The sequence below is a fragment of the Polyodon spathula genome, chromosome 2, assembly GCF_017654505.1.
Source record: "Polyodon spathula isolate WHYD16114869_AA chromosome 2, ASM1765450v1, whole genome shotgun sequence".
Taxonomy (NCBI): Eukaryota; Metazoa; Chordata; class Actinopteri; order Acipenseriformes; family Polyodontidae; genus Polyodon; species Polyodon spathula.
The window spans coordinates 19,098,523-19,170,611 of NC_054535.1; the positions used below are offsets into that span (position 1 = coordinate 19,098,523).

General features: G+C 38.9%; 3 protein-coding genes across 3 annotated transcripts in view; 2 read left to right on the forward strand and 1 right to left on the reverse strand.

Moving 5' to 3' along the window:
- Nucleotides 1–4,945, reverse strand: part of LOC121326245 (steroid 17-alpha-hydroxylase/17,20 lyase-like) — a 7,681-nt gene extending 2,736 nt beyond the window's left edge. Inside the window, exons 1-3 of the mRNA XM_041269475.1 lie at nucleotides 4,631–4,945; nucleotides 1,134–1,272; nucleotides 466–695 (exon numbers count right to left, since the gene is read on the reverse strand). Of these exons, the coding sequence (XP_041125409.1) occupies nucleotides 466–695; nucleotides 1,134–1,272; nucleotides 4,631–4,945 (684 nt within the window). The remainder of the gene's footprint in view (nucleotides 1–465; nucleotides 696–1,133; nucleotides 1,273–4,630) is intronic.
- An 8,435-nt stretch (nucleotides 4,946–13,380) lies between these two features.
- LOC121331095 (programmed cell death protein 4-like) lies at nucleotides 13,381–46,128 on the forward strand. Its single transcript, XM_041278269.1, has 12 exons — nucleotides 13,381–13,618; nucleotides 13,751–13,842; nucleotides 22,836–23,126; nucleotides 24,075–24,172; nucleotides 25,691–25,804; nucleotides 28,602–28,823; nucleotides 29,678–29,775; nucleotides 36,888–37,002; nucleotides 39,091–39,198; nucleotides 41,110–41,220; nucleotides 42,907–43,046; nucleotides 43,957–46,128. The coding sequence occupies exons 2-12, from the start codon at nucleotides 13,797–13,799 to the stop codon at nucleotides 44,006–44,008; spliced, it is 1,395 nt and encodes a 464-aa protein (XP_041134203.1). The 5' UTR covers nucleotides 13,381–13,618; nucleotides 13,751–13,796; the 3' UTR covers nucleotides 44,009–46,128.
- A 1,389-nt stretch (nucleotides 46,129–47,517) lies between these two features.
- Nucleotides 47,518–54,276, forward strand: LOC121331101 (mannosyl-oligosaccharide glucosidase-like). The gene is made up of 5 exons (XM_041278282.1): nucleotides 47,518–48,660; nucleotides 49,410–49,809; nucleotides 50,257–50,480; nucleotides 51,177–51,370; nucleotides 52,438–54,276. Exons 2-5 carry the CDS (start codon nucleotides 49,425–49,427, stop codon nucleotides 54,200–54,202), a joined length of 2,568 nt encoding a protein of 855 aa, XP_041134216.1. The 5' UTR covers nucleotides 47,518–48,660; nucleotides 49,410–49,424; the 3' UTR covers nucleotides 54,203–54,276.
- Nucleotides 54,277–72,089: the final 17,813 nt, after the last annotated feature.

Sequence of the window (72,089 nt, forward strand, 5' to 3'; positions counted from 1 at the left end):
GATTGCTGATGGACTACCTATTAATATAGCTAGATTTTTCAAAGAATAGTGAGATGTAAGAACACAGAACACCTATTGATCTGTTTATTTGTCTATTTTTGAGCCTGCAGGTTCTTTTTTCAAGTACTTTATCTCAAAATGAATATGCCATACACTTTAGCAGAAGGGAAAACAAATTTACATATAAACATTTACATCATCCTATTAGAAGCTATCAAGATTTGATAAAGCTATAGAGTTTACTGTATTCAGTAATGCGGTAACACATTATACATTTAGTGCCTTCACTTTATAATATCTATTTTTTGTTAATTCCACATGTATATCTCCTGCTATTGGAAATGATTGATCTGTGTAGTGAAGGCACCGAATCCCTGCATGCAATTAAGAACCATTGCTAGCTCAAAAATAATTAGAAACACCATGAAGGGTAGAAGACACCCATAACATTTCAATCCAGGATACCTTAAGCCACGGGAAAATGTCCACTAGGCTTCCTCTGGCGATGGTTTCCACAATGCTGTTGTTGTAGTCTATCACCCTCTGGAGCTCGCTGTCCCCCGGCTGGTATTTGGAGTTGAAGACGAGGGTGCACACCACGTTGGTGATGGCTTGGGACAGGCCTAGTCCCGGGTCCAGTGGGGTTTCAAGATTATCCATCAAAAAGGAGCACAGGCTGGAGACTTCCTGACAAACTAAGTAACACAGCAACATATGCCATTACTGTGACGCTTCATCCCTAATATCACCAAGTGTGCCAGTAGCATACACCCTCGTCACGGCTTTCACAAAATGATTGCTATCAATATGATGAGAAAAGTTGATGCCCATGATGCAATATGACCAGGATATAATAGGAAATGGCAATGCATAGTTTAATAAAAATTGGATAAGTGGTGTTTAACCCCAAGCGGTGCGCTCATGAGCTGTTCATATCATGGTAAAGAATATTAAAATGAATGTTATACAGGATGTGAAATATAATTCCTTGTGTTTTCAAGATGGTTGGCGAATAGACAGACGGAAGTACAGACAGAGAAGCACCACCGTATATCCTCACAATCTGATGCACCCTATCCTACCCTGTGTTCTGAACAAGCGATTTGTTGAAAAGAATGCACCAGAACTCTCACCGATGGTCTCAAGTTTGCTGGCGCCCTCTCCAAACATAGTGAACGCAGAGTGTACCAGCTTGCGGTGGAACTTCCAGAGAGGACCGTAGTCAGCGAATGCAATGTCTTTCCCATCCCTGCTCAGCAGAGCTGTTGTCACCTAAAGAGAAGCAGGAAGCAATAAGTGCACACAGCAAGTAAAAATGTGCTTGGTTAAAGGTTTTTTGCCTTCTAAATGGTCATTTATGTCATTACAAAAAAAAAAAAAAAAAACACAACTCATCTAATTTTAATGTAATCTGTACCCCTAACGATGTTGGCGCGCAAACTTTCAACAGAGAAAGAGTACAGTACTGTGTAGTAGAACGCGGAAAGAGAAAGATGTGCATTTATTTGATCAGATATGTCGAAGCAAGGGCCTTTGGATCGGTTTTTAGGAACTAGTAAATATTCAGGGAAACGTAATAGAGATGTGGAGTGTGATGAGGAATGCAGTGAAAGAGAAGGGCTGGAAAAGACGAGGAAACGCTCGGCTTTCAACCGAAAATATGATGCCGCATATATGAAGTATGGGTAAGAATGCCCAAAACCGCAATGTGTTGTTTGTTGTGTGATTTTGAGCAACAAAGCTATGAAATCTTCGAAAATGATTCGTCACCTAGAAACCAAACATCCAAACTTAAAAGAAAAGCCAGTCGAATGTTTCAAACGTAAGCGAGATGAAGTGAAGGCTCAACAGAGACTACTGCATACCGCTACAACAACTAATGAAGGTGTGTTAAAAGCATCATATCTGCTGACCCTTCGCATAGCCAAATGCAAGTCACCCTTTACAATCGGTGAAGAATTAATAATGCCTTCAATAATAGATGCCTGTCATGAAGTCTTGGGTGATACAACTGCCAAAAAAGTCAGTGGCATTCCTCTGTCAAACGATACTGTCTCACGTAGAATAGCTGATATTGCAGAAGATACTGAATCACAACTGAGAGCGTGAAAGAGTCCGGCTGGTTTGCAATTCAGCTGGATGTGTCTACGGACATTTCCAGTGCCGCGGTTCTTATTGTGTATGTGCGCTGTGCATGTGAAGGGGCATTTCACGAAGATCTACTTTGCTGTGAAGAACTGCAACAAAATAAAACTGGTGCTGAAATTTTTTGGGTTCTAAACGAGTATGTGACAGGACATGGAATCCGGATGGACCGCTACATTGCAATTTGCACTGACGGAGCGGCAGCAATGACAGGCAGACCTTCAGGTGTAGCGGCAAGAGTGAAGGAAGTTGTACCGGGTGCTCAAGCAACACACTGCTGCATTCATAGAGAGGTATTGGCAGCCAAAAATTAACTCCAGAACTTAACGATGTCCTCGGTATAGTAGTTAAAACGGTGAATTTTGTGAAAGAAAATGCACAACATTTTCGCATCTTTGCTGCAACGTGTGAAGAAATGGGGGCTGACCACCATCGCTTACTTTTCGCTTGGTAAAGTATTACATCCAGTGTACTAACTGCGACGTGAACTTGAGGCCTTTCTGTTTCAAAAGAAGTCTCCTTTGGCAGAATATTTTCAGGATTTACAATGGCTAGCCAAGCTTGCATATCTGACAGATATATTGGATCACTTCAATCACCTGAATCGCTCTTTTGTGGGAAGTGTATCCAGTGTGTTTGAAATGGCTGACAAGATCACAGCTTTTAAAAAGAAGCTCAAAGTCTGGAAAGAAAGAGTCGAGCGCGATTGTTTTGTTCCAGTCTTTTGCTTTCATGGCTATTGATGACAGAGAAGTCGATCTCACTCTCCTGCGTGAAATTATTTCATCCCATCTAAAATTAACTCTCCAAAAATTCGAAGAGTATTCCCCCTAGACTCTGATCCACGGAAAGGAAAGCAGTGGGTGTGTGACCCAGTCTCATCTCTAGACGCAGAGACATCCTTGTTGCTATTGTTGGAGGACAAGCTCCTGGAACTGTCAAGTCATGAGGGTCTGAAGTTACATTTTCAAAAACTTACTCTACCAGTTGTCTGGATCAAAGTAAATTCAGAATACCCTCAACTCAGTAAACTGGCACTCAAAACCTTACTCCCATTTCATTCTACTTACCTGCAACTAAAACTAAATACCAAAACAGGCTGAGCACTGGAAAGACTCTTGGAGTATCCTTGTCTGAAGCTCATCCCCTAATTGAAAAACTTGTGTCTATAAGGTAGGCACAGAAATCGCATTAAGAGAGTGAATCCATCTATTAAAAACAAACAAACAAAAAAAACCCCTCTAAAATATTTAAATGTGCAATTTCTGAATATTACTGTATATATATATATATATATATATATATATATATATATATATATATATATATATATATATATATATATATATATATGTGGGTGTGGGTGGGTGTGCTTATAGAGAGAATCTTGTTACTGCCGTAGTTTTAATTGTTATGTTTTTGTGCAGCAGTTTACTATGGGAATGGGAAATTTAATGGGGAATATATATATATATATATATATATATATATATATATATATATATATATAAATATGTGTGTGTGTGTGTGTGTGTGTGTGTGTACCATACAATTATAAAATGTGTTAAAAAAAATGGAACCCTTATAGTTAAAAAGTTATATGCATATATCTAAACAGAAAAAAAAAAAAACAGATGAAAATGGCTTGGTCTTTAAAGCGGCCCGCAGTAATTTAGGAAGACAGCAGGCTGGCCCCTGCTATCAAAAAGGTTGAGAACCACTGTTCTAAATCACTGCAGGAAGAGTGATTACAAAACAAACAAACAAAAACAAAAAAAAAACATAACAAGTGGCTTTTCTGTTCAGTACCACATCATGGATCGTTATTGCTGTGTTACCTGTTTAACAATGTGGGCAGTAATCCTTACACTATCAGTGCACTAGAGCGAACATTTTGAAAAAAGCTTTGACACAGAATTTGAAGTTATAAGTGTAAAAAGTTGTCAGGATGTTAATAATGAAAAGAAAAATGACAGGTATGTTACTTTTAAACAGTTGTAGCAACATGTGGGGGTGTGTAATGCAATATTCTTCAGAACCCCGCTACTTATTCTTTAACACCCATTATTAATGTAATTGATTAAAGTAGAACTTTACATTTACGACCTGAGCTTATCTAAAGTAATGTTCAACAAGTTTAATGAAAATGAGAGAACGAGAAAGTTCACTTATACAGATGCTGTTAGTTTGACTAACTTGTGTGGCATCAAGAAACACTTGGTTAGTTAGGTTGACAAAGATTTTTACTCCAAATCGTAATAGCATTTTTTTTTTTTTTTTTTTTTTGAAAAAAAAAAAAAAAAACCCTGGTTATAATTCTAAAATAAAAAAGACGACATCTTACAAGACCCTTAATTAAACAACTGAGTTATTTTTGGTTGGGTTGCATTTCTCCAATTTCAATTTGAGTTCAATCTGTCCCATATTTTACACTGTAACAGTACTGAAGAAAAACAAATTAAGTAACTGCAAGAAAAGAGCTCACCATTTGGGGTCTCCCAGCGAAGACCTTCCCTTTGTGCAGCAGGATCTCCTTGGCGTGTTTGAAATTGTTGATCACCACAGTATAGTGGGGCCCCAAGTACAGACCAAAGAGGTCCCCATACTTGTGCCCCAGCCTGGTGAAGAGAAGATGGGGAGAGGTGGTGCCTCCCAGGCTGAGCAGGCTGCCCATGATGGGGAAGGAAGGCAGACAGGGCAGTGTGGTGGGTGACGGGCACACCATATTCTTCAGGAGTTTGAAGATGACCAAGGCAGCTACTACAGATGCCAATGAGATACTAGCCAAGGAAAACACCATTGTCACAAGACTTTGCAGCACAACCCAAATCAGGCACACAGAGAGACTCCAGGGATAGACCGAGACTAAGAATCTCTCCTGCAAGGGATGGTTTTATCTTGTTTGACTTGTCTTTGTGACATCATAGGGCCTTGAGGAGATGGGAGTCATGAATGGAATAAATACACATGGCACAGGAGACTGCTAATTTATGGGCTCTTTGTTATCATTACTTAAACACTATGAGATGGATTTGTATTCGCAAAATGCTACAGTTCTACAAAAATTGAATAACAAACATTTTACTTGCAAGCCCCTTAATTAAATTCATTATATATTGCGAGTCCCTGTAAAAGAATTCCAGCAACTGCTGAGGAACTGGTGACCAGCTGTGAGGTGGAAACTGGAACAAATATTGAATGGCACCTTACCAGCTCCCTGTGGGCATCGTTGCTGGCTTGTCGACATCATGTTGACCAGCGTGGTCGCATAAGAAACACTTGGGCAACACGATTCTCCCTGTTGTTGCTGTCAGTAAAATTTGCTTGTGTGACCACACAAGGTTTACAGCATTCAATTAACTTAGGAGAGTAGACATAAAACTGTTGGCTTTAGAATTTTACTGTAAAGGGATTTTTAATAGACCATTTTTTTTGGACCAACTTTATCAGCTCAGTCAACACTAAGTTTACTGGACCACCACCACCCAGCCAAATGTATACATACTTAAACGCAAGTTCAGTTTCTTACAATTCACATACACACTTTCGAGAAAGGCATAAATATCTGATAGAAAAATACAAATCAGATCCTTAAAGCCAAAGATTGACCATGTTGGGTAATAATAATTTTTACTGCAGGTCAGCACAACCTCTTCTGGAATTCTGTGAGAGCCTTGGAGTTGAAGAATAGTTCTGATTGAACAAGGGGTTGTCTCTGATGCTTGTTGTGTTTGGAAACCAGCCTTGGAGGCTCAAACAAGGACACCCTGACCTCCTACACTGAAGTTTCGTAAGACAACAGCAACAATATTTTTATCTTTTAATGTCTGAGTGTGTTTTGATTTGAATGTCCTCTCAGTTCTGCAATCTACATCCTCTAAATATTAATGGCCACAGCTCTGCTACTGTTCTCTTATAAGCAGTTAATTTTATCAAACTGCTGAGCTACTTTTTTCTGGCCTCACCTAACCAGCAAGGGTCTCTCTGGCACAATGATGTGGAAGAACCCCAACAGCCAGCAAGAGCACAAACACCAATACAGTGGCCCCTATGGGTCTCCAGCATGCTCCCAATTGCATGTCATGGAGCACATGTTTTCAGTGCTTTGCTTGTGTGGTTAACCCATGTTTCCCTGAAATAGTGCACTGTATGCCTAAGGATCTCGGGTCCTTTACAGCATGTTCTGTAACCGTCACCTTTTGACGTGAGGAGTAGGAAAATCTCTTTGGAAACTTACAAGGGCTGCAACACTGAGCATGTCATCTGCTTGCCTATAGTTCCAGCAGTATCTAACTGATGACTGCAGCTAAACCCAAAGAAGTGTCACTCTGTTGGCTCACTGAGAGATTCATGACTAGGCCTGGACGCATGCATTTTTAAAGCAGTTTGTGGCAGGCTGGCGAGTGGATAGAGACCCAGAGACAGACTGCAGTTCAAATAAAGTATACTTTTGTTTCAAAAACACACAAAAAGTGCACAAGGGCAAAAGGTTCAAACACAAATAAAGCAGGACCAAACAGCAAAACTTACAAAGCCACCAACCTGCTTCCTCAGCTCCCTCCTCCTCAATGAGAAGTAGAGGCCTCCTTTTATGTCAGGTGGCTGGGTGCTGATTGATCATTAATTAAGTTAATCATTTAATCAACTAATCAACCCCAGCCACCTGAACATCATAAACCCAGGCAGGTAGGGGAAATTAACCCCATCCCTGCCAATTTCTAAACAGCAGAGCTTTGCTCTGCCACACACCTCCCCCCCATGTACAATGTACACTGGCCCTAATCAGCCAACTCCCCCCTTCCACCCCAAGAGTCCAATTATGTCCCTTGGGTGGGCTGTTTTGGTGGGTTGTGGTGGGCGGGGTTGATGTCTGAGCCCCCAAGCCTTCTTTGGTTGAGGGGGCCCCGGATATCCAAGGTAATACGTCGATGACGGCACTGCTCCCTCTAGTGGCGGAGGCCCGGCTCCCTCTAGTGGCGGAGGCGGCGGGCCCTTGGGAGGCCTAAAAAAAAAAAAGGAAACACCAGCAGTCACAAGTGATGCGGAGCAGCAGGCAACCCCAGGCGATGCGGAGCAGCAGGCAACCCCAGGTGATCCAAATGCGTCATCCCTGAGCGGAGCGGGCATGGCATCCCTGAGCGGTGCAAGGCAGGCATCCTTGGGCGGTGCAAGGCAGGCATCCTTGGGCCATAGCTCCTCCCTGTCTCTGGCTCTCGGGACGGCGGCTCACCCCTCTGGCTCTCGGGACGGCGGCTCACCCCTCTCTGGCTCTCGGGACGGCGGCTCACCCCTCTCTGGCTCTCGGGACGGTGTCTCCACCCTCTTTGTTGGAGTGACTGGGGCATCTCCTATGTCTACCGCCAGGTAATTAACCACCATGAGGGCAACCTCTGGGAAGGACGCCAGGTGGTGTTGTTCCTCCCACTGTTCCCACCTCTCACCATCTCGACGCTACAGCGTGTTGATAATTATGGGGAGATCGTGGACGAGGTGCATCAACCAGTCCCAGATCTCCTGGGACGGTGGTGAAGGTGGTGGTGCTGGGGTGGCCCCTGATGCCCGGGGTGAACACTGTACCTCTTCCTGGGCCTGATTGTAGGGGCATCCTGCCCAGTTGTGGCCGTCCTCCTCACACCGGCCACACCAGTTTGCCGGTGGCATGTCTGGGCAGCACCGCCAACGATGGTCCTCCATCCCACACCAGGAACACCAGGGGAAGAGGCTGACCGGGTCCTCCAGCGGTGGCTGCAGCAGCTTACATTTCTTCAGCTGCTGCTTTTCCTGCCTTTGCCGCTGTCTGCTCTTCTTTCCCATAATCAAAAAAAAAAAAGAATGTCCCAGAAATTCCAAAAAAAAAAAATATATACTGCTCTGAGCCTCCAGGTGGCGATATATCCCACCACTGACACCAAATGTGGTTTGGCGAGTGGATAGAGGCCCAGAGACAACTGCAGTTCAAAAAAATAACATTATAAATAAACACAAAATAAAGTGCACAAGGGCAAAACAAAAATGTTCAAACACAAATAAAGCAAGACCAAACAGCAAAACTTACAAAAAAAATAAGGTTTCCAGGCTGGGCAATGCCTTCACTGGATTCAAAATTTCAAAAATACAAAACAACCAAAAACAACCAACCTGCTTCCTCAGCTCCCTCCTCTCAAATGAGAAGTAGAGGCTTCCTTTTATATCAGGTGGCTGGGCGCTGATTGATTGTTAATTAAGTTAATTATTAATTATTAATTAAGTTAAGGTAGGGGAAATGAACCCCATCCCTGCCAATTTCTAAACGGCACAGCTTTTCTCTGCCACACAGTTGTATAGCGAGTTAAATAAAAATAAAAAATATTTTGTTACTGCAGTGCTGTGAAAAAAGTCTACACACTGATTGCTGATTACATTCAGAAGAACAGTACACAAGATATAGCCTTTAACAGATCAATCAATCAAGGGTCAAGAGAAATGTGCCTTATGAGAACAATATTCAAACATCAAGGAGAATGGTCGGATCTGGGAAGACATGCAGGAGATGGAAATGAAAGTTTAAATCATGAGATAAGGCAAGCATAATGCAAACGTTCCTTGTGGCTTGCTGTCATTGTTATTAGTGTTCTGTGGCTCCATATGTTCCAGCTGTCCCTGGCACTCAGCAATAACTCAGATAAAGACAACATGTGTTTAAACCTTGGAGGCTCTGGTAAAGCGACACGATACAAGGCCATCACATTTTCACTGTATAGTTAATATGGCTCAGTGAAGGGGAGCTTTTTATTTATTTATTTTTTTAGTAGTCTCCAATTGTTTTTTTTTTATCATTTTCTCCCAATTTGCCTTGGGAGCGGCGAAGACAAACACACAGTGTCCTCCAAAGCGTGTGCCTTCAGCCGACCACTTCTTTTACACACTACAAGCCCACCATCAGCCAGCTCAGAGCTACAGCGTCGGAGGACAATGCAGCTTACAGACAAGCCCACAGGCGCCCGGCCAGACCACAGGGGTCAGGGGTCGCTGCTGCGCGATGAGCCGAGGACACCCTGGCCGACCTATTTTTGTCAGGCTGAAGAAAAAAAATCCTTTATTGAGTATACATAATAACAGGACAACATTTATTTTTTACATATATTTCTACACTACCCCACACTGCGACCAGGAGTCCCGTGACGTTCCTACCTAATTTCTGCACCAAAATAAGGTGGGACCTTGAGGTCCTGCCAGGATTGAAAGGGTTAAATACTGATTTTTGAGATTTTTTCTAAATTGATAATTCCTCTTTATTCAGATAATGTAAAGTGTGCCATCTTGTGGACTTAGTTCACAAAGACGCCGTTGTTTTTCCTTCAAACTTTTGATTGCTGTGTCTATTAAAAATATCAGCTTTTCACAGAAAATGGGATACTCAACTTTTCCCTTCACAAAACAAGCATTCAAGTTGTTGTTAGTTTATCTTTTTTTAAATGAATAATGTACAGCAGGTGTTCTTCAAAAGCTAGTTTGCTGAAATTCCATTCAACAACTGGGTATTAAAATTAAAAGTAGAAAAAAGGGAGATAAAGGGGCAACGGAAACCTCTGTTGAAAACAGAACTCATACGAATTATATCAAATCTGTGACACACTATTACTGCAAAAAAAAAAAGAACAAGAAAACAAAGAAACATACAAATAAGGAATGGTTGGGGTACTAACAGACTAGTATCAGTGTGGGAAGGGCATTTTAACACTTCATTCTTAAAGGGCCATTCCCAAAACTAAAGTGTGTGTGTGTGTGTGTGTGTGTGTGTGTGTGTGTGTGTGTGTGTGTGTGTGTGTGTGTGTGTGCGTGCGTGTGCGTGTGTGTGTGTGTGTGTGTTTAACCCAGCCAGAAAGACCTTATGGCTAACTACTTAGACTGCAGAGCTTTGTTTGGCCAAGCATCATGCAGTTCTAGTAATATTGAAGAAAGCATGTAAAAATGACATATGTGAACTTTCAGGTAATATTGTAGCCCTGCAAGCCCTTGACCCCTCCTTCTGGCAATGATGCCCAATCTCTTTTAGTAATGCAACTTAATATACACTGAGTGTACAAAACATTAGGAACACCTGCTATTTCCATGAAATAGACTGATGAGGTGAATCCAGGTGAAAGCTATGATCCCTTATTGATGTAATCTGTTAAATCCACTTCAATCAGTGTAGATGAAGGGGAGACAGGTTAAAGAAGGATTATTAAGCCTTGACACAATTGAGACATGGATTGTGTATGTGTGCTAGTCAGAGGGTAAATGGGCAAGACAAAAGGTTTAAGTGCCTTTGAACGGGGTATGGTAGGTGTCAGGCGTGCCAATTTGAGCGCTTCAGGAACTGCAATGCTGCTGGGTTTTTCACGCTCAACAGTTTCCCGTGTGTATCAAGGATGGTCTACCACCCAAAGGACATCCAGCCAATGTCAGGCCTGTGGTTGAAAACGGCTTATTGATGAAAGAGGTCAAAGGAGGCTGACACGAATTGTGCAAAGCAACAGACGGGCTTCAGTTAGTCAATTGACAGTCCAGTACAACATTGGTGCCGAAAGACCCATAAAAGAATGCACAACTCGTCGTACCTTGACGCAAATGGGGTATGACAGCCAATGACACTTCTACACTTCTTTCCGCAAAACACAAGAAACTGCGGTTGCAGTGGGCTAAGGAACGAAAACACTGGACACTGGAGGGTTCCTGCTGTTTCACACTGATGGGAGGACTAGGGTATGGAGAAAACCCCATGAGTACATGCATCCATCATGCCGCGTGTCAACATTGCAGGCTGGTGGTGGTGGTGTGATGGTGTAGGGTGTGTTTTCATGGCACACATTGGGCCCATTGATAAAAGTGGAGCAAAGTTTGAATGCCACAGGAAATCTGAACATCATTGTCAATCAGGTGCATCCCTTCATGGCAGCAGTGTATCCATCTGCTAATGGATTTTTTCAGCAGGATAATGCCCCATGCCACAAGGCTACGATTGTCCAGGAACAGTTCCATGAACATGACAGTGAATTCAGCTTACTGCAGCGGCCTACCCAGTCACCAGATCTCAATCCAACTGAACATCTGTGGGATGAGATGGACCGAGCTATTCGAAGTAGAGATCCACTACCAGCCAACTTGACGCAACTGTGGGGAAGCATTGGAGTCAGTATGGGCCAGCATCCCTGTGGAACGCTTTCGACACCTTGTAGAGTCCATGCCCCGATGAATTGAGGCTGTTCTGAGGGCAAAAGGGGGTGCAACTCAATATTAAGAAGGTGTTCCTAATGTTTTGTACACTCAGTGTATACTGATTTGACTTTATTTTTTTATTTTGAAAATTACTGAAACAGAAAATAATGGCCATCTTTAAGTGTACATAGGTGAAAAAGAAATGCAAAGCTTACACAGAATATTCTGTTGCAACCCTATTAACTGATCGGGTAGACTGAAGATCAAAATGTAACCTCCATTCCTGCTGCCTGACCAGTAGGGGTTGCAGAGGACTATAAAAGTGAACTATACCTAGCAAACGCCTGTGCAGTGATCCCTATGAGGTCCTGGTCAAGTTTAGCAACTTGGTAGAAGCAGGCTTTGAACCAGTGAGCTCCTCATCGCATGACTCTCGTACTCTGCGGGACTGCACAGAAGACGTTGATGTTCACAGTACATAGGTATGTACCGTAAATAAAAAGAAAATGGAGAAATGGAGATCAGTGACCACAACAATTATAACTCACCTTGGCGGGGCTGTTTATTCTATAACATTGCATTGAGGTACAGGTTTTGAGTATCAATTTTCAATTGTATTTATTAATATAGCACCTTTCATACCACAGTGGGTGAGTTAAGTAGGTGAGCCGCTCAGATCAGCTCAGTGAAAGAACCCACCAATGGCATGCTCAGTTTCGCTCATCCTGAGCAACTCAGACAGCTGCAGAGATTTCATCTGTGATCCGAGTGAGCGGATAAATTCTCGCTCTCAGCTGCTCAGTTACTTAGTTACTTAACGCACCCACTATCTCTAAGCGCTTTACAACATAGCTAGATAAGCAGTTACCCACACAGTAGTGTTTCCCAGTCTGTCTTGCGTCTGTCTCCACTTCATTTCCTTCTGTGTTAGTATACCTTTATCATGTTTCTTTAGGATCAACGCTGATTTTTATAATGCTTTATCATACTTGCCTTTCCCTTTACAGTGGTATACCACAGTATTTTAATGGGACAAAATGTTTTCAGGAAAGGAGTTTGACTTTAGACAGGCGTTGTTGTTAGTGCGAGGACCTCATTTTTAAAATGCAGTGCCTTCTTTCCACCAACAGATGGTGCTAAAACAACGTTCGATTCCTGAATGTAGACTACCACAGGTTAGTGACTCTATAATCTTATATCATTGACCGGATCAGTCTCAAAGGACACATACACTTAGAAAAGAAACAGAAAAAACGACAGTTTATTATTTATTCACAAAGTACAGTCTAGTAAACATTAGTATTTTGGACCTATTTTTATGAGCATCACCAACTATTTCAATTTACAGTGAATAAAATAAAATGTAACTTTCCATTTGCAATAATAAGAACAACAAAACACCAGAGGTCTACGATGACCAGCAGACCTGTTGTACTATTCTGCATTTGCTTAAGATTTTCCATTACAAAAATGAAAAATGTATCGTCTTTATTTCCTTACATGTGTTAAAACACTGTCTTTATATTATTGCCGTAACACGACAAGAAACAATAGCCTACCGCTAAATATCTATTAGTGTAAGAATACATTCTGTATGTGGAAAATAACAACTTATATTTATATTTATATTGACAAAACAAAAACGAATGTGTAATGCTACAGCATTCTGTAGGGGTACTATGACGACTGTATGTGTCCTCCAAAAGACTCCAAGGTCTGGACATTCTGGCACATTACGTCATCATTCCTTCTTTTTGCTGCAGCAGTCAGACACCGTCAATGTGCATGTGCAAGAACGGTTTGTCACTCTGTCAAAAGTAATGGATCACTGGGCCTCCCAGTGTGTATATCTACTTTGAAAAACCTGTCAGAAACGTCATTGGGCATTTCAAGCACCGCACTCCCAAAGATGGCTTTGTTTGTTTACTGTTCTCTGCTGCTGTTCTTAACTTCACTAGCAGCCTGATTGGCAGAAACTCCAAACCTCCTACCCCTTTTACAACCAATCCACACTCACATCTTCACCGTGTGACACCCAATGTCTTCCAAAGTTAAAAACAGAATCTGTTTGCGTTCCAGAAGGTGTATTAAAAAAAGTGTGCACGGGCCCTTTAATGTAAAAAAAAAAAAAAAAAAAAAAAAGGCTATTCGTTTTTTTGTTTTTTTTTTTCAATTTGTTTAGAAACACAGCTTAAGGCTTTAACGTAACATTCTACACAAGTACCTGTTTTAAATATAATAACATACGTTTTTGGTTAGTGCTCGCGCAAGTTTTAAAGACGGGAAGAGGAAGGTGAGATGTCTTTAAATGTACTGTAAACAATTGTGGACGGAAACAATGCATAATATCTGAAACGCGCAGTTTTGGGCAGTTGTGCAAATGATTCACGTTGGGAAATTAACATTTTATTTTATTTTTTTGCAGGAGTGAAAAAGCAATAATTTGAAACATAAAAATCAGAGAAGACGAAATGGCGACAGAGGTGGATGCATGGACCGCAGTGCCACAACGGGACGGTGAGGTTTATCTTTTGTTCATAATGTAAATGTGCATATAATAAAAGCCTATGTACTCATTTGCATGTAGTGTTTTATTTTACTGCACACAATGCAATTTGCTTAACGCTGTTTGTACGTCGTACATTGAGCAGACCCTACCATGTGCTCTTGAATCGTACAAGTTTAGAGACATACAGCTGCTGCAGCGTGTAATTTAAGTAATGCTGAATTATGTTAAATTTTAAATCGTGGTTATATTTTTTCATTTGCTTGTAGTAAGTGCTAAACACCAAAGCATTTCTTTGGGCGATGCACTTTGTACTTTTTTTTTTCTAAAAAAGCAATTTGCACATGTTTGTCTGTGCAAATTGCTTTTTTATAGTGCACTTAATAATAATACGACTAATAATAACAATTCTTCAATTATATACTGAAGGCAGCAGAGGGTTATTTAAAAAAAAAAGTTTCATTGCTGGAAGATGTTTATATAGTTCAAACTTGTTTTACACAGTTCGAAAATGTTGTTTTGTATGTTCTCTCATTGCTGAATTCTTTATTTTGAGGAGCATCCGCATTTTCTGTTTTTATTTTGAATCGCCACTAGGCCAGATTTCCATGAGCTCTAAAAAAAAAAAAAAAAAAGATTGCCAGAAAGTAACATATTGATAAGAAATGCCAACCCTGAAAACACGCCCTGTTTTTAATGTTTCACGCAGTAATCGCAGTGTGTCGTTTTCGATCGATTATGCTTTGAATTATTGCTGTATTACAACACAACTGGCACATGTTGTTATTGCCATTTTTTTTCTTCTTTTGTGTCAAGGACCACGCCCCCTTGGTGTGATCTGTCATTTATTTGCACAGCTGCAATAATAACTGCACAAGGGACGGCGTTTGCAAAACAAACAGCACTGTAGTATGTGGCAATTTCGGTACGATCAGACAAAACAGATATTAAAATGCATTTTACTGTTGGCTGCTCCTTTGTGTCCAGTGTTGTATCAAAAACAAAACGCCACTCCCCTTTATGTAAATGAAGCCTAGTGTATTTCGTTTTCCAGTCCTGGCCATAGTGTGCTGTGCTGACGGTATTTCACAAGGTGATACGATTTGTGGCATGCTGTATAGGCATGTGATTATTTTTAGTTTTGGGTATTTTTACAAAATGATTCCTCTTTTGATATTTTTCCTTAGTGACTTGTCATCTTAGTGTCACAGTTCACTTGCAGCCTACCTGTCTGTAAAACAATAAATAAGATTTAAAAAAGGAGTGAGCACAGGACTAGCATATAGATCCACAGTTCCATAGAAAATAGTCTTTGGTAGAAGTCTTTAGTTAGTAGACAGACAGCAGATACACCCAGCCACAGCCCACAAAAACACACTGAAGCACACATGCAGCATACACACCCTCTCACTGCTACTGCAGGCCGTACCATACCAGAAAATAATGAACTTGATGATGGAACTCATACATTGTTATGATCCACGGCCAGCATGTTGTTATAGTCTGACAGTTTCATAAGCTGACCATGTTTAGTAAGGATGTTAGTCTGTTTTAATTTCCTAAATGTTTAAACATTAGTATTAAAAGGAAAAGAAAGAAAAAAAAAAAAGGTTTGGGAATTTTTGGAACCAGTCAAAAATGCCATTTGAGAAGCCCTCTGGTGCTGTTTCATTTTGTATGATAACTGGCTGCACTCATTTAATTGATGCTATGTGAACAAGATTAATGTGTGTATGGAAAAAAGTTGCCTTACTTCTATTGCACTCATGCCACTGTAAACATTACAGCAGACCCCTATTTAACACCTATGTCTTTGACAGTTGAAACATGTTTAAACGCTAAACTTCTCAATCTTTTTTCTTTGCGGACCACCTGATTTTTTTTTTTTTTTTATCGCGGCGGACCTCAAAATAAACAGTATAGCTGACTGAAAAATAAGCACATAAAAAAAAATAAAATAAGGAAATCACTATGATACTAAGAATAACCATATACTTACTTTTCTATGTTGTAATGTGATGGGTGGGTCTGTTTCTGTGGGCAAAGCTATTTTGAAATTGGAGTTTTAAACGGTTCTAGTTTACTTTTCGTTAACAGGAATTTACTGAGAGGGGGTAAAAAAACAGACTGATTTATTTTTAAATTCATAATTACAGCAGAAACTGATTTATGTGGATTAATAATCCGTGAAGCTACAATGCATCTGTGAGGTACCAGCACAGTCAGAGCTATGAATCTCCCTCTATAACCTTTATTCGTAAAAAGGAATGTTTGGATGCTGCACGCTGATTGGCTGTTGAGATTTTTTTACCCTGCAGTTAATAGTACAATGCACAGTGGAACTTATTTTTGCCGAAGCACAGTTCAGTTAATAAATTATCAATACACTACATATTAAACTCACAATAAATATACACATTGTTGTGAGAGGTCTTTTAAAGTTTTTAAAAATGAGTGACATTCCTTTCGTCACATTTTGATCTTTTCAGAGGCATGACAGTGGAATGGCTAGAGGCAAGAACCAAGTCTCTAGCCATTGAAGAAATAAATTCTTGGGCAGCTGGTGTTTTTATTGATTTGATGAAACATAAAGAAGTGGTAATCAACTTGAAAATAGTGTAATCTGTAAAATTGTAAACAATCTGTTAGGATAATTCTGTGCTTCAGTGCGTAATTCGGCTGGTCAAGAGTACTCAATTTTGTTTTGTTAGCCACTGTGCTGGTCTCAGTCGCTTCGTAAACAGTGCTCACATAAACCGACCAAGCATTTAAAAATGCTGGCTTCTCCAGGTCAGTGGTAGTAATGTGTGGACAGTGAACTTTGTCTTTACCTCCTTTTCTGTATCTTTTCATTGTCAACAAAAATACATGATTGGCATTTTTAAATGCTTGGTCATTAACGAGGCAGACAGTGCTGGTTATGTCAGCTCTGTTTACGGAACGATTGAGACCAGTACGGAGGCTTCATTTATTTTAATTAATTACAATAAATGGAAATGTTGAAAACCTCCAGTTTAATGATTACAGCAAATAGAACTTTTCTTGAGAGACTATTTTTTTTTTCTCCAAAGCGGAAGGATATATAATAATTTTTTTCTTTTTTCTTTTTAAATAAACACTTTTTTTTACTGAATCTGTTTTCTAAGCGGGATAACACTCCAAGGCTGCTCCTGTTGTGTGTTATCCCTTACTTTACAAGCTGCTGTGTTGAGTGCACAGGAGTGCAATACATTAAAACTCCCTAGTAAAGAACACTTTTAGACACTCCAAAAGTATACACGACAGAGAGTTTAGACCTTTTATTTTAACTTGGAGATATTCTTCATGTAGCACTTTCTTCCTGCTTTTGTAGCTCAGTTTTTAAGGTGTCAGATTTTGTGTTTGCAGTGGAATCTATAAACTGTACTGCTGCTACCTTTCTGGAATTATGTAATCTTTCCATAGACCTCCTCCTGAAGGGAGCCGGCGGACCACAAGTGGTCTGCATGCCACACATTGAGAACCACTACTTTAAACTATACGTCCTTGATGTAAAGTCCTGTATTGTTGTGGTTCAAGCAAGGGACTAACCATTAGGGAATCTCAGGCACTGACTCACTCACTGTGTGCCCTTTAGCTTGGTGTCTGTGGTGTATCCTATTTGGGCTGTTCTGGATGGGTGATATTAACGGGAACACAGAGGAAGTTGGCAAGTCTGGACAGAGGTCAACAGCCATTGTACTGAGATAGACAGGTCATCCAAGCAGTGGTAAATAACAGACATTTAAAAAATGAGGCACTTCTTAATGTAAAGTAGACTTAAAAAATGTAATCTGACCTACAAAAAAATTAAATTGGTTTGTGATGCTGAAAAGTTGAGGCATTTGTCGTCCGTTTTACCCCACTAGACCGCTTGCTTAGTAAATATTAGGGATGTGCTTTTGGTAAATTTTTATGAACGTTTAAACTGTTTGCAATGTCAGCGTTTAAACCGTGTCTACATACACACACACGCACACACACACACACACACACACACACTTTTTTATATTACATTCTGATACTGACAAGCCTGCTTAGTATTTTCTAAGCAAATAAACCCTAAATAAGCAAATTATGTTTTAACATTGCAAAGACTTAACTACAAGTAAAAAACAAACAAAAAAAAACCAAAAAAAAAACAACACCTACACATCTGCCCCAGAGATTTAAGTGTGAGGTCTTTGATAGTAGCGGTGGATTTTTGAGATCTGTTGTTGCTCTAGACAAGTACTTGAGCATTACAATTGCTGAGTACTCGAATCAAACCTCCTCTACATACTGTACTAGTGAACTTAAACCTCCCAAACATTGTCACAAGTAATATTTTAAATGCCAGATTAACACACAACCAAGTAATATATTAAGCAATGAATATGTTTGCTGCCTTGTATTGTTAATTGTATGTGGTCAAATAACCCTAAATAATGTAAAGTATTCAAATTCACATACCCACACAACTGTACATTAAATTGTAAAAAGAGATGCCTGGCCCACCTGCTGAAGTGTGTCTTAGGGGTCCTTTACTTTAGTGCAGTAGTTCCAACATACAAATAAAAATGGTACTAAACGTAAACTGCTGTTTGGTCCAAAATCATGCAGAACAATTTCAAGTGTAAAAAGCCTTCCACCTATGGGAAGATTGGGGAATGGGGTCCACGAGTCTGTGGGAATTGCAACTTTTTTTTTTTTTTTAAAACTGCTACATTCATTATTCATAGGCACTTATCACACCCTTTGTCACGTGACCGGATATACGTCTAGCATATTCTTGAACATTTTACAACTTCTGTAACGTATACGTTCAGATGTTTAAAATTCCCATCCCTACTAAATATTCCTGTATAGGTAAATGTCTAGCCTATTTTTAAATGATTTTAATGAGCAAGTTGGTTGAGAAGTGCAGTCAGTAGTACCCCAAATATGTCAGTTTCTTAGGAAAAGCGTGATACATTTATTACGTATGGAACTCCCTATTCACAAAATATCTTTAAGCCCAGTAAATATGTTTCTGCATTGAAGACTGAAAGGTATTCCACTCATCCATCCGTTAATTTTATTTAAAATAATTCAATAAATATTGAGTTTGCACCACCTGTAATTTAAGAGCCCTAGCTATAAGTCTAGCCACTTCACTGTGCATGCCTCATTTAAGCGCAATCAACTTTCTGACCATACTGTAGTCAAATAAGGGTAGTCAGTGTGTGTCTTTTTTAGTTCACAGCACTCATAGGCCTGGGAAAAGAAGTAATTTCCACTCGCCTGTGTAAATTCTTCACTCTGTCACGGCACACCACTTTGCATTGCATATGGAGTGTACACACTGTTCTTGATTTGACAGCCTTTTATCTAGCCTCCAGGCAATGAGCTGGTCATGCATAGTTTACCAACACCCTGGGGTGGCGTGTGGGGTCACTATGCTGTCAGAGGCGCTTTTGTGCGAGTTGCTTAACCTGTTACTGATAGCTTCTGAATTGCAGCATCAGCATGCAAGCAATCCTGGCGGACGATATCGTGGAAAACATTGCATACTTCCGCCAAGCTCTTTCAGGTTTTATTGGACTCAGTGACTTCACCCAGTACAATGTACAGTATTAGACCAGGGATTACATACAAGAGGATAATAAACTGATACAAGGGGTTTAACAATATCTAGAACATTCAGGACTAAATCTGGATTAAAAAAAACAACAAACATTTAACAATCTGAATTATATTAGGGAAACCTTAGCCATTTCTATAAAAAAGATGTATGAGTTGGTTAACTTTTATTGTGCAAGTGGAAGAAAATAATTCTAAAGTGCCATTTCACAGTTACAGTACATGCATTTTGTTAAACAGCTGACCTAGAAAAAAAGACAACCTCCACATCTGTGGTTAAATCTGTGACAGAACATTTCCTCTGTACTTACACAGTGAACTGCAGTATTCATGATTAATTGTCTGGTTTAATTCCTCTGCTAATTGGATAATGTGGGGGTTGAAGGGCAGATTTCATTGCTTGCCCAATATAGGAGCTGTAATTGCTGTAATTACACTGGCACAGGTAGAAAACGACAGAACGTTAGCTTTTAATAATGGCATTGTCAGATGAACAGTCAACTGGCATGTATTGTCTTTGACACTGAGTCACTGTGATACAATTGAAATATTATTAGCATACTTGCATGATGCTATTTTTATAACATAAAACATGTTGCTGGTAATACAAAAAATGATCATTTAAAATGTAGGGTTAAAAGAGACAGTTTTCTTAAAGTGCCTGTGCAGTGCTCTGTCTTCATTCTGCCTGCCACCTCCAGGGTTCATTGTAAGTTCTTGGATAATGCTGCATGAGCAGCACTGTAGAGAGATGTATTCCAGACCTCTGCAAGCAGTGAGAAACTTTTTGTGTTTGTTGACTTGCATAAGTAGTTATTGTGACATAAGAACTGTTGTGACAACTGGTGAACAAAAGGTGTGACAAGAGAATATAAGACCTCATCCGGTTCTGGTAGATAACTGAGTCCACAATCTCGTCTCGTTGGATCTTAATGGACCGTAAGGACCCAACAACAACTTGGCTTGATAGCCTAATCAGATACACTGCCCTTTCTTTGTGAAAAAAGACCTTAGTCATTGCAGCTAACAAAATAACTCTTTAAAATAAACTTTCCATGGCATGCATATTTTTTCACTATATAATGTTGGTCTCAAATGTGTTTTGAATCAAATTTGTGCTTTGTACCGTATGTGGATTCCTGCTGTTCTTGGTCTATATAGATAATAGCATGACCGGAATATAACTATTAATATGTTGTGAGTAGTGATACTGGTACACATGCTCAAGGGTGTTGTATTTAAAGCAGTCCACACTTGCGTTCCAGCTGTTCTTCAAGGAGTGGTAAAGGCAGGACATCCATGGATTTATACAGCAGTTATTTATTTATTTTCACCCAGACGATAAAAAATGGATCGAGTAGCAAACTTTTTTTGTCCAGTTTTATGCAGGTCCTCGTTATGACATCCTATACCTCTACTAAAAGCCAGACTGTGGCAGCTGCAGTGTTAAGATATAAATCTGTGGCAGGTTTTTTCTGTCAACCCTCAATGTTTCTCTTTCATTGCAAGGTTAACAAAGTCTTCAAACCAAATATGAAGAAGGGCTTTGTTACTTAATGCCAAAAGTGTATTTTATGGCTGTAATTATGAAAGATGTAGCCTATACAATATGTAGGTATTGTTTTTATTTGTAATAATTTTATAATAAACTACTGTCATTTGCTTGATAAAATCCAGTCGGTGCTGCTTCTCACTGTTGTGGCTTTTGTCCTGCATCAAGAGGAGCTGTTCTGTAAAGAAGCTTTCTCAGCAGCACTATTCATTCTTGGAAAATGCTCTTATCCTAGGGAGTGAACACAACACAACCAGAATGAACCGTGGTTGACCTTGTATACTGTACTGTGTAATCTAAATAAATCAGATTGATTGTATATTGGTGACATGTCTTTGTTGGGTGCTTGTGATAACAACTGTATGGCACTGTGTTTGCCCAGGTTGTGACTGCAAAGGGTTGGAGTCCATCTCGGTTGAGTGTGCTGTGCGTTATCAGATAACGCTGCAATCCCTGAATGCTGAGATCCTGGTTCCTGGTTCTGTTCTGTATCTGCTGGGCTGCACTGCCTGTAGTGTAAATCAATTTCAGCAATATTGTAAGCCTTTCAGAGATGGAAATAGTTTTGAATTTGAGATGTATGCAAGCTCCACCAGTCCTACCCATTGCGGAAAGATCTCCCTCAGAATCAGTACCTCAAGGAGAGATCATTACACCTAGCTGTTTCTAACCACGTCCAGGGACAATCGTCCCTCTTTGAAATGTGCATGATTTCAGCCATGGGGGATAATTGCTGTTTCTCCTTTTAACTAATGGTTTCCAACATTAAGTTAAATCTACTGAATCTGACCCTGCAAGTGCAACCTGTTATGTGTAGGAAATAGCTGATGGATCTTAACTAATGTATTCATGTGTAGTCAATACATCCTGGTGACCTTTAAAACTCTGAAGCGTAAAGCACCCCTCTGGTCTCAGTGGAGCTCTCATAATCTCACCCTCCAGTACACCAGAGTGTACCATTACCTGCCTCTATACAACACTATGCTGGACAAGGGTTTTTTCACACTCTGGAAGTTTAATAATTGTTTTCAGTATTTCAAGAGTAGTAAATTCCCCTTTTAAAAGTACATTATTCACATTAATGGAGAAGTTGCAGAACTTTGATTGAGCTGCAGTGTGTCACCGGGATATATTTTTAATAGCCATAGACATTAGGAAATTTTGTGATATGCTGGCTGGAAAGTTTCTAGTTTAAACACAAAGGGAGCCTGTTTGATGACTAAATGTGTTGGTTTTTATGTTAAAATGAAATATAACAACAACCAAAAAAAAGTGTAAACTTTGTTGGCTTTCATTAATTTAAATTAGATTTGTACTAAGCTGTGTTCTATTGTAATGGTATGCTAATTTTGTTATAAATGCTCTTGAATTTCTCTTGAACTTAAAGTGAAATACAGTTTTGGCACCAAAAAAAAGTGAGGTAAGAAAGTTTTAGAAATAATGGAAAACAAAACATTTAGTTATTGTAAAATTACACTTGGTGTTTCTTTGTTCAACCGTGGGTTTAGAAGTGGTGATGTGTGTACAGTGACACATTGGGAATGAAGGGTGTTCATAAGACTGAAATGTCCTTAATCCTGAAACTTACATTTTTTCCAGCGATTTTACTGTGCAGGGGTATTGTAATCGCAAAAGAACAGCGCATTCAATTTGAGGAAAAGAAATAAGAAAACTGCACTTAACCTGCTAGAGCCGCGTTGCATTGGTAAAATACGTGTTATTTAAAGTAAAGTAGGCAGGAGCCCTGTATCTGGTTTCAGGTGGTGTGTTTGGTTATCAGTTTGTACATGTGGTGCTTGTAACTGTATTTGTAATGTGTACGTGTGTTTGCAGGGGTGTTCCTTGCGGGACCTCCGGGGGAGGAAGAGTTTGTGGACGATGACATGCTGGTGGAGGGGGAGGTGAACGGGAACTGGACCCCCCAGGAGAAGGCTCTGCACGAGGCCCGGCTCAAGGCCAAGGCCAAGCGGAGACTGCGTAGAACTTCGTCCCGCGACTCCACCCGGGAGTCCCTGTCCGAGACCGGAGGGGAGCCTGGCACCGACCCCAGCAGCCCCAAGGGCAAGATTAGCATCAGCGACCGCAAGTCCAGGATGGGCAAGGGACGGGGGCTGCCCAAGAAAGGTAAACAACCGAGCAAAAAAAAAAAAAAAAGTGCAGGCTAAAATTGTACCTTGTACCATAAAACAGGGTCAACAGTCATAAGCAGTTTGTTCTGTATGAGTATATGCAACATTAACCCCTTATAAACAAGCTGTTTTTGGGCTGAAAAGAAAGTGTGCAGACGATCTGGGAATGTGGTTGTGAGAGAAGTACAGCTACAACACCAATCAGAGCCACTATTTTCAAAGTGAACAGCCTATCAATCAAGCTGTGTAAGTAAATGGAGATAAGTCTGGTTGGTTCGCAAAGGGCTTGACTGTCTCTATTCAGAGTTTGCTGCAGTTTAATGATGGAATGCTGTAGTTACACAGAGAAGACGGACAAATAGTGCAAAATCAAACGTGGCCAACGGTGGCTACCCAGAGACCACTAGGAGAACTGAACATAGCTAATGGAGGCTGCAAAGGGATTAAAGCTCATACACCCCCAAATCAACTGTCAGGATGGTTTTTGGATCAGTCACATTTAGTTGAATCAGTACAATACCTAATTATTTCAAAACATGACATACATGTGAAAAACACCTAATATTGAGGGCCATTAGTTAGGAGTAGGATCCTGTATAGTAAGTACATGCAAATTTGCTGTGGAGGTGTTTTAATACTGTGTTCACTTTGCATATATCTAGAGAATTGTGTATCCAATTCTGTTGGAATTTGGTTTCGGACATGAGCGTTTTTATCTGGGGATATAAAGGTATGTTTGTGAGTCAATCATGTGCATGTTTCAAACTTATGTTTTTGCCGTTTTATAATTGATAAAACTTGTTGCTGAGGGTTGGGGGATACACTTGAGTGGGGAGGTTGTTGGTTACGTGATGTTTTTCTTGATCCTGATGGCTGTGGTTTGTATTTCCAGCAGTGGCGGGGAATATGTTAGTAAGATGCATGTTCTTGTTGTGTGTTGCAGGGGGAGCAGGTGGAAAAGGCGTGTGGGGAGCGGCTGGGATGGTTTATGATTACGAGGAACCGGATGCCAGGGATCCTAACTATGATGAATCCTCACAGGTATGGGGTCTCGCATTGATGTTTATATAAATGTGAACTATGATGAATCCTCACAGGTGTGGGGTCTCACATTGATATACAGCAGGTCTAAGTTAAGCCTTAATTCAAGCCTATACAACTAGTTTCACAAACCCTGATTAGTACTAATCTTGGACTATTCCATGATTGTTTAGGTATAATAATCCAAAATTAGAGCTAATCAGGGTCTGTGAAACAAGCAGTAGTGTTTGCAGCACCTGAAAGATTTAAGTGTGTGTGTGTATGTATATATATATATATATATATATATATATATATATATATATATATATATATATATATATATATATATGTATTATATTATGTGTGTGTATGTGTATATATAATATATATATATATATATATATATATATATATATATATATATATGATATTATATATATATATAATATTATAGATATATATATATATATAATATAGAGTCAATAGAAGATTAACAAAAACATATATATATAAACATATATAGATTATATATATATATATATATATATATATATATATATATATATATATATATATATATATATATATATATATGTATATATATATATATATATATATATTGTGAGATAGCAGGGAGGGGGTTAAAATCCTTCCCTGCTAAAAACCTTGTGAGAATGCACATTTGGGTGTTATGGGGTTTAATTGTGTAATTGTTTTATTGTTTAGTTATCCCCTGCACCTGGTGGTAATTGTAAATTAGAGCCAGGTGCAGGGTATTTAAGAGAGGCAGCCAGTCTGTTCCAGGCTGCTGCTGAGAGAAGAGCCCGACTGTGTGAGTGAGCAGTCGTATCGAGGTATTGTGTGAGGGTGTGTTTTTGAATGTTTGTGGCAGGTAAACGGTTTAGCCGTCCTGCGTGATAGTTAGGTTCCTGTTTATGTTTAGTGAGTGCTCCAAATAGGAGCTGGGTGTTTGTTTTTTGTGTTTTTCATTTTGTGTTTATTAAAAGTGCCCGTGAGCGCTGTTTCAGTAGAATCCTGTGTGTTGGGTTGTGATTCAGAAGGGAGAAGAACCCGTGAGAGCCTCTGTGGCAAGCAAAAAGGTGACATTATATATATATATATATATATATAGAGAGAGAGAGAGAGAGAGAGAGAGAGAGAGAGAGAGAGAGAGAGAGAGAGAGAGAGAGAGAGAGAGAGAGAGAGATGATATTATATGAGCTATAGCGGCACACAGCAAACTGAGAGCTGTATTTTGACTACATTTGCTCTGAGAGTTGCTGCAGTGACTTGGTTACTAACCACACTACACTAGCATTGCCTACTCTTGTTATTATAACTAATGTTCCCTTAACTAATTATTTTATGCCCTCAGAATTTGCTTAATATCATTTATTACTGTTTATGAATGCAGATATTTTGCATGTTTACTAAAATTATTGGTGCACCCCCTAGTGTTCCTTTGTTCCTACTGGCCTCATTGCACAATTTCATAAAGGCTAGTCTAATGAGTTAATTTGTGTTTTTCTGTTAAAGGGTGACACAGTTTATGCGACTGTGGTCCCTGAACTGGATGAAGAACAGCTGGAGAAGACTGTGAACCCCATTGTGCAGGAGTACTTCCAACACGGAGACACCAAGGAGGTTCAGGCAAGTATTTCCTTGCAAAAGAAATCTCTACATACTTTTACAGTACTGTGCAAAAGTTTTAGGCAGGTGTGAAAAAATGCTGTAAAGTAAGAATGCTTTCAAAAATAGACATGTTAATAGTTTATATTTATCAATTAACTAAATGCAAAGTGAATGAACAGAAGAAAAATCGACATCAAATCCATATTTGGTGTGACCAGTTCTTCTAGGTACACTTGCACAAAGTCAGGGGTTTTGTAGGCATATAGTCAGGTGTATGATTAAAGAATTATACCAAACAGGTTCTAATGATCATCAATTCAATATGTAGGTTGAAAGACAATCATTAACTGAAACAGAAACAGCTGTGTAGGAGGAATAAAACTGGGTGAGGAACAGCCAAACTCAGTTAACAAGGTGAGGTTGCTGAAGACAGTTTACTGTCAAAAGTCATACACCATGGCAAGACTGAGCACAGCAACAAGACACAAGGTAGTTTTACTGCATCAGCAAGGTCTCTCCCAGGCAGAAATTTCAAGGCAGACAGGGGTTTCCAGATGTGCTGTCCAAGCTCTTTTGAAGAAGCACAAAGAAACGGGCAACGTTGAGGACCGTAGACGCAGCGGTCAGCCAAGGAAACTTACTGCAGCAGATGAAAAACACACCATGCTTCCTTCCCTTTGAAATCGGAAGATGTCCAGCAGTGCCATCAGCTCAGAATTGGGAGAAAACAGTGGGACCCTGTTACACCCATCTACTGTCCGGAGAAGTCTGGTCAGAAGTGGCCTTCATGGAAGACTTGCGTCCAAAAAGCCATACCTCCGACGTAGAAACAAGGCTAAGCGACTCAACTATGCACGAAAACACAGGAAGTGGGGTGCAGAAAAATGGCAGCAGGTGCTCTGGACTGATGAGTCACAATTTGAAATATTTGGCTGTAGCAGAAGGCAGTTTGTTCACCGAAGGGCTGGAGAGCGGTACACGAATGAGTGTCTGCCGGCAACAGTGAAGCATGGTGGAGGTTCCTTGCAAGTTTGGGGCTGCATTTCTGCATTTTTGGTCAGAATTAATGGTCTCCTCAATGCTGAGAAGTACAGGCAGATACTTATCCATCATGCAATACCATCAGGAAGGCATCTGATTGGCCCCAAATTTCTTCTGCAGCATGACAACGACCCCAAACATACAGTGAAAGTCATTATGAACTGTCTTCAGCGTAAAGAAGAGCAAGGTGTCCTGGAAGTGATGGTATGGTCCTCACAGAGTCCTGATCTCAACATCATCGAGTCTGTCTTGGATTACATGAAGAAAGAGAAGCAACTGAGGCTGCCTAAATCCACAGAAGAACTGTGGTTAGTTCTCCAAGATGTTTGGGCCAACCTACCTGCCGAGTTCCTTCAAAAGCTGTGTACAAGTGTACCTAGAAGAGTTGATGCTGTTTTGAAGGCAAAGGGTGGTCACACCAAATATGGATTTGATGTAGATTTTTCTTTTCACTCACTTTGCATTTAGTTAATTGATAAATATAATCTATTAGCATGTCTATTTTTGAAAGCATTCTTACTTTACAGCATTTTTTCACACCTGCCTAAAACTTTTGCACACTATATATATATATATATATATAATATATATATATATATATATATATATATATATATATATATATATATATATATATATATATATATATATATATATATATAATATATATAAATATATATTATATATATATAAACCTTTATCCTTTTGACTGGACATAAACCTATGATGATACATAAATTGGGACATTTATTGAGTTATATGAGTGTTATTTTGTGGATTGACCCAAAATATTTGCTCAATACAACAAGATTTAAGTTAAAAACTTTTGACACCATGAAAAATACCGAATAAGGCAATATTTTACAGAGAGACAGACTGCAGTCCTTATTTAGTCTTCCTGCTCCAACGAAGAGCTGTAAATAAGCCTGTTTTATACCTAACTTAATGTTTACTTCTTTCATAACCGCGTCTTTGTTTCACCCAATAGTCCACATTACTGTGGTTACGTAATTCTGTTTGCTTCAAATCTTTGTCAATTTAAAATGGCAAAACAATTGTGGTGCACACCAGCATTAGATGTTGTGGCCTTGCAGGTGCATGGACTGTGTAATTAGACAGCCAGGTATATAAAGTAGGTCAAAATGTTTGGTCTTGGTGTGTGTGAAGGCTAAGGCCTGGGAAACTCTGAACAGTGATACGTATGGAATGTTGCATATGGTGCTATATCAGAGTCTACAATATATTGTACATCTTTATCATAACAGAAAGCCTTTGAGAATAATGGGTGTTTTATTACCATTTAGATGTGGGAATGCAAGAGGGAAACTGCTGTTTTGGCCTGTCACACCAAGCATTATGCAGTTCATGCAAAATAGTGTCCCGAGTAGCTGCTGCAGGCTCATAAGGCGTGTTCCTCAAGAGCATATCTGATAAGCAGGAGTGTCTGGTTTTGGAGGTTTCAAGTTTCCATTCCTGGAATAAAAAATGTGTCCAAGGAATTTACTATATGCTGTAGCTTCAGTCTGATCTTCAGCAACATACAGTATTGTTTAGCAGAGGGGATCTTTCACCACTTAAACTGTAAGCAACAGGATTTAATTCAGTTATTTCAATGACGTTTTAAACATGCTGAATTGGTGTACATTCTACAATGATCTATAATTAAGGCAACATGCCTTGCAATGCGAAAACAAGTGAAATGGCATCGCCGAGAAAATAGATTCTGTGACCATACTTTTTTCTAATGAGTTTCCTGAATATATTCTCCTTCCAGGCCCTTTTGAAGGAGCTGAACCTGGGCAGTAAGAAGTTTGAGTTCTCATCCCTGGCTGTGTCGCTGGCGCTGGAAGGCAAAGCCAGTCACAGAGAGCTGACATCACGACTGCTCTCTGACCTCGTGGGCAAGGCCCTGAGCGAGGACGAGATCTCGAGAGCCTTCGACAAGATGCTGAAGGACCTTCCTGACCTGATCCTGGACACACCTGAGGCACCGCAGGTAACCTTCTCCCAACGCAATGCAATTATACAGAAGTAGCAAGGAGAATATTCACATTTAATTGCTTTCTTCATTCTGTGTGTGTTACAAAGTGTATTTGTTTACTGTACATTGAGGTCACAAAACACTGCTCGGTGTTGGCTGGTGTTTTTTGGCAAAAAGTCTGGTTTCACTGACACAATAAGCACTTATCTTGGAGTTCTTTACATAAAATAACATTGGGTAGTCCAAAATGAGTGCTAATTGGGGTCTGTGAAACCGGATAGTGTTTTTTAGCAAAAAGTCTGAATTAAAGAAAGATTACTGATGTATGATTTGTGAGGAAAGACTTCTTCCTTTGTTGGTTATGGATTCTTTCACCCATTATTTATAAACATCACCTCTGCTCCATTTATTCATTCATTCATTCACTAAAGTTTTACATATGTAGACAACCGTTTATCCAGTTCTATCTATCACTTAAAAGTCAGTCAGGGTGGGTCCCACCCCCCACCCACCCACCGGTGGTTGAACAGTTTTTTTTTTTAATCAGCAATGTGTATTGTGCATAGCAACCAAATGCACCAGTAATTTTACAAACAAGATACAACAGGGTACAACTTCCAACTTTGAGTGTAACATCACAACATGATCTAATGCTGGATGAATGAACCAATGCTGCAGATATCACAAGAAGCTGTAAAGCTATAACTGAGTTGTATGCAAATACTGGGCTTTATTGTGTCATTGTGTTTCCCATGTATTGTTCTGTGCCAGTACCAAAAGTCAGATCTCTACACCTGCAAGGTAAGCCTCAGCAGTAACTATGCCAGGTTCTATATACTGCACTGAACACGGCTCTCTTTATTTCTCAGATGCTGGGCCAGTTTATCGCCAGGGCAATGGCAGATCATGCTCTTCCAATGAATTTTCTTGACCGCTACAAAGGAAGGGTGGACTGTGACCATGCAAGGTGAGAACAGAATTGCAAAGCAGGCCCTGTCAGACAGTCATGAATCCCACTGAAACCTATTCGCGGCAATCTCAGATTTTCCTGCCAACGTTTTTAAACATCCCACGGGGAATTCACAAAGCTGTTCACTCTGAAGTGTCATTAGCAAAATGTTTTCTGAAAGAAACCTCTAAAATAAAATATTGTAACATCAACAGTGCTCATGACACTCATGAATTTCTCTCTCTGTGACAATCACTTTATATACCAGCCCTCAGTTTTTCAGTTTTGTGACTTTGATTATTTTGTTAGTTGTCCAATAAATGCCTTAAATCGTTTACAGTAATTGAAACCCTTTTCAAATGTTCTGTTTAAATTTTCAAAGCAATGCTTAATCTAAAAAATTTGTTTATCAACACTTAAACCAAAACACACAGTTTTGTGGATAGAGACCTACTGTCACATCAGTGTGTCACTAGCATAAGTAAGTATTGTAAAGAAGAGCAAGGTATGGTAAAGAATAGCAAACTATTTATTAAAAAAAAAAAATACTGTGTTAAAATATTATATGGGTTATAAGGTAAAACCTTTATAAGGACTACAGTTAATTTTCAGGTACTGGCTCGATACACATTTCTCCCTCCTGCTGCGATAACATTAGCAGCTTGTTGCCAGAAATCCTTACACGTCCAAGAAAGCTGCTGTGTGCCTGAGGCGTCTGTACTGTAGAGAGAGGAAGGCCTTCTGGGTGCAGTGAAGTGCAATGAAAAAAAAAACATAATACATGGGTAGAATTTAAGAATTTAAAGAACTGTACACGGGGGGGTAATAAAACAAAACTACCAGTGAAGAATATTTAACTTTTTAGTAACAGTTATTGCGACATATTTATTCAGTCCATTTTACATCCAAATCTGTTGAGCAGTCCTGCAGCCTTGAAGAGAAGCCTGTCCCTACGCAAAGTAAGTTTAATTTAGCCCCGGTGTGGTGAAATATCATATTTCCTGTGGGGTCTTGCCTGGGCGATACTGAGGCATCGGGAAGGTTAGCTGACCTGTCACTCACACAGGGATTAGTTTGCATTTTGAGGGGCACTCTGGGATACCCCTCTGAGGTACCTCTTCGAATACCTCTCTCATGCAGTGTGCTTTTTCACTGGCATGGATCTGATTGGAGGCCCCTGGAATGGGTCGCTTGAGAAACATAATGTACATGAAGCATACTTTTATATTTGCTGTAAATGAAGAAAGGTGCATTTCCTGAGGTGGATCGTTTTTTGCTTCGCACAAGTTATTGAGTGCATAATAATCTGCTGGTAGGGTTGCCAGAGCGAAAAACCGTGATAGTTTTAGATCAGCTATTGCCATTTAAATCATGTGATGTATATACAAATAAGTGGCTGTTTATCAAAACACAATTGGGACCAACTAAAAATGCTAACTTGGCTCGTGGCACCAACAAGATACAGTTTTAAAAAAATTAGAGATGGTCTAGGAAGAGAAACAAAATGTGAATAATGAAACAAAAATGGCATTAGCACTAATCCATTACTGATAACCATCTGAGCACACAACTACAGTTTTGTACTTTTTTAAAGAAAAATGTGAACATAGTAGAAAAACCGGGACGATTTAAAAATGTTGCCGTTCCAACCAGGACAAAAATTTAATGCTGAAAAACTAGGACTGTCCCGGTTTTCCCAGGACATCTGGTAACCCTATCTGTGGGTATATGGAGGCTGTCACACTTAGTTATATCAGGGTTAGAAACTAACAATATTGTGCTACTAGTCCTAATGTAAACTTACTAGTCCTTATGTGAAGTGCCTAAGTTGGAAACAACAACTGTTGGGGTCCCTAAAAATAGGCTTAGATTTTATTTTGCTAAAAAATAAACACCATTATAAATTTAGATATACATTTATTTTTAAAAAAAAAACACCTTCTTAAACACTCATACAGATCAATTTAATCACCTGTTTGCACCTTGTTTGAGCGACTACTGTACTGTGTGCTGAGAAACTGACAGCACGAGGTGGGATGACAGAGGAAAACATTCTCTCAGCTGTGTTACCTTGTAGACCAGGAAGCTCCACCTGAAATTGACACCGATGATACAAATAAAATGTTTATTTTATTGTACATGTGTTGCAATTTACAAAAATGCTGGCTGGCTATGAATTGCTGTCTACAAATAATTAATGCAGTCTTCACTAAAGCCCCAATTTAAAGACCGTATGTTTCAGTGTAGCCCTCGGGATGAAATTGTTAGCTAGCTGGCTATTTTTTTATTAATTGTCAGTGGGGGAAAAATGCTTGAACAAGTACAATACAATCTGCCAGAACTGACAGACACTGTATCTACTAGGTTTAGACACTAATGAGAGCATAACAAAGACAAAAGAAAAACAAGGGAAATGCAGATGCTGGGAGACTTTGTATAAATGTATTTTATATTTTTAAACGCTGCAATAACAATTCTGCTTGTGAAGCATCCACACTATAATTTGACAGAACGGGTGATTTATTTGCACTGTGCAGGGCCTTATTTTCCCCCATTGGTGCTTGAGCCCTGGAGCACTCAAGGAATCGCCGCCTGTGCACCTATTATCAGTGATTAAAGTCTGGTTTTCAAGCTAACTGATTATCGCTTACCAATACTGTATTGGTATAAGAAAAGTGCGTTTTTAAAAAAAAAAAGTAATTTCAGCTTTCAATCACTTAATGTGCTGACGATAATGTAAACAACAACAAGCTACTGTCAGATTCGCTCACACTTATATATATGCTCTGAGCATACTCTTAAACCCAGGGGAGACGCTTAACGAGGACAGAGATGTTTTAAACTCCTGTAAGTGGTTTTGTTCGTGCACTGTGCGTGCTATATGTCCAGGCAACTTTTTAATATTAAAGAAAATGACACACTCGTTTTATTTGAAGTTTTAACGAATCAGAGCAGTAGTAGTGCAGTATAATGTATCAAGTGGTTGCAAGCCACTTTGGATCTCTGCTAATAGGCAGCCTGGACATTTCCAGTGCCTTGACAGGTTTAACAGCATTAGTATTTCAATACAGTAATACAATGGTTGTCATATGCTTAGCCTTCAGGCAATAAAATGCAAAAAGCTAAAACGCCCACCGCTACGTTCTAGAACAATCAATGTATCACTCTCTACAGCTAAAATATAAATCTCATACCTTTTATAGCAATGCATCCAATACAAAAGAGATATTAAATTCAAATATGTGCTTACCTTCCAGTATATGAAGAGTAGTGTAGGACATATGAAAAATAAAAACGATCTTCAAAAGGCAGAGATTTGTGAATACGATCAAACATCAATCGGTTTTTCAGAGATCTTCAGAGCATGGACCACACAACTTGTAGTTAGTAAGTCGAGCGGTAGTTGACTGGTGTTTTACCTTGGTTTTTATAGGATTTTCCCTCCATTGAATACATCAGGAGTCCCAATTAAATCTGATCATCAATCTGCCTTTATAGTTCTTATCTTTGAGTTAATGATATATTCTAGGAGGATCTGGTCAACTCTTATATATATATATATATATATATATATATATATATATATATATATATATATATATATATATATATATATATAAACTAATTGAATGTGAGCTTATTCAATATCTTCCACCCCTCCTTTCCCTAAAATGAGGTGAACTGGAGTTCACAGGGTCCTTGCTGCCAAATACAGTACAAGTATGTGTATACATGAGAGGTTTTTTTAATATGTAACACCAGATCTATTTAATTATATTAACCTGGGATCAAAACAAATATGTCCCTCTTAGCTGCATATTATGTTACCTTTTCATTGTGTTGTCAGTGGGTCAGTTTAACTTCATGAACAAATGTGTGTTGGCAAAGAGTGTAGGAGTTTATTATAAGCCTTTGAATAAAACCACTATCATACAGCAAATCCAGTTATTTTCATTTAAATTCAGGCTATAATAAACATGTTAAATATAATAGCTTTATATTAACTTGTGCCGTGCTTGGACCAAGCCTGATCTCTATCTCCCTGTTTCTAAAAAGTCACCTGAACAAGCAAGTTTCAGACACCCTGTTTACTTGCCAAGGCTTGTTTTTTAATTGATATGAAAAGCCACTATAAGCACTTTTCCAGATTCACTGCATTAAGTCATTTTTTGGCTGATTTCAAGAGACACCTGGGCCGGTATCTTTTCAGATAATAATAATAAAAAAAAAAAAAGCTTACATCCTAATTTTTATAACCCAGCTGTCACTGTTATAATTGAATGCGATACATACTCCTGTCTTTCTTAAAGCACCTTCCGTTGGCTCTCATTCAAGGTTGGCAAATCCCGCTTTTAAGAGCCAACACCAATTTGTCATCTCCAACACTGCTTCTATTACAAGCAGGCAAAGGACAAGGTCACAAAGAGTTATATTCCTTCAGCAAGTTTACTGTATAATAAAGTTTATTAAATACTGTCTGCATTATTCTGTTATTTCAAACTTAACAGTTCATCTGTTTTTTTTTTTTTATTGTAGTAAAACCTTTATATAAACTAAACGTGTATTCTTTAATGGATATTGTAATGTCTAACATTTGTTTAGTTAGAGAAACTGAACTAATTCTTAAATTGATTAAATGAAATGCTTGCTACAGTAGAGCCTTAAACACACACTAGTTTACATATTATATTTCTTATTAGATCAAAGTACTTAAAACATTATTTCTTTTCAGAGAGTTTTGTCACTATTAATAGATCAGAAGACTTTTTTTTTTTTTTTTTTTTTTTTTAATTTGAAACCTCTATGCTTAGTAAGAACACAATCAAATAAAATCAAAGGTCTTTTTAGTTTCAAACATCGTTCTGTTACCCTTTTTGTTTTTGCTGATTTGCAATGCCTAGCTTCCATGTCTAGCTCTCCAAAAGCCGCGGCTGCACTTTCAGCCAATCAAATGCGGTGCCTGCTTCTGCCAAGGCCACAGGCTTCCACACGCAATAGTCTTTATTACTTTCAAAATAGGGAAGACCCTATTTTTAAGTCTGAACGGCTTCCAAGACTTTATACACTCTAATAACAAAGGCACGCAGACAAGCTTTTTTTCTAACATTAACACTTGTTCAGTTTTCTTAGTTCAAATCATTGTAACCTGTTCATAATTTGCTGCAGTATTATTTATGCTGGTTTTATTTTCTTCAAAACACAGTACAGTTATTGCAATATTCTGACAGTGTTCGATAGTACTGAACTTTAGTTTTTAACTGTAATATGTTCTTTTAACAATAATAATGTTAGTTGTATAACAGTTTAACTTTAAATGATTTTATAACATAACTTTTTAATTCAGATACTTCAATATACCAGTCTCTTTTATAAATTGCAATTGTATTTTACTTCATTGATATACACAGAAGGCAAGAGGTTAATTTTTTTGCTTAGCGGTAAATGCAGCCTTGAATATTAAAACTTAGGGCTGCTCATTCACTTATTATATTAGGTTTCTTATTTATTTAAATACTTTTGTTTTTTCTTACTATAATTGAACGTAGTTCGATTGCTTCTGGCATATTAACTGTGCTCCACAGATTCTGCCATTCTGCTCTCGCTGGATCAGAATGTTTTGAGGCTAATTAAAGATGCTTTTGCCTGATTAAGTGAGGTTTGGAACTTTCAGCAGGCCAGTCTGACCTTCAATGCAATGACTTCTCACACAGGCCTTACACAGATCTGCTAATAATATTTTCTACTGGTTTTAAATTACTTAAAACACATTACAGTAATTACAATATTTGTTGCAGTTTCACAAATGTTCAATTTGTATCCCAAAGATCAGCCTGCTTCCAGTAGCTGTCACAGTCTTGGGTTCAGTTTCTGCTCACAGGTGTGGGTGATAGACTTTAATAGCCTGATACTTGCAAAAACTTAAATCTTGTTAGCTGGGCTCACATTTCTACATTCTCATTCCCATTGTCAGTGGGCAAACACATTTTAACTGAATCTGGGTCCATCACAGAACCGCACACCCTTGCAACCGCGGCCTTCCATGCAAAATGATCTATTGATTTCTAGCAGAAAAGGGACATGCCAGAACCGTTGGTGACACTACAAACAGGGTCCCAAGCTTTAAACGTGTTACTGTTTATAGATAAGAACTCAATTTTATTATGAATATGTTGTGTTATTAGGTTTTAAGTAACATATTACGATAATGTTCATTGTGGTAATTGTTTATTAGTTTTTAAAATGTTTAGTAAAACGTGACCTATTTTTTGACCTCGTTAGTACAACCGGCCCCCTTTGTTAATGACATCTTCAGTCAGGGTCGTAATCCAGTATAAATCTCTGAAAGTTTTGGGAAATGACTTTACACTTCAAAAGATGCAACATGTTTATTGTTTGAATTTACTGAAACTTCACATCCCTCGCAGAGGGAGAACACAAATGTAAAATGTCATTAAGTGGGGTTGGCATTGCAGGGGATAAAGCAGTGTGTGAAGCACAGTGATCCTAATGGATTTTTTTTTTTTTCGTGGTATGGCATCTTTCCCTGCACTACTCTCACTGAAATATAAATACATTAAAGAATGAATACATACACATTGCCATTAGATTTACAGTCTGTATTTTATTAATTATAAAAGTATAGTACAGATGATAGATATAAATGGCAACGTGATAAAAATTTACAGTACAGACTATTTTGGATTATTTATAATAACTTTGCTGAATAGAAAGTGAATAAATGCATTTCCAAAGAGATTCCCAAATACTGTCTTTTGATTCTGTGCATCCAAAGACTATGTAGTTAAACGTTTTGCGTTACTGTTTGAAATTGTCCTAAACTCGCTATTTTGTCAGTCCCAAACTGTTGTGACACAAATTATTATTAAATAAACAGAAAATAAATACACTTTGTTAACCAGGTTATTCAGCCATTTATTGCAATTGTGGTACTATTCAGTAGAGCAGACATTTTACAGGGGTACGTGAGCGGGAAAACTCTGGAAGGGGTACAGTTTAGAAATGTTTGGAAGCCACTGGTGTAGCAGGTATGTGTCAGTTTGTCACTGTTACATTTTTGTGCTTATAGTGGGCGTTTGTCACAGACTTGCATGTTTTCTTTTTTAATGCAGAGCTGCCCTGGACCGTGCTGCAGTGCTGCTGTCTATGAAGAGAGAAATCATGCGACTGGACAACGTGTGGGGCGTGGGGGGAGGACAGAGGCCTGTGAGGCATCTCATCAGAGAGGTAGGAGCAAGGCGTGAAGCCCACAACTGCAGCTTGTTAAATACAGGTGCATTTGTGTCCTTGGTGAGTCATGATCACAAGTGTAGCCTATTTTCTGCAGAGCAGCCAGTTGGGCTGGAAGCTGGATCCCTTAAGTAAGCTTCTGTGTGCTTTCAGTGCAGTCAGTTGCATAACTGTTTCAGCAGTAGATTGCCAGCTTGTGTCACTTCCTGTCTTCCCACGCAGTTTTTCACTCTAAAGAACACTCTGCCGTAGGGAAAGAAAGACACACCTTTAGCAAGATACAATTTAAAATCACATTCGTGCACTCAGTCAGTACTTCTTTTTATTTATTATTTTTAAGAACAACCTTCCCCATATCACATTACTTTCTGTGCTCAGTGTTTCTGGATACTTGATTTATTTATTTTTAAATGTACAGATTAGCTGTCTCTAGATTTCTGGTGTTGAAGTTGACTTGAAGAAATGCAATATATTGATGTATTTTTAAATAGTACACGACTGCGGATTAAAGCTGGGAATTAGGATCAGTAAGCACCCTACAGTTTAAAGTTCTATTATGTTCTGACTTTTTATGATTCCTACAAACCTCCAGGTGTGTGTTGTGATCATGGGCAGGGGTCACATTCTTAATAAGGAAAAAACTTGAATCAAGTTTAAAGCATCCACCAAAACCAAGCTATTTTAGATATTAATTGGAGCCAGGAGATGCCTGCCCATTGTTCTTCACTGGTGCTTTCTATTCTCAGAGTATACGTGCCATTAGTCCTTATGAGTAAAGGCTGCCACACACGAGATGCAATGTGATTTGTTCATTGGCTGGCAAGACACTTTCACAGTGACATGACCATACACACTAGAACTCACACAGTGGTGATGCGACAAATTGGAAAACTGCCAGATCAATAAAACCTATTAAAAAATTGCTATTGAAGAAACTATGATCAAGACTGGTACATATTTGTCAACATGATGTAGTAATTATGAGTGCCTTCCCTCACGGTATTTCAACATATATGGCAACATACCAGGCTTATCCAGTTCCTTCAAAATGGGCTCCCGTATATTGTTTTTCAAATCTGTATCTTTATAGTTGTGATAATCTTTGTCATTAAAACTCTGGGTATTTTTCTATGGCAAATATTATTTTTTTCCTCCGTCATTTGGGATACGACTTCACCCTGCTGGACCACGTGCGTTGAAGCTGTTCTCTGATTGGTCAATTCTCTAGTTGTCACAAGACAAAGCAAAAAATAGGGTTCAATTCTATGTATTTAGTGTCATTGCAGTGTCGCCTGTGGTGTGAAAGATACTTATCAAAAGTATAGGTTCTATATAGCAGTAGAGCAGCCTTAAGGTTGTATTTTCTTCACAGATGTTCATGATTTCCATTCATTTTGCCCATTGCCATGCAATACGTGTTTCCTGGTGAAAATTCCCATTTCTGAAAGAATAATGTAAATATGCATATTTTTATCACATACAGCAAACATTTACCTTGTTGCATTTGCCATTTGCATTTCGGAACCTGGCATCCAGCTTAGAGCTGCATGCTTTCTTTAAAATGTCTTCAACGAAAAAGACACCAGCTGCATCAAAGATCAGAAATATTTCAGCTGTAGATCACTCTGTCCAGCACGGGAAGGAAACATGTCTGTTTTTCCAGTTGTTTTTTTATCTTGTTTGATAATTCTTTTGTGGTGCAAATAGAATGTCTTTTAGAAGATGGACATAAAAAAAATGAAATATTGTAGAATTTAGTATTTACCGTTTCTTAGGTTTGCATTTGTATACTAACTAGAAAAAAAGATCCATTTTGAATGAGACAAAGCTATTTTTTTCTGCTTTATAAGTACTATGTTAAATCATGAAATATTTTGAAACGCCAATTTTTTTGGACTGTGAAATACTGTAAAAGAAGCTTTTTTTTTTTTACTGTGAAAAAATAAAATAAAATACAGCCTTATTTAATGAGAAGGGCGTAGTACTGTTGTGGCTGTCCAATCACAGCTGATCAGTGTAATTGGGTTGGGGTCAGCGCTGTCTGTCTCCCCCTGCTGTTCATGCAGAGCACTGCTTCTGTTTCAGGTGAACCTGCTGCTTAAGGAGTACCTGCTGTCAGGGGAGGTGTCTGAGGCAGAGCGCTGCCTGTGTGATCTCGAAGTGCCTCACTTTCACCATGAACTTGTCTACGAGGTTGGGACTACTTTAAATTTATTTTTGTTCATTGACTGGTACTGTGGACTGCATAGGTATGGTCTTTTGATTTTCTCATTCCTAAAAGATGATGCAACCTCGTCCTGTAGTATGCAGTATCATAAATCAAATACTGTACTTCTGCATGTAGAATATAGTATAACTGCTAGCCAGATATGGAAGAGAGATTTAAACAGCTCAATATTGGAGCAACAGAGCATGAAAAATGGCATGTATTAAACTCTAATTAGCGTAACAACTTTCTTTAACATTTTTATTGAGGGTTCCAAATTCAACCAGGCTGGTGTCGTCCATTTAGCTTGCTGCCACACTGCAGAGGAGGTGTCTGACCTGAAATCTGAAACTGCCTTTGCTTTTACATTGCACTATACAGTGGGGTCAGGGGGGATCCTGACAGCTGCTGCGCAGGAAGTCAGTGTGCAGTGCTGTGGAAGGATACATTCACTTTGTAAGATTCTAAGGGTTTTGCCCGAATGTGATCGACAATAAACAAAATGTCACAAAAGGATGCAATGTTAACAGTCTTTATTATTTACTAATATAACAGGGTCTATTATATTAAGCCATATGCATACATAAAAAAAAAAAAAAAAAAAAAAAAAGGTATTACTCTTTCCAATATGGACAGTCAGGTGGACTGGAGGAGATTGCTTCTTGTGTGTCTGGAGCCTGAACTGTGAGTTGTTAACATTCTCAAAAAGCCTTATATATTCTGTCCCTACCTACATAGCATGAGAAAGGAAACCAGCAACTATTTACTTCTCAGCAGTCTCCTATCACTGCAGGCTATGGCACGTTAATTAAAATAGCTCCTAGTGTGACCTTTTAAACTATGCTTGCATAACAGTCAATCAATCAATCTGTCTATCTTCATTTTATATAGAGCCTTTCATAGTGGACCACCATCACAAAGCGCTTTACAAGATGCAGTAAATACAAGGAAATCCATAATACTTCAAATACAGAGAAATGCATAATACATGATATACAGTATAAAAAACAAAAAAACATTGCATAATACATTAAATACAGTGGAAAGTACATAGCCCATGATAATAGCATAATACATGAAATAGTACACTAAATACATTGGAAAGTGCATAATACATGAAATAGTACATTAAATACAGTAGAAAGTGCAGAATACATGATAGTAACATAATACGTGAAATAGTAGCAGCAGCTGATAGCAGATGTCAGGCTTAAAGAGCATGGAAAGCGGGAGAGAATAAGTGGGTCTTGAGTTGAGAATGTGTTGTGTACACAGTACTTTTTATTTTTAGTTAAAATAGTCTAAGCAGCCACAGGAATACTGGAGAAAAAACATCTACTGTATAAAATTGCAGTTAACATATAATTTTTTTTCAAATTAGCCTTGTACAAATACTACTACTGCAAATTAAATAATAATAATAATAATTTGTTATATAAGTACACTATGTAAATTGTTTGTAATTATTCAGAACATTTTGTTCCTTTTAAAAAAAAAAACTAAATTACAGGGACCGCAAATAATTAAAACAGTCTTTATTTGAAACTTCAGATGTAAAACGTGTGTAACAGATCAGCTATAATCAAAAAGTGCAGAGGGGCTTGCACAGATCTCTCTTTTCTACAGTGCTTGAGAGACAACTTTCCCAGACAATGCCAGGTGTGAGGTGAGGCTGGCACCGGGACAGGTTCCTGCGAGGGGTAGGGATTGGAGAAGAATGGTCCTGGTTTCTGCTGTGATGGGGGTTGCACAGACCTTCGCCAGACCTGCTGCTATTTCTCAGTATATGTATTTATTTTGGGCCACAGTTGTCAGAAACAAACAAACAAAAAAAAACCTGGCCAAGAGCCCATGTTTTGTTATTGTTTAGTTAGTTGTTTTTTTTTTCCTCTGATCAGGCTGTGGTGATGGTTCTGGAGTCCAGTGGAGAGACAGCTGTGAAGATGATGGTGAAGCTACTGAAAGTGTTCTGGGAAACCGGGCTCATCACCATTGACCAGATGAACAGAGTGAGTGCAGTGTGCTTTCATGAAATAGTTTTAACACAGGAGTAAATGTTTTGTGTCTGAGCACCTAAATGTCATCAACGAGAACTGAATTTAAGTTCTGTTGGTACTCGTATATCTTTTTTCACGGAATTGAGAACAAAACTTTTTTTTAAATGGTCAACTTTTTCAGGGAAAAAAAAAAAAAATATATATATATATATATATATATATATATATATACACAGTACTGTGCAAAAGTTTTAGGCAAGTGTGAAAAAATGCTGTAAAGTAAGAATGCTTTCAAAAATAGACATGTTAATAGTTTATATTTATCAATTAACTTTACTGTCAAAAGTCATACACCATGGCAAGACTGAGCACAGCAACAAGACACAAGGTAGTTTTACTGCCTTTATCAGCAAGGTCTCTCCCAGGCAGAAATTTCAAGGCAGACAGGGGTTTCCAGATGTGCTGTCCAAGCTCTTTTGAAGAAGCACAAAGAAACGGGCAACGTTGAGGACCGTAGACGCAGCGGTCAGCCAAGGAAACTTACTGCAGCAGATGAAAAACACACCACGCTTCCTTCCCTTTGAAATCGGAAGATGTCCAGCAGTGCCATCAGCTCAGAATTGGCAGAAAACAGTGGGACCCTGTTACACCCATCTACTGTCCGGAGAAGTCTGGTCAGAAGTGGCCTTCATGGAAGACTTACAAGCCATACCTCTGACGTGGAAACAAGGCTAAAAGCCATACCTCTGACGTGGAAACAAGGCTAAGCGACTCAACTATGCACGAAAACACAGGAAGTGGGGTGCAGAAAAATGACAGCAGGTGCTCTAGACCAATGAGTCAAAATTTGAAATATTTGGCTGTAGCAGAAGGCAGTTTGTTCGCCGAAGGGCTGGAGAATGGTACACGAATGAGTGTCTGCCGGCAACAGTGAAGCATGGTGGAGGTTCCTTGCAAGTTTGGGGCTGCATTTCTGCAAAAGGAGTTGGGGATTTGGTCAGAATTAATGGTCTCCTCAATGCTGAGAAGTACAGGCAGATACTTATCCATCATGCAATACCATCAGGAAGGCATCTGATTGGCCCCTAATTTATTCTTGTGCATGACAACGACCCCAAACATACAGTGAAAGTCATTAAGAACTATCTTCAGCGTAAAGAAGAACAAGGAGTCCTGGAAGTGATGGTATGGCCCCCACAGAGCCCTGATCTCAACATCATCGATTCTGCCTGGGATTACATGGAGAGAGAAGCAACTGAGGCTGCCTAAATCCACAGAAGAACTGTGGTTAGTTCTCCAAGATGTTTGGGCCAACCTACCTGCCGAGTTCCTTCAAAAGCTGTGTACAAGTGTACCTAGAAGAATTGATGCTGTGTTGAAGGCAAAGGGTGGTCACACCAAATATTGATTTGATGTAGATTTTTCTTCTGTTCACTCACTTTGCATTTTGTTAATTGATTAATATAATCTATTAACATGTCTATTTTTGAAAGCATTCTTACTTTACAGCATTTTTTCACACCTGCCTAAAACTTTTGCACAGTACTCTGTGTGTGTGTGTGTGTGTGTGTGTGTGTGTGTGTGTGTGTATATATATATATATATATATATATATATATATATATATATATATATATATATATATATATATATATAATAAATAATAGGAAGTTAACGCATACACACCTCGTCTTGAAGGGATTCCAGCGTGTGTATGATGAGCTGCCTGACATTAACCTGGATGTCCCTCATGCCCACACCATCATGGAGATGTTTGTGGATCTCTGTTTCCAGGAGACTGTCATAACCAAACAGCTTAGAGATGCCTGTCCTTCTAGGTGAGCATCCAACACGCTTTCTTATGGACTGGGACCAGTGTATCTTGTGGGGTTTCATTGTAGTAATGTACTGTATATGTGTATGTGTACACATGGTAACCTTGGATTATGACGGGGAAATTATGGTTTCATACACAATGTATTTTACATTTTTATGTCTGACCGACCCCAGATAATTCATTGTAAGTTTAGTATTTTTGATTATGCTTGGTCTAAAGTGGTGTTATGCTTAATCTCTCCTTCACATAAATACACCCTCAAAATATAGGAGCATGGGTTTATATTTGCTCTAGAACTGTAACTTTGGCACATGCTGATACTAATATCTGTCCATACTTCTTCCAAGAGACGTTCTGAACGACTCTTAAAAGAATATTCCCACAAGATGGTGCTCCAGTGTTTGATCAGCAGGAGAAACCAAACAAAACAGCATTAATGTTGCACTGTGCTCTACGCACAACTATTCCAATCATCCTTTTTTTATGCTACTTGTCAGCATGTTGAGCAATTGTATAAACCAGTACTAAAAGTGATATACCTGCACGAGTATTATAAGGCTATACTAATACTGCCATTGTGAAAAAAAAAATGTTATTTATACTTGTATAATGCTGCCATTGTAAAAATTGTTAAATACTGTATTTTCCTTTATCATAATCGCAATAAGTGTGTATTTAAAACAAATATAGCATAAATTGTTTTGAAAACTGTCCAATATATAGCAAAATAAAGAGCATTTTTAACATAGAAATTGCTAAAACAAATGGGCAGCTGGGTGGTTACTTGCATTATACTTGAGTTATCAATTCTAACTCTTTACATAAATAAATATGTAATATAAATGTTTGCCATATCAGGCTAACCTCACGGCTGTGCCCAAAACTGTTTGTCTATTTCTCTGCTCAAATAGGGGACGGAAGCGCTTTGTGAGTGAGGGTGACGGCGGACTCATCAAGCAGTAAAACAGTTCCAGAGCACATCTGTGCCTCTCCTAGCTGCCCAGGGGGAGCCATCACAAAGACAGCCGACACCCAGCACTCCTTTCCAACTCTGCCCCCCTCCCCACCCCAGCCCTTCACAGCAGCGGCAAAGAAAAAGGCAGTGCTTCCTTTCAGGAACTTGAAAGTGGTGATGCTAATATATATATATATATATATATGAGTTTGTCATTCCGTATGCTCTGTACAAAAGGAGGCAAGTTATGTTTTTCTTCTGCACTATCAATTGTCCTTTGTGTTTTTCATTACATGTTATTTGAGTATCCATTCACTATGTTAAAGTACAGTACTAAGTACAGAACCAATCTGATTGTAATGCTAACTTGGGTTAAAAACTTAAAAGAAATTAAGCCAAGTAGATAAACGTTGTAGCTAGTGCCTTCATCAGTGAATTAAGTCAAGAGGACTTGTACTCACTAAGGTGCTGGCTGAAGCGTCTATCTACTTGTTTACTTGTAAAGGTGGGACTTAATGTTAAATTACTTTGTTAAAATAGGTATTTTCTGGTAGTAATCTGAGGCCCAGAAGAGTTTCCATGTGTTCAGTAAAAACTTTCATGTGGGCACAGCAGTAGTGACCTTCTCAAGTACTTTACTGTACTGTACAGAACTGTACTGCAGAAAACAGGGGTAAGCAAGCATTCCATAGGCTTGGCTGAATTCATCTAAAAGCGAATTGGAAATGGCTTAAAGGATGGAAACCCCTTGGAACAATAGCAAACACCATAAAAGTAAAAACAAAGCATATTTTAAGTCATTTAGTCTTTTTATATTACTCGGGACCCTTCCTAAAACTGTCTCTAAAATGCTCCTGTCATTCAGTCATTCAGTATCCTGTTTCTATTTAGTTTACCTTGAAACTGTGGTGGGGAAGCAGAGTACGGCACTTAGCGTTTGCTAACAACCATGTGCTTATGTTGCCAAGCAACAGCACATGTTTATGCATGACACTCCACTCCAACCAGCTACTTCCCCTAATGTCTGACATTGTCTGCAGCCAGGGGCATGGTTTGACCCCCTAGGCATTGCTGAGGTGATGTGACCTAGGAAGGGAAACCACCTGTCTGAAAGCAAGTTCCAGGACATCCTTGTAAATCTGGCTTCGGTCTCAATGGGTCAGTCTCCTGGTTGAGTAAGTGAATAAAATGTTTGTAACAGCTGAAAATGTGGATGTGTCATAGCTACTTAAATAGCTGTTGTAAATGCAAAACAGGTACAATTTATTGAAGTATTTCACTTGAAGTGAAAAGAGAATGATTTGAAATGAAAAGAACAATCTTATTATGGAATGTAAGATTCCTGCAAGTATTTTGCGTCCTCTCAATAATATGATTCTAGAAAAAGGCTGATCATAGCACTTACTTGTATGGTGTGTGTGTTGTTGATTGTGAAATGATGGGTCCTAGTTGACTCTTCCAGAGTTCTGGAAGCTTTTTATTCCTACCAGTAAATGCATGTTAAACACTTACAATGCCAGTCTTAATATACTGCATTCAAAGGTTGTGTGATGTCCACATCTGTAAACCAGAGCTGCTGTAAGACTTCAAATTTGTTTTTGTCCAGAAAATAAAAAGGAATGTTAACACATTTTTGTGTTAAATCCAAATAAATAAAAAGGCTTTAAATACATTTAGTATAAGCCAAAGATTTTTGATGGAGCTTAAGTTTCCTAGTTAATTTGTTTGATTTATGTTTGGCTCGCGTGTTCTTTGTGTGACTGTTGCTTTACTTAAAAAAAAAAAAAAAAAAAAAATTAAATAATTCCCTGGAACGTTGAGTCTTTCTGCAGCCTGGGTAGCAAATTTTTACATTATCCAGGCAGCTACAATATTACAATGTTTCTGTTTATTATCTTAGACAATGTCTAGTTTTGACTGATAACTGCTATATTGAGCAGAAACCTGAATGTACCAGTGTTATCAGCACAGTATCAGGTGAGTTGTGGTAATGTTGCATACTATTTAGTATTCAGATAAAAGAAATAGCTGTTTTTCATGATAAAAACTACTTTTAAATGCATCCCTTGTCTACCCTCCGTCACAGCCCGCGTTTTAAATAAATAAATAGTTCTCTCTAATGCCAAAACAGTCTTGTGTTATGCAGTTATACAGTGTTTCCTCCAGTTTCACCTGACACAAATGCAGCCAAACAAATCGAACGAGCCAAGGTAGGGTAATGTAACAGTTAATCATTAAACAGTTTTAGATACTGTGATCTTTTGTTGCTTTTGTGCATTTTCATTTGCAAGTGAACTGTGACATTAGGGCCTTACAGAGTTGTTGTTTTTTAAAATCTTTTGGTTTTGTTAAATTGCATTGCATTTTATGTTTTAGGCAGTTCTGTGCATGGATAACATTTAGATTTAATTTTGTTGTTGGATCGTTAATGGGAAATTTTACATATTGCTACAATACATACCGGATTTAAAAGTGTGTTGTATTGCAGTTAATGTGTCATCTCTAGTTTTGGCAAGTGATATATTCAGAATCATATCGTTCTGAATTAAAATACTATTTCTGTTAAATATAGTACTGTACCAACAAAACCAATGCTGTACATCTAAAGTGATATTTTACTTATTTATAACAGTCCTGAATTAAAATACCTTTGATATCTGTTTTTCAGGGCATAGTAAAAAGATACAAGGGTTGGAACGGGCGAAAATGAAATAATCAGATATCCGTCACACTCACACTTTTAACAGTCACTGAAGTCGAAATTTTATAGGGTCGGATATGTGGGTGCTGACTGTATACCAGCATTGTTAGCTTTTGTATATTAGGCTTTTTGGATGACTAAGTTTTGCTTCCTTCTGTCTGTCCGTCTACTTCCCCTGTCAGTCCTGCTGAAGAAGGAACACCTTTATTCAGTATACATGATAACAGACATGATGACATATTTATATCCTAATTCAGACTGGGACCTAGCAGTCCCATGAGGTTCCAACACAGTTTCTGACAGCATATGGTGTGAAGAGGACTGAAAGGGTTAATGACCAGTTTTTAAGAATGATCATTTGTTGTTTATGACTTGACGTGCAGAGTTTCTTTATAAAGAAAAGGAAACAATTGTCAGAAACACAAGGCACAAAAATACATCTGTGGTATTTTAAAAGTAATCGGCCATTTTGGTGTAAATACGTGGTCATCCTTGTGAAAGATTGTTTTTGTAACATTTTTTTACAAGCGTTTCAGAAATGTTGGGTGATTTTCTGGCATTTTGTTAAATAAAAAATGTTTATGTGTTTAACAAAGTCACGGACACAATATTCCTTACACTGGTATTGTAGGAGCTGCTGGTTCCTTAGGGTTGCCCCTCATGCCCATACTGCAGCCCCAGAACGCTGTGTAGTAATTTTGTTCATGGTAAACAGCTTTATTTCTTTTTTTTTTTTTTTTTTTTTTTTTTTTTTTCTATTGCAAGTTTACAGCTGTGCTAACATTTTGGGACAAAGTAATTATTTGAATAAAATAATTTAATCCCAGTGTGCAGTGTTAATTTGTTTATTTTAAATACAGCTGTTAAATGTTTAAGTATGAGAACACAGTTGGCGAGAACAAATACATCCTATTTTTTTTATGATAATTTGCTTGCTTGTGGACGTTTCTCTTAGAGGGCAAGCTGACAATAAATCAGCTGTGTTGGTCCATCTTGGCTCCACATGAAACCCTTTGGTTTCCTATGGGAAAATGTTGTGTAATATTGGAGTCTTACGCTGAGGCAACACAAAGCCATGTTGTGACTTGGAACTTGTATTGTGGGAGATTTTATTTCAGGCCACTGCATAGCACACCAGGGGACACTTGGGATGTGATACAGCAAAGCTGCCTTAAACCAGATCTCTTGGAACCAGATACAATGTTTATTAGTGTGGACTGAAGAAGAAACATTGGCAAGCAGTTCTCAGACTAATGTATTAGACCATTTCCCCTCATATAAATAATCCCCAAATATCTGCTTTGAAAAGCTGGGTTTTAACTGGAAATAATGGCTTTGTTGTATTCAAAGTTAACATTATTTATTTTTCACTTTAACGCGCAAGCGCAGCATTCCTTCAGCACTGATGTCTAAAGGAAGCAACGGAACCGGAAACCATACTCAGAAGTTTTGTATCCGGCAATGTCAGAACGTAGTCCTGCGAATGCAATGAACGGTCCCATAATATGAAAGAAAATGTTTGCACTTTACTTTTACTGTGTAAAAAAACGAACAAGTGCGACGGTGACGTGCCTCATTTGGCTGAGCAGTGCCCAGTCTACGGCGGTACACCACTAAGCAGTCACGCAGGGGCATTGTGGGGAAGTCATTCAACCAGAACTCTTAACAATGGTTTTTACTAACAACATTAGTAAATCTACGTGAGTAAACCCAACCTGACCCGAGTATTCCATGGCAATTTTCTTCTAGAAAACCCGTTTGTGTACGTCTCTGTTCTTGGAGTTTGGATAGCCCCGTGAAAACCTCGATTCAGACAGGAGCTTAGCAAAGCATTCTGCTTTCCTGTTTTGTGTGTCCGTGACGTGTTTTGCTTGTGCTGGGAGTGGGTGATCCATGTCTGTGGTGAGGGATTCGAACAGGAAGTGGAGTGATGATGAGCACCCGTAGGTAGATATAGAGGTAAGCTATGAACTCTAAAACTGTTTTTTTTTTTTTTTGTTTTTGTTTTTGTTTTAATTAATTTATTTAATCACGTAGACATATACTGCAGATAGAGCATGTGCATGTATAGCTACAATGACAAAACGTGCATCTCAACGTAGCACGTTTATCAACAGTATGGGATCATGCACAGTGTCTCTAAACACAAACTATTCATTGTAAGGCTTTGTCAGAAATTTCATTTTTGTATTTTCATCTATCGTTAAATGATTTGGATAAAACGTAGACGTTCTACAGTAATTGAAAAAAAAAAATGCAAAGTCTAAAACAAGTTTATACGGAAGCAGGGGCTTGTTCACGTCAGCTTAAGTCGATATCCTCTATAAACCTTGAAAGGATCCTATCATATTTTTATTTTTAAATACAGTATATTAAAATTCATAAAGAAGCATTAACTTTTTTACAGTAGGTTTTAGTGTAGTAGGTCGTGGTAACAACTAAGCATAACTCAAAACAATTAACAAATCTTTTGCACGTAGACACACATAGGTACTTGGTACAGAAAGATTAAAACCGTTTAGAAAGACCTATATGTTTAAATCCTTTGATGTCCAATATGTTTTTTATTTTATTTATTTTTGTTTTTACCACAAGGGAACTGTTCCATGAATGTTCTGTATTCAGTGAATCAAAACCTACTGCTAAGCAGAAGCATATTTTGAACTCTTGAGTGAACACTTCGTGATAATACCTGCATTTCTTTTCAGGTCTTAAAGGAAAGCATGGGCAGGCAAAGGCATGGCAAGAGAGTGATCTCCAACAGCAGTAAAGATGGAAGCGATTCTGTTTCTCATGACAAGGAGGATAAGAAAAAAGACATTGCAAACTCTATCCTTCACCGCAAAGAGAAGAAGAAAAAGGTGGACATTGCGAAAGTCTTCATCAACATTTCCATCGGCCTCTGCATATTTAGTTTAATCTGGTTCTTCTATGCTATCTACATGCGCTCCTACCTGGCCAGAAGGATCATTACCCCCCACCCCTCCCCAAAAGTCTTGGATGCTAACAGCACCGGTCCGGCTGTGTCCCCTCATCTCTTCTGGGGTTCCTATAGACCGCAGGTGTATTTTGGGATGAAAACGCGGAGTCCCAAATCGGTTGTGACAGGTACTACCATTCTTTTTTTGGGGGGGGTTATTAATACTAACAGTTATGAAAAAATAATCATTTTTATATATATAACGATATATATATATATATATATATATGTATATTTGTGACATATGTGTGTATACCCTATATACATATACACATATATATATATATATATATATATATATATAAAGTACCATTAGTAGTACATAGCAGCAATACATTCCCGGGGTGAAGGGATGAAAATAAATCAAACCCAAGAAGGGATTCCAATGCTTATTTCTGTTTTCTGATTTGAAAGTCATTACAAAATGTGTATAGGGGGCATTTCATGAAGAAAAAAATTCCTTGCAAAACTAAAACAGAGCACTTCATACCAAAATCTTTGTATAAATTACCAGTGGGCCCACAAAATAGCATGAGTGCAGCTTGTCCCGGTAATAGATCGGTTTTGTTGTGTAGGTTTGATGTGGATGCGTCAGTTTGGAGGGATGGATGTGAACCTGCGACACACCTGCGAACAAGGAGACCGGCTGCTAAGCTACGGCTGGCTGATGCACGACGGGGTGAACTTCGGGATCCAGGAGGTCAGGGACACTGATTTCACTTTAACCACAGAGTTTGTGAAGAGACAAGGAGGGGAGCAGGGAGGAGACTGGACCTGGAGGATCACAGCCAAACAGCAGGTGAGGATTAAAGAGGGCTACCCGGGTTTTCCACAGTCTCGATATGACAATGCAGTGCTCCCTCTCTGTATGGCTTGCTGAGTTGCAAATCAAAAAAGCATGAATTAGTGAGGGCCGCTCCTACAGTAAATTACATGACAAACTACTGCAAACATTGCTTAACTGAAATAGAAAGGGAACACTAATTAAATAAACAAACAAATACAAAGCGGGATTACTAGTAATTAAACTGTGTGCATAATATAAATGACAGATTAAAAAAAAAAAAAACTCTTCAATGTGCTTTTATTATTTGAATGATTTTTGAAGTTAAAGGGCAACCACAATCTGCCAATTTATTGTTCATAAAAAGAAAAATTACCCAGTGAAGTTAATCTTTTAAGACACATAGCAAGCTCTTAGTTTAGATTTACATGTTTTTTCCAGAAGTAACTTTGAAAGCCATCAAGTGGACAAAACTGGGCTTGAAGTTTTTGATGAGCTGTGGTCTAAAATACAATTGCCATGTTCTTGCTCTGATGAGGTATTATGAACACTGCTGCCTGATTATTTGAAACCTTTATGCTTTGAAACTTCAGTCTTTTGCCGTTTAGGTACCTACTTGCAAGACTTTTGTAGTCACTTTTGTAAGACTTTTGTAAGAATTCAAACTGTTGGTCATTGTTTTTTGTTCTTTTTTCCCCACTAACCCCCCAGAGCCCCGCACCCCAGGCCCCAGTGATCTCGCTGATGTTTTATGTGGCTGCAGACAGTCAGGGGTCCCTGCAGGCACACATCGAAGAGAGGAACCGCCTGGGGTCAGTGACAGGCTCCTCCGAGGAGCTGGGCCAGTTCAAAATCACCTTCCGTAAACCTTCAGCTGGGGAGAGCTCAATTGCAAAGTATGCCAGGTATGTGAGGATCTTTCCCTTGATCAGGTACTACCCAGTGTGTCCTGTTTCGATTTAATTAAAACATGCACGAGCACTTATACATTCTCCATTGACGCAAATTAAAAACAGAGACACCGACACCTCAAAACAGCATCAGGTCATTGGGACATGCATCTTAATTTGGTTAACTTTGTCTAAAATTAGATACAGCAAATGCACATAGCAGGCCCCACTCAAATAAACAAAAAAATATATAAAAATGCTGACATCCACAGCAAGCCTTACAAATAAATTGCAAGAAGTACTGTATGTCAAGTTTTCTAATCTGATTTCGCAATGAAACTGAGTAGTAGTATGTGACAAGCAGAATTTTCCAGTCTAGCTGTATTTGTTTTAATTAGATTACAATAACTTTTTTGTTTGGTATGGTGTACTGTATGAGGTTCTGATGCAAATTGTAGACATATTATTATTGTATGTGTTTGAATGAATTGTGCACATATTTGAATAATGGGGGAATACAGTAACAAATAAAAATGTTCGCTATAGCATATAGCAAGACCATTCAAATCTGACAAACATTATGACTGTTGGCAAAACATTATTATTGTCATAAAAGTACTAATGTTATAACTAGAGCTTGTAGTTTTCGGGTATTTTTGATCCTCTGATGTCCCTATAAACATATTTTGAGCAGATTTGCTTTGTTAATCAAAAGCTAATTACCAAACGATTGCATTAACAAACAACGTGCATTGATCTCACCTGATTTTACTTGAACCTGCATTTTGTTCTGGCTCTAATCGCAGAATTTAGCGTATTAATTTCCATTGCGTTAGTTTCTAGTAGTGCGTCACTAATTTAAACAATCTGGTATTCAGTTAAGGCTTAACAACTATTAATTAAGGTTTAAAGGGAGGGAGAGAGATGGAAAATAAAACCCCAAAACTAGAAGCCTTAGTTAGAACATAGCTGTGTTCTTTTAAATGTGTTCCCTGTTAGCAATTACAATTCAAAATAAAATTAGTATGAATATATTCCATCATACATTTTTAAAATTTTTTAATTTTATTTTTTATTTCCAGCTATAACCACCTTAAGACCGTCAGTCCAGGCTTGGAGAAATTAACAGATATCGTCAAAAACAGTCTGAGTGGCAGGTTTGTCTACAACCCCCCCTTTGGGGAAAAGCGGTACTACATTGCTGTGGACACCTACAAACCCCCACCGCCTCAGCAGCAGCAGCGAGGGGAGAGCAGGAAGGAGAGTGACTTTGTCGTTCACCAGGTGACTATACAGACCCCCTTCCAAATCGAGGTGCTGTTCGAGTCTGCCAGCTTCAGGGACCGGCCCAACCAGCTGGCTGCCGAGGTCTTGACGGACGAGCTGGAGAAACGGAAATATGCTTTCGACGCAAAGTTTGAAGAAACCTTCGGTCTCCACAGGAAAGGGTACACGCCGGCTCAGATTAAGTTCAGCAAAGCCGCGCTGAGCAACATGCTGGGTGGGATGGGCTACTTTTACGGGCAGTCTGCTGTTCAGTCCAAATACAATGAATATCCACTGGCGTACCCCGAGGGCCCTTTGTTTACTGCCATCCCATCCCGTTCCTTTTTCCCCCGGGGCTTCCTCTGGGATGAGGGCTTCCATCTGCTCCTTATCAACAAGTGGGATCCTCAAATCACCAGGGAGTCCCTCGCCCACTGGCTGGACATGATAAACGTGGAAGGCTGGATCCCCAGGGAGCAGATTCTGGATGACGAGGCTCGCAGCAAAGTTCCCGTGGAGTTCATTGTTCAGAGAAATGAGAATGCTAACCCGCCCACCCTCTTCCTAGCCTTGCAAAAGCTAGTCGTCGATTTTGCGGCTAAAGGAGTTGTGGCAGATAAGGACTCCAAAGCCTACTTAAAGAGACTCTTCCCCCGGCTCCAGACTTGGTTTGAGTGGTATAACACCACCCAGGCGGGACCCGTCCCCAACTCCTACCGATGGAGAGGCCGGGACAAGGACACCAACCTGTTCCTCAACCCTAAGACCCTAACGTCGGGCCTGGACGACTACCCCAGGGCCTCGCACCCTTCCCAGGACGAAAGGCACGTGGACCTTCACTGTTGGATGGCCCTGGCTTCTGGAATCATGGCGGACGTGGCCAAGCTGCTGGGGGAGCCCCACCGCGAGTATGAAAAGACACACCAGATTCTTAGTGACAATTCTGTGCTGGAGGAGCTCCACTGGTCTGAGCAGCTCAAGACATTTGCCGACTACGGGAACCACACTCAGTCAGTGGCCCTCCAGCGGGAGAAGGTCTATGTCCCTCCCGGTCAGCCTAGGCACCAGTTTCTGAACGCCAGGCTGGTGCGCTCTGTCCGCAAAGCCCCCAAACTGCAGTATGTCAACTCGTTGGGCTATGTCAGCCTCTTCCCATTTCTGCTGCAGATCTTGCGGCCAGATTCCCCTAAACTGGAGCACATCCTGAAGGACGTGCGGGACGACCAGAAGCTTTGGACCCAGTACGGACTGCGCTCCCTTTCAAAATCCGACCCGCTGTTCATGAAGTGGAACACGGAGCATGATGCCCCTTATTGGCGCGGGCCGATATGGATCAACATTAATTACTTGGCTGTCAGGGCACTGCATTACTATGCCAATACTGAGGGGCCGTATAAAGAAAAGTCAGCATCGCTCTATCAAGAGCTGAGGACTAATATCATTGAGAACGTTTACAGACAATACATGGAGACCGGTTATATCTGGGAACAGTATAATGACAGTTCGGGGAGGGGGCAGGGAAGTCACCCTTTTACCGGCTGGTCTGCTTTGTGCGTGTTAATGATGGCAGAGCAGTACTGAAACTGACTTTGCTGGGATGTTTTTATATATATATATATATATATATATATATATATATATATATATATATATATATATATATATATATATATATAATGTATATATTCGTTAACGAATTTTCTGTATTTCTGAGATCTGTGCCACAATATTTCTCTAAATTTGTTGTCGTCTTTTTTTTTTTCTGTCATTTTGAATAATCCCCTGGAATGCCTCAGTGATTCTTTTTCTTAAGCTGTTTTGTAAATAATCTTTAAAGAGCTGTTTTTATTGTGCTAATTGTCTCTATTGTGGTAATAATTGCTCCTGTTCCTTGATTAGGTAGGGCTTGTTCTAACTGGAATTACATAAATTGTTTGTTCTGTACATGGTGGGACATATTAGCAAAACCAGTTTGACCCCACTTTGTCAAACTTCAGCAAAACTTAGTTAACCTGCATCTTGAAACCTAAGTGCTATAACATCTTCTGAAGTTGTTTTTCACTCATTTTGTAACATTGCTTGTGGTATTTTCATTTAATAAAATGGTGAAAAATTGCACACTGGGGTGAAAACGCAGAATGTCAATTAAGCTAAAGGGTGAGCTCATTATATGTACAAAAAGATGTCTATATACAAAAAGTCAGATATCATATATATATATATATATATATATATAATATATATATTATATATATAATATATAAATATTTTATTTAATTTAATTTAATTAACAGACGGGAGCGTACTGACAGTATCAGTGTCAAGAAACGACGTCGCAGCTAGGAGCCTATGTGATATTTCTCACAGGATAACAGGATTTCTGTAACATTAGCATTAAAATATGAAAGTGTACTACTGATGACCAGCTATTTTCCAGAATGTTCACCTGTATTTTGTGTTTTGAACTACTGCACTGTTAAGTAGTGTAGTCAGTGAAATAAGTCCCATCTCGTCTGTCACGTTTCTCGCATGACTTTAGACTCCTCTACAGCGGCAGTCACTATTTTGTTTGCTGCTGGCTCTGTACAGTTTTTAAACTGCAGGCGAGTCATTGCAAGTATTTGTGGTGTCAACAGCAACGCAGGGACTCAGTAAAATGTACCCAGCACATTATGCATATTTTTGTTAGCCTCATTTGAGATGCATACTATCCTAATGGTTTTATCAGTTAATTTGTTTTACAGCTTATAAATATTCAAGTGCATTATCCCCAACTAGGTGTGGGGATGTTACAAATCCGGGGACCCACAGCAGCTTGGGGTGGCTGTGTAACACTACGATGAATTCCAGAATCAAGCCCATGTGAAGAATCTGTCCATCTGAATACTGCAGCAGCCACTGCTCTAGGATATGTTTAACAGTAAAAACATTTGACCTCAGGTATTTTCATTTGTTTGTATACGTATGTATGTATGCTGTATTTTGATTGTTTTAATTCGTGTGAAATGGTGCTGGTAAAAGACATAGGAGACTGAAAAACTCTCCAAGCAGCTAGTGTGATTTTAAAAACAACCTGGGCTTTGTTTTGTAAAATCCTGTAAAAAATTAAATAAATAAATAAATAAATAATTGTGAAAATAAAAGATGTTGAACAAGTATGAATTGTGATGTGTTCATTTCACAGGCTTTTCTTTGAGCTTTTTAAATCAGTGAAAGGAGGCAAATCTGTAAAAGCCAACCATCTCTAAATGTGCGGAAGCCTTTGACGTAGACCTGGGGACAATTATAACACCATAATAACACCATAATTGTTTGCTCAACTTGCAATTACAACTAGTTACAATTATGCTGCAGTAATTGCAATTATAATTACATTTACACTAAATTAACTAATACACACAACATATTTACTCTATCAAGCAGTAATAACAGGCACAAATAAAGAAACGTACTGCTGTATAACGTTTTTTCAAACAAATGGGTGAACTAAAAGTGTTTGAAAATACGAGAAGAATGTTAAATGTAAAACAAGTGGAAATGTGAATGATTAAGGTTGGAAAGGTATGTAATTGAGCTGTAATTGATCAATACGGTAATTACAATTATGCAGGTGTGCCAATAATTTATAATTATATTGTAATTGCAATTTCACAATTACATTTGTAATTGACCACAGGTCTGCTTTGAAGAATATTTTAAAGTAAAATATTGGTTGTGACAGAAACGAGGACTGGCAATTTGATAACCAAGATTATGTTTTTGACAAAATTGTCTTCATGTGAGTAATACATTACCTTCGTTATCCAACGTTAACGCATGGATCTGATGTTAAAGCTACTGTTGGATTTGTATATTTTGAAACGGATGGTTAATTGCATGGAACAGTAGTTAATGCATAGCTGCACCACACGGATGGGCCATGAGAGGGTGACAGTTGTCAATGATTGCTATTCTGAGCCACTGATAGTAATAACTTAAGGAAGTTAACTATCGATACGAGACCATTCAGCTCATAAATGGTTGCTGCAGTAGCTGATTATTTCCCAAAATTTGTTTAGTCGGTTTTTAAAAGAACCAAATGATCCAACAGCTGCAACGTGGCATACACTTGCTACTGGCAGTTTTTCTTTTTTTTTTTTTTTTTTTTTTTTTCATAAAAACAGTCTCCAAGCCTCTGAACTAAGTCTGTCTCTTCTTTCCAGCTGTGTCCTCTGGTCCTGATCACGCATTAAATACAAATACATGCATGTCTCTGCACAAGTAGAATTCCACGTGTAGTTTATTAAAGGAAAGTTAAAGCAAGTACTGTTCTTTAGAAGGTAATTATTTCCCAGGTAAGGCAGTTCAGAATACTTGCCATGTCAAAAGCACTGTTTTACTAATTTTAATTTTATTCACTCTGCTGAAGCAAATGCAAAGACTTTGTTTTATTCAGCAAAAAAACAGTATAAACTTCCTTGCAGGAAGGACTGAAGAGTTCTTGTTTCATACCATTAAAATTGTCTTTTTGCTGTAAGAAATTGTGTATTTGCCTTTGTGCTTGCTTCTAAATATGGTCCATTAAGTTAGAGGGCAAAACAATAACTGCTGCTTATGCAAGAATTAATTTATTGTAGTTTTAAAATATTTACATTTTTTACTTTAATATTCAGGCAAGTTTTGCACTTGCTTCGGATCGGGTACGTTATATCTTTAACCAGGGCTGACAGTGCAGGGGCTGGGAGAGTGTAAGCAAACAGTTTAATTACTGTAGCATTTCGCAGGCAGAAGAAAAGAGAAGACACATTTGGTTCAAGCTCAGTTCCTTTATTCAGGGCGAAAGCTCTAGCACCTAGCTTTAGCAGACAGATTTGCACATACTCTTTATTTATACATGTGCTCTGAGCACACTCTTAAACTCAGGGGAGATGTTTAAGGAGGACAGAGATCCAGACAACTTTTTTAATAATCAAGAAAATCACACAGACTCATTTAATTTGAAGTTTTAATGAATTAGAGCAGTAGTAGTGCCCCTTTGATTAATTAAATGCTTTAAAAATTGGATTGGTTAGTTGCACAGACCACCGTAAATCCTGAGTAATAAGTAATCTGGGCGATTCAGTGCTTTTACAGGTTTAACAGCATTAGTACATCAATACAGTAATACAATGTCACAAAGATGGCTGCAGTGGATGACGTCAGACCAGAAACAGAAACCAGGAAATAAACAACAGAGCAGTTGAGTTTGGTGAAGCTGAGCGATTGGTTTCGCTCAGTATTTATTAACGAAACAGACAGAAAATAAAAGGTTGTAAAGACAAAACACACAGGACATGGCACTTTTGCCAAAATAGAGACAATTTAACTATTATTATTATTATTATTATTATTATAACTTCTGTCTCCAATCCCATTCTCCACTCACCGAACACACAACCCCAAGTGATTGAAAACATGCTGCTTTTAATTGGAGTCGCATTACAACTGCACGTGAATTAATAAAGTGCAATTCCCTGTGCTCACATATTATTACTTTTTACCTGCACATGAAGTGCTGTGCAATCCTCGTGACTAAATACACATATACATTTTAAACACTCGTGTTACACAGACCTGTTTATATCCCCTGTACCAATGACTATACACCAACATTAACACACCATACAACACAAAATACACACAGGTGCGGGGCACTTTGCCACATATACCCCCTTGTGCAAAGCACACATGGCCTCAATGGCCACCTCCCCTTAAAATCCCAAAAGTCTCGCTCAAAGTCCTGGGCCAAGAACAGGGACTTTAAAGGGTAGATTGGCAGCAATGTTGCCAGCAGCCAGGCTGCTACTGGCCATGCTGTCAGCAGACATGCTGACAGTGGGGCAAATCTCTTCGACCGCTGTACCAATGGCAGTAGAAATGCTGCCAATGGTGCGGCTGTCAGCAGACGTGTTGACAACTCCCAGACTGACTCTTTCAGCCGGGGAAAGTCCAGCAGCGGAAAAGCTGCTGGGGTTGGTGGTCTCCAGACCTTGTCCAAGATATCCGGCAGTGAAAGATGAAGGAAGCAGATGAAGCACCTGCTCCTCTCATCCAGGTGGTGACAGTGGGGGAAGTGATACCAGCAGGCACTCACCCTCTGCTGGTGGAGATGGGGACAGCAGGCATTCTTCCTCTGGTGGTGGAGACAGGGTCAGCAGGCATTCTTCCTCTGCTGGTGGAAGTGGGAACAGCTCCCTCTCGGGCTTTGGATTCCTGCGGTCCCCCCGTCTGAGCGCTGGACTCTCGTGGTCCCCCCGTCTGGGTGCTGGAGACCCTGCTACCTGGGCTGCTGTTCTGTTTATAACTGTTTCCAGGTAGCAGAGAACCAACTCCACACCTTCCTCCAGGGAGTTTGGGGTGTGTTCCCTCTCATACGCCTCCCATCGCTCCCTGTCCATCAGCCACAGGACCCAGGTGGCTATGGGCATGGACTGGGCGTCCAGCCCAGCATTGTCTTGGATCCAGTCCCTCAGCCTAACGTTGTCTTCTGACATTTTTTTGTTTTGTTTCCTGCTCTGGTCTGCTTCTAGGAGGTGCTGGTAATCCCACGATGACACCACTTATCACATAGACGTCTGTAGTGGGTAACTTCAGACCAGAAACAGGAACTAGGAAATAAACAACAGAGAGGTGGAGTTGGGTGGAGCTGAGTGATTGGTTTCGCTCAGCATTTAATAAAGAACAGACATAAAATAAAAGGTTGTAAAGACAAACAAAACACAGGACATGGCACTTTCGCCAAAATAAATAGACAAACAAAATGGACTACACAGACAAACACAGTTAGCTGATATTTTAACTATTACTTTGATTATTACATCCGTCTCCAATCCCGTTCTCCACTCACCGAACACACCTAGCTATCCTTCCATTCACACCATTCTTGTTCAGTCTTTTTCTGATAGTTGATCATGAACACTTACATTAGCCACAGTATAAACAATTAATTAAAAAGGCAGTCCTGACCGCACACATAAACGTGGCAGACAAACGAGGGGAAACGATTGGTGAGATTTTCCCCTTACAAGCTGACTTGTTTTCTTCCCTTTTTGTCCTAGAAAAGCAAAGAAAGAGAGACGGATCTAAAAATGGGAAGGTGCATCGATGGCACGAGGTTGGGGTCTGGTGGGCTGGTATCAAACGGCAATCAAAGGGTGTCGGTACGCAATGTGATTGAGAGGGCGAGGTTACTCCGGCCCCTCTCAATATACCGGACATGTGGGACCAACACAACGACCCATACTGGTGCACGCTTGGGAACAGGTCTGGTCTATTGAAGGTAAGGGTGTTGAAGGCGCTGGGGCGCTAATATATCCACACTTCATCATCAAGGGGCAATTATTATATAGTTTGAACCCTGCCACGTGTGTAATGTTCCGCTGCGTTGGAAGTGAAACAAGACTCAGGGAGACCAGATGGGATTCCAAATTTGCTGCTTTTAATTACTGCTTGAAATAAAATAAAATAACAGCAATTCCTTGTTTGGGCCAGAGTTTACACCAGATCAATAAAATAAAAATAACTTCCTCGCGCTCTGTGCTCTCCCTCTCACTTTCCTCTTTTCTTTCTTTCCTCCAACACTCGTTCTCATTCTCTGGTCTTCCGGTTCCGATATAGGCACTCTTTTTCAGCCTTTAGCTCTGTCCCTCACAGTCTCACTCCAGTCGAGTCTACACGCGTTCTTCCACACGTCGCTACCGCCTCCCCCTTATAGTCTCAGGTAGCCTCGGAGGAGGGTCCTACCCACCACACGCACTCACACACCGTAATGGCATGCCCCATACCATTAATACACAAAACATTAAACGAGACACAATAAACAAGACACACAAGACAAACTCAATGTCCAGGATGTTGCCATTGCCAGGGTCATTACAATATAGTTTGCCTCCCCTGTGCTCTATGGGTTAGGTGCCTATTGTCTCAATCATGCTACAGTTCAACAGGAGAAAAATATACAAAAGGTCACAAGTCATCAAATACGTGCAAAAACATTACAGTTTTCCACTTCCACCTGCCTGCCTGTTGCCAGTTGTCCCTTTTTGTCCTTAACATCTCCATTTACTGATCTTTTATGTTACTGGAAGATTTACTTTTCAAATAGGCTTCAGATTTAATCAACTTCTGTTCCCTTGTTCACAGTGATCCCACTATTTCCACTTTTCTGTACCCGTCTTGCTTATTAGAGAACAAAGAATTAAGACGACATTATTGCTCTAATTGGGGCTTTCTACATTTCTAGTTCTGAGGTAACTACAATCAACGGGGCTGCCACATTTTTAAAAATATAATTATTATAATTTATATTTGCCATCTTGTTGTTAATGAGTGAAATTAAAGTCAGTCGGAAAGGTTTAAACATGTTGTAGATAATATTCGTTGAAAAGGTAAATGAGAAAAGCTGCAGCCTTCTCTATTTGTACCTGTGCTATATCTCTATACCCTGGTTCCCTAAACTGATTATTTTATATTGCTCTTAAGAGGTTCTTGCTGCAGTACACTGACAGAAGCGGGTGAATTAATGGAATGGAGTGCTATTCAGATGCAAATAAGAAGTGAGATCCATGAGTCAGGATGGAGATCAAAGAAGAGCATTTTGTTTGTGTAAGATGCTATTTTAATTAGACAGTATTGTAGGAAATAAAAGGATGCAGGAAACAATTGAGTTGTGTTTCTGGCTAGGAGAACATGTTCAAGGCACCACTTCCTGCAATCTACAATGAAGATACAAACATGAAGAAAACTGAAGAAAACCACTAATTGGTTCGGGCAGCTTAGTAGGCAAAATTGTTGTTTAGTAAAGTGAATGATAAGCAAAAGATGCCTGCAGTGTAAGACTTTGTTTTCACCAATAAACCTGTTGCACTGAAAAAAGCATGCATTAGCATTTCCTAAATGATCTGAATGTTTAATCTGCAAGTGCCACCTCCAGTGGACAGCAGAATTCCCAGCAGTCCATCTAAAATTCCATATATATTCTGTAGTGATTTCACTATATCAACTTTAAAAAAAGTGAATCCCGTTCTTCCTTAAAGTGGTTGTAACAAACAAAATAATTTCATAAATCCTGTCACAGCCTTTTATTCAGACAATGTCAGACAAAGATCGATGCAAAGAGTGTGCAGTTCAACCCAGGACTCCAGGAGCCTCAAGACTACCTTATCAAAGAATGGACCCAGCTTTTTCAACAACCTGTAAAGTGTAACTTAGTCTAGTAACTGACATTCACAATACTAATTATGTACAATCAGATGGGAAGTGACTCTTTAAAGAAACTGTTCATGACTGAACTTTCAGAAAACTTTGTTTGGAGGGTGTGGCACTTTCTGTTGCTCTCAGAATCTATTACATTTAACTTTTTAAAAAAAATTTAAAAATTTTTATGCATCATTTTCCACAGGTTAAATGGTATACAGTATTTAACACAAGCAACCATTCAAAAAATGTCACAGTATGAAGCTCATCTTTGTTGAAAATGTTGATCTCCAACAAATGTTTTATCATATTATAAAGCAGTTTAAATTGGCCCTTGTGGTAAAGTAGGTTGCAATGCACAGGTGTAGAGTTGATGCAGTGCTCCAAACAATGTTTATTTTGACCTTGTTTATAATCCAGGTCATTATGACCGCAAATGATAATCCCAGGCAATAATAAACACAGTATTAAACACACACAAGACACACACACAATCACAAGTCCACAGTGAGTGGTAACGTGCAAGTGGTGAAATATAATTTATTCATGCACAGTGGTGAAGTGTTGTCGGGGTTTGGTGCTGGCCTGTAGCGACAGCTCTGGATCATGTTAGCCATCTAACAAGAACAAACAAGTATAATTAGACATGACAAACAAACAAACAAACAAACACTAAACACTCACTGTACGCTTTTGGTTCTCTCACAACCATAACAAAGGAGCAGATCGCTTAGCTACTTCTCCTTTTGTACCATCAGTCATGCCCCCTTGGTTAGCAAGTGCAACCGTTTCTCCTCCGATCCGTGGTTGCCACATTGCTTCCCTTCTGGGGAGATGACTTGGTGTACAGCAGCTCCGACCCCTTTCTAGATGGCCAACTTGTACCTTTCCCTGGAATGAATTGTCAGACCATCCAGTCCGGGGCACTCTGTTCCCTTTACACAGCGCCCTCACAGGTTGGGAGAGAGATTTATAACCAAGATTTATTCTTTCTCTGTCACAGCCCTATCAAACAACAGTATTGTTTTTATTGTTTATTATTATTATGTTATTTGTCAGACACCTTTATCCAAGGTGACTTACAGGTGTTGCAGGGCAATACAAGGTTACAGTGCAAAAACAATATTTAAATACAGTATAGTTTAACTTACATAATATACCATGTGTAATTTGCAAAGGGTGAAGCAGATCATTAAACTGGAATATAATGATTCTGTTGCAGGTCACACTTTACAGTGTCTGTAATTAATATGTATTTACTTAGTAGTTATTTAGTAAATACGTGTATACACATAATTACAATATACTTCATGCCTAAATCTTTTGCACTATATATGTAAGTACACAATTGTATCAGACAAGTGTTGGGGTTAGGTTTAGAGTTCACTATATTGGGCAAAAAATTTTACACATTAAGCACATTGCAAGTATTGATAGTAACATTGGGATTATGTGTAAGTGCACACATTTTTACTAAGTAAGTACTATGTAAATGCAAAGTAATTTGAGACAGAATGTAAAGTTTTACCCTGCTGCACTTGCTTGTTTTTTTCATTCTTGCGATATGAAAGCAGACTTTTACCTGTTTGCTTTGTTGGGTTTTTTTTAACTTTTACTTCCTCACACACAGCTGAAGGATATGCATGACGTCAATCCCAAGCAGGTAATTGTTACTGTTAGGCTGTGTTGCCATGGCAAAGAGACATTAGTAGGCCCTGCTGTTAGCGGAAAACGGCACAGAAAGAGTTTGTATCAGAGCTATTAAAAAATGTTGATTGATTTGAATAAAAAACGGTTTGATAGAATTTTCAAACTTTAGACAAATTATGAAGCCATTTAGAACATATATTTGAAGACATTCGTAGTCTTTCTAAACTTTTATTGCACAAGCACACAACAAACTACATGTACTGAAATAAATTGTTTTCTCAATAGTAATTACTTTTGTAATCTGTGTTTAAGGGAAAACATGCTGGTGACTTTATTAAATATGCAAAACATTCAGAAACTTTGTAATTTGCCACAACCCCTTAGGAGTTTCACATATTTCAAAACTAAAATGTTATTAGATCTTAATCTAAGTCCTAATAGTAGATAAAGATAACCTGATTAAATAAATGACACAAAAACATAATACTTTTTCAACATGTATTTATCCACAAATGATTCAACATTCAATATCCATGTGTGAAAAAGTATGTGAACCTTTAGATTCAGTAACTGGTGGCACCCCCTTGAGCAGCAATGACTTCAACTAAGCGTTTCCTGTAACTGTTGGTCAGTCTCTCACATCGGTTTTGAGGAATTATGGCCCATTCCTCCTTACAGAACTGCTTCAACTCTGTGACATTTGAGGGCTTCCTTGCATTGGCAGGTCGTTTCAGGTCCATCCACAACATTTCGATGGGGTTTAGGTCCGGACTTCGACTAGGCCATTCTAAAACGTGGAATTTCTTCTTCTGCAGCCATTATTTTGTAGATCTGCTTGTATGTTAAGGATTATTGTCTTGCTGCATGACCCACGTTCGGTTCAGCTTCAGCTCACGGAGGGATGCGCTGACATTCTCCTGTAGAATCTTCTGATACAATGCAGAATTCATGGTGGTGTCAATGATGGCAAGCTGTCCAGGTCCTGAGGCAGCAAAGCAGCCCCAAACCATCACACTTCTACCACCATGCTTGATGGTTGGGATGAGGTTCTTCTGTTTGAACGCAGTGTTTGGTTTTGGCCAAACATAACGTTTCTCATTGAGGCCAAAAAGTTCTACCTTTGACTCGTCTGTCCAGAGAACATTGTTCCAGAAGTCTTGTGGATCATCTATGTGCTCTTTAGCGAACTTCAGACAGGCAGCAATGTTCTTTTTAGAGAGTGGTGGTTTCTTCCTGGCTATCCTTCCATTCACACCATTCTTGCTCAGTCTTTTTGTGATAGTTAAGTCATGAACACTCACATTAACCAAGGTGAGAGTGGCCTGCAAATCCTTGGATGTTACTCTGGGGTTCTTTGTGACTTCCTTGATTATATTCCAATTTGTTCTTGGAGAGATATCGGTAGGACGACTGCTCCTGGGTAGAGTGACTCTGGTCTTGAACTTTTTCCATCTGTAGACTACCTGTCTGACAATGGATTGGTGGAGCCCCAAATCCTTAGACATTGTTTTGTAACCCTTTCTAGACTGATGAGCATCAATAACTGTTTTTATGAGGTCCTTAGAGATTTCTTTTGATTGTGGCATGATGTGTTTCCACACACCTGTATGATGAAGACCAAACTCACAAGGTTTCTGATCTTTATGTAGGGTGAGGCCTCCCAAACTCACCCCTGAAGATCTACCTAATTATTTAAACACCTGATTCTAATTATCCCCTGTATTGAGCTGATAAAACCAGGGGTTCACTTACTTTGTCACATACCCTAAATCTTAATTACTCATTGTTTGTCTAATTCATACATCATTTTGCTTCAAAAGACATGGAATTGGTTAATATAAACCCCATTGGAAATTTAAAAAAGGCTTTGATTCAAGAAGACTATCGTGATAAAATTATCAAATTTCCATAATTATCATTGGGATTCACAAACTTTTTCTCGGCACTGTCTCTCTCTCGCTCTCTCTCTCTTATATAAACTGGGATAATAAACATTGTATTACTATGATTATTTATTTACTGCAATGTTAAGCACACTATAGATTGCCTGTTTGCAGTTTTTGTTCATAAATTGAACAGATAACCAAGCAGGAAAGCAAAATAAATAGAACAGAAAACCAAAACATCAATATCACTGTTATTCTGCTGTTTGTTATAAGGACACTTGTCATTTGAAAGCATTGTGAAGGTTTACAATCAGCCATCTGATAACGAAGTCTGCTAAAGAGGTTTGACTTGGTTTAGGACACATGCTTATTATTTCTGCCAAGAGTTTGATATGCGAATTACTCTGATTACTGTCATCGCTGATGTGCTCGCTTCCTTCCTGTGTGCAGTAAATTACAATGCCATCAGCAGTGACTTAATTCTCAATATGCAATTCATCCTCAAATACCTAACAAATCAGTTCTTATATCTGCGTAGATCAAGCCTAAGCAATAAACACAACACAGGCACCTTTTTATGGTAGGTCCATTGAATACAAATGAGTATACTGTAGTATACTGTAGTATTTTTATGCTCTAGGGATTTTTCTCTGCAACAATGCAAACAGTTTTGAATGCAGTTTGTGATTAATACTTTCACCCAGGCCTCATTCATTATGAAATACTTTTAAAATGCATTATTTTAAAAAGGCTGATTAAGTTTAGTAGAGAACTATACCAAGAGATAATATAGGATGGCAATCAACTGTTCTGTCATGTCTCCGTTTTACTTCTAGAGAACACACTTTCAGAATAGCAAAGTAAGCAAACTGACTTTATATAGGTCAAAATCACTATTTTATAATGTTACTAAGACTATGTGTTTAGTTGTTGTTGTTGCGTTTTTATTTTTTTTTGCTTTTTAAAAAATTGTAACAAGTATATTTATTAGCTATGTAAGAAATGTGGATATAAGTAATCTGCACAATTCATCCTTTTTGTTTCTGGATTCTGTGCTAACCAATGTTTTATAATCAATTTGAATGAGAATCTTGTGGCTCTTCACTTGTTCCTTTGTAAGTCAATTACGGCTAAGCAAATATTTAAGCTACCACAGTATTAATAAACTGCTGTTTCCTGGCATGTTTGAAGTAGATTACAAAGGGTAGAGGCAGATAGTAGCTAGAGAGCCACATTAATACATTAAACAATGTATTTCTTTCCTTGGTACCACTGTGCTACTGTTGTATTAATGGCTTGTTTCTTTTGTGCTACCATGGCATTGCTATTGAAGATGGATATACCACTATAGAAAACTGCCATTCAGTTTTTTGATTTTATTCAGCAGCATACCTCTCTAACACTCAGGCATGCAAAGTATTATGAAGTGTTTTTTTTTTTCAATTATATAACCAGAAATCTATAACTGGAGCACTGTGTGTCTTTTGTCTTACCTGCTTAGAGTTATTTTAACAGTTTTGCTCTGTATAGTGAACTGTTGCCATGGATACATTCAGAATCCAGTGGATTGTGGGTGTTTTCTTGCTGAACAGGATACTTTCCTAAAGCTGTTTATATTATTGTCATTAATGTTATTATTACAGCAGCGCCTTTCACGTTTTAAGTACAGTTAATGGCGACCAAGTGATAATAAGAGCCTCAGCGTTAGTAGGCTGATTTACTGATTACTGGTCACCTATAAAAGTAGCTCCACTAGATATCCCAAACAGAATTCCTTTTTATTGTAACCGGTATATTTACAAGGTAAGTAAGACGTGTGGATATAAATAATGAAGCACAATTGGCCTTTTTGGCTTCTTTGATGCAGTGTGGGTGACATGCCCCTGTTGTGTTAAGCTGATGTTTTCACATCTATTGTCTTTATTAGCTTTATTAACTGTATTACTGCTTCACTATTATTGCACTGACAATATTTTAATTCTTACCGTTATGTCAGAATAGGGCAATATTTTAAACATAGTCCTGTAGTTAAACTGCTTCACATGGTCAAGGGGTCTGATCACAGCTAGACCACTTGAGGTACCAGCAACCTACTAATTGGTCTACACGCAGTCACAGGTGACTGGCGACTGATTGCGAGCCAGTCACTATGCACAACAACCTGAACTGTGTGTTGGGTTGGATATTCACCAAGCACTGTGGGTTTGGCTACCCTGAGTATATATATATTAGCTGCTTGGATTCAATTAAAACACAAAATACAAAGAAAAGTGAGCAAGTTAATCCACATTCTAACCCTAAGCTTATTAATAATTCCAGCAGGACCAGCACTTGGCTATCCTGATTAAAGCTGATAATTTGATGGCTCTCAGCTGGTCATGTTAGTGCAAAATACTTAATACTGGTGTGTTGGTTCAAGGAAATAAAAAAAAAAAACAATCATTGTGTAGCTGCGGTTGGAGTTTTATATACCAGCTGGGTAGCCAGTAGTAAATCAATAATTCTTGGTTCCGTTGCTCAACTCTTATTAGTCACAAGCTTGCCTTCTTACACAGCCTACAATATCAAGACATGTTTCTAGTTAAGCTAGAGTTTAAGCTGCTTTATGAATCAATTCCTAGCTCCTGTTCATAAAGCTTGAACTCTTGACCAATTTAAAGAATTTGGTGTGCCAATTATGCAAACTTTTCAATCTAGAACATGTAAGAATCCTTTACTAATTTGTCACTGTACCTTTAAGTTAAGTTGTTAATTTGTGCTACCAAGTGGGTTGTATCCAGAGTAACAAGGGTTAACTAGTAGTCTAGATAATGGAGGTACCTGAGTGCTTTAAAGAAATCCTTAAATAACTCACAAAGTTCCGGTGGTTGGTTAGAACACAGCCAGCAGCTCTCTCACTAAGCTCTGCTGGCAGAACTAAACTGTGTGTGTGTGTGTGTGTGTGGAGGATGGGCATCATTGGAACTGGTCGTCTTTCCAGTCACGATGTTTAATTCAGTCTCTTAATCTTCATTTTTCAGAGTTCAGGATGTTGTTGAAGTAGGCGGGATGTTATTTTGGAAGCTCTAGGAATGCTTGTTCTTTCTTTTTTTTTTTTTTACAATAGCTTGTTAACGGGATTTCCTAATACACACCTACTCACACAAGATTATAAACTACATTTTGCAGAAGGCATTTCATAAAGTAATTTATTTTTTCATCTGAATGCAAATGCTGCAATGGAACTTGACTGAACTTGACACTATCAGTCATGGCACATTGATAGATCAATAGAGTATTCATGGCTCTTAACTTGAAAACTTGTGTATTAAAACTTATGTATTGGCCCAATAAATGGTATCATCTCTGTATTATTGTTTGTGATTGAAGAGGATTCATCTTACAAATGTTATCTTTTCAGACTATTATGGCATCCAGAATTTCATCAGCTGAATACTAACCTTGTCTGTAGAGCTTTTACTTTTAAACTACCTCATACCCGGAACACAATTGCCTGCCTTCCGAGAATTTTAGCAAGGACTACTTTTAAAGGGGTAAAAGTGGATGAAATAATTTCATACATCTTGCCAGAGGTGGACTTCCATTGCCTGTATAGTTTGAAAGAAGCGCAAATTATAGCTAACATGTATTTTCATATTAAAAACGGACACCTGGTGCTAGGATGAAGACATTTTGCAGTCTGATGGCCTTGCTTGCAGAAAATCTTTTACTCTTGGTTCATTTCACCTCAGCAGCGTACTTTGGGGTGAAAGCATGTGACTGGCTGCTGAACTGGTTTTGTAAAACCTGGTTCCTGGTTTGTTAATGGTCTGAAAGAAAATGAATTTACTCTCTAGATGAAATGATCCAGGAAGTACAAGTATAACTGACTACTGTTTTTACTTTATATGAGGGATTGTAAATGAGAATTTGTCATCAGCTGGCCTTACATGATATATGGATTTGATCCATGCTTCTTTCCATGCTGTTTTCATATTCGTCATGTACTGTAGATTGCATACCCATACATTTGCAACAGGCACACCAGCAGTGTGTCGCACGACATGGTGCTCTCCAGTAGCACTTTACCACATTAAGAGCTCAGAGATCAGCTGCCTGCCGATCTGTGAGGATCCGAGTCATGGCTCCAAAGCAACAGACGGGGGCTGGGTGTAAACTGGCAACCTCACGGTTCCCAGACGAGGATCTTATTGACTCATACCCCATTTCCTTGAGTCACCCCCAGGGGGCAGTGGTGCATCATGGCACAGAACTGTCTGTTACACATGTGTAGATGTGATTATCCACTATGCTACAGCCCTATACCTGCATGCAGAGCAACTGTTTGCCTCTACTTTCTTTTGTGAAACCATTTATTTATTTATTATTATTATGCATTACTATGAAAAACATTGCTTGACTTTGTCCTTCGCTATGTTGTCCGAGGCTGTGATTCATGCCTTTGTGTTTTTCAGACTTCTGCTTCAGCTCCACATTTAGAAGGCATGGCAGACTGAGGCCCCCCATCACATTATTATTAGATTTTGAGTAACTCGGCAGGGATAGGGTTACAATTTCCAGATCCCCGCAGGAAAATTGATCCCTGGCTCCACCTTTACATCCATGTAAGAATGTGGCTGGAATGGAGGAAGCTGGGGCCTTTGATTGGTAATACAATTCATGAATTAAGGTTTAACCCTTTAAGGTACAAGGGACATATGTGTCCCACAAATAAAAATATGCTATTTTTCTTATTTTTGCAATGTGCACAAAAGAGGTATCTGGTCATTCAAATGGTCGATTTCCTTGTGATACTTGAGTCACTCTCAAATGTATTTTAAGAAGAAACAGTTTGAACAACAGTTCAATTCCTTGAGTACCTTAAGGGGTTAATCAATCCATTTGCAAAAGTGCTGCAGCCAGCCTAGCAGTTAGTTCAGGGGTAACTCAGGAGTAAGAGCATAGATGCCACTATGTGCTAAGGCATTGCTATTAAAGTCGATTTCTTTCTTTTAAAAAGCCTGCTGCATTGTGACTTTTGTTTTGTAATTTTATTTGACTTAAAATCCAATTAATTGTTCATGTTGCCTGCCTGACTGTGACAGCTTGGCCCATCCTAGCACAGAGGGATTGAAAACCAGAAGCTTGCCAGTGTATCACACCTCTTCTGGCTTCCAGTCAAACACATTTTTTGCAATTACTCAGTTTTCACTGAATAAACACAAAACAGCAAATACGCCAAAACTAACACTTTTAGAACCATCCTCATTCACAAAAACTCCTTTTCAGTTCACAATAGCATTAATTATTCAGCTTGTGTTCCGTTAAGTAACACACATTAACTAAGCAGCTAATACCCACTGCATCAAAGTTTAAAGGTAGAACTCTGTTGTCCGTGGACCTCCATAGTACAGAGCAAGTAGAGTTAACTGAGATTGCTAAAGGAAACTAAAGGCAAGCCATGTTCAATCCAACTCATTAAGACCTACTTGTTTGGTAGTTCAACACAGCAACCTAAAATGTGCACAAGTCCAATACAAAATGAGGAGGTTTGAGTTCCTTTATGTATTTCAGGACTTCTCAAACTCGATTCTGGGACCCCCTGTGTCTGCTGGTTTTCATTCCAACCAAGCTCTCTAACTGAACTTATAATTTGCTTAATTAGACATTTTTCTTGTTTTCAGCTCTTAAACAGTTGCAGTTCAAGTTACTTGTCAAATGTTATAGCTAACTTGAAATCTGCAACTGTTCAAGAACTGAAAACAAGTAAAAAAGTTTAATTAAGCAAATTAACAGTTCAATTAATGGTCTATTTAAGTTATTGAGAGCGTGGTTGGAATGAAAACCAACAGACACAGGGGGTCCGCAGGACCGAGTTTGAGAAGCCCTGATCTACTTCTATAGGGCACAGGTGATACATTTGAGTTGTTTGCAATTTGATGTACTATACTGTAGACTACAAAAATCTTCAAAAAGAGTGTGATTAGTCCCTTACAATCAGGGCACTAACAAGAAATAGATTTATATGGTGCTGCTTGCTGGAGAAAACAGACTGTTGTGTGATTTGTAAGGCAGCGTTCTCAATGGTTGCACATGAAGTTACCTGAGTTACTGTTCAAGTAAGTGAAAAGCCTCCTCACAATGCCAGCTAAAAATCCCTCACACTTTCAATGCTAACATGGAGTCTGTTACATAAAAGCAGAGTGCTGGGTCATGGAAATATTGTTTATACACTCATCTAAACTCAGCACACTAGTATCGTTGTCATTATTATAAATACATTATAATAGCAAGCTTGCAGAATCAGAAGCACTACTTTTAAACCATTTATTTGTCTTGCAATGTTTGCAGTTCAGAAGGTGTAAGAAAAACATGCTAAACAAGGCACCAGTTGCTCGAATACAGCTGGATTCACTGCTTTCATTCCCAACTGCTGTACCCCACACAGAATCTGTAACACCAACTTCACCTTTTATTAAATTGCAACTATTATGTCAGAAATCACATTTGCACAAAAAAAGCTCTACTGCTATGATTGATGTCAACAAAAGGCGAAAGAAAAAAGGAAAATAAAACTCAGTAATCAAACTACAAATAAAAGGGTGCTGCATTTGGCAGCGTCACCCTAGCTGTCGCTATCCACACGGCCTGGGTCTCCATCCTACTCTGCTGTTTCCTCAGCTACCTGGCACACTATCGGGGTCTGCCCAATGATTCCCTGCTCTCTCTCTCTATCTCGT

What these genes read in the sequence shown, in the direction of transcription:
- LOC121331095 (XM_041278269.1), top strand. Translation starts at nt 13,797, where the DNA reads ATGGCGACAGAGGTGGATGCATGGACCGCAGTGCCACAACGGGACG. An exon ending in ACACACCTGAGGCACCGCAG is followed by an intron (nt 28,824 to 29,677) that starts GTAACCTTCTCC and finishes TTTATTTCTCAG; the next exon opens with ATGCTGGGCCAGTTTATCGC. An exon ending in CCATTGACCAGATGAACAGA is followed by an intron (nt 41,221 to 42,906) that starts GTGAGTGCAGTG and finishes CTCGTCTTGAAG; the next exon opens with GGATTCCAGCGTGTGTATGA.
- LOC121331101 (XM_041278282.1), top strand. Translation starts at nt 49,425, where the DNA reads ATGGGCAGGCAAAGGCATGGCAAGAGAGTGATCTCCAACAGCAGTAAA. An exon ending in TCCCAAATCGGTTGTGACAG is followed by an intron (nt 49,810 to 50,256) that starts GTACTACCATTC and finishes TTTGTTGTGTAG; the next exon opens with GTTTGATGTGGATGCGTCAG. An exon ending in TCAATTGCAAAGTATGCCAG is followed by an intron (nt 51,371 to 52,437) that starts GTATGTGAGGAT and finishes TTTTATTTCCAG; the next exon opens with CTATAACCACCTTAAGACCG.